The sequence below is a fragment of the Populus trichocarpa genome, chromosome 2, assembly GCF_000002775.5.
Source record: "Populus trichocarpa isolate Nisqually-1 chromosome 2, P.trichocarpa_v4.1, whole genome shotgun sequence".
Classification (NCBI taxonomy): domain Eukaryota; kingdom Viridiplantae; phylum Streptophyta; class Magnoliopsida; order Malpighiales; family Salicaceae; genus Populus; species Populus trichocarpa.
Window position 1 is genome coordinate 7,476,201 of NC_037286.2, and position 70,440 is coordinate 7,546,640.

A 70,440-nucleotide genomic window follows, 5' to 3' on the forward strand; every position below is an offset into this window, starting at 1 on the left:
AGATAGACAAGATAAAAGAAATTAACCTTTTTTTCATACAATATCTTATTGAGATTCTATATTATAATTAATAAATTAAATTTAATTATACAGCTAATACAGTTCCGTTTCGACTACCTTAATACTACACTCCTTCCCTCTTCTTAATTTCCTGTGTAGCAGCAGTGACTACCTAAGTGATGTTTTTGAGCAATAGCTACATAAACACTTTTTGCACTTTACCTTTGTTGACTGACAATCATATATGCTTCACCAGTTTGCCTATCTTTAATAATTAATCCCCGCTGGCCATGCATGTGCTTCCTGGAGTCAACAGCAATAAGTGCTCTTTGAACAGGCTCATTTATCCGAACACCTCAAGATAATCCCTAGAGCGGGAGATTTGTTTAATTGAGACTCAAAAGATAAATAAATAAATAAAAAACAATAATCATCTTCTATAATGCAGAGATTCAAATATAAAATTAAAAAGATTACAGTTAACTTGAACTAAACAAAGAGCTTTAATAAAGATAACGCATAACTATCATGAGATTAACGAAGGTAGCTTTTAATTAAGCATGATTGAGAGGACTGCATGTTCCGAACGAGAAAGCCAAACGATTAGAATAATCACATATTTAGCTTGCCATGCAAACAAATAACCATTATCCTTGATGCATTAGAAGTGTCAAATCTGTGATGAGAGACGGTAGGCTCCATGGCTGCATGTCACTAAAAAATATATAGCCTCTTGGGAGGTTGCTCCTTCAAGAGCTATAGGCACGCCTCTCATTCATGACATCAATCGATCATACAGCCTCGTGGTTAGCTTTTCATAATTACTGGCTATGGGCTTTGAATTTTACAGCTAACACGCCAAGTTTACTCAATATTTTCTATCGAAGGTCTTGGCCATGGTGAGCCAGGTGATGGCTCGATCGACACCTAACGTTAAATTGAGACTAGGAGTCAATGAAGGAACGAAACAGTAAAGCCCACACAAATCAAGTCCAGTCATACAGCTAGCATGGTGAAGAATAAAATAAAAGCTGGGCTTGCCATGCTGGGCTTTACAACTATGGTACGCATCCATCGGATCTCGTCCTATCAGAAGATTATTTTAAGATAGTGATCAAATCTCCTCCGATCAGAAGATATGCTTTCAGGATCAATATGGGATTTCTTCATATCAAAAGATGTTTTCACTATCATCATCAGATCTCTTCATATTGCGAGATCGTTTTATGGTCGCTATTAAATTTCATCTTATCAAAAGACCATTTCAAGATTAGCATCAGATCTTGTCCTTTAGGAAGGCTCTTTTAAGATCAAACTGGGATTTCTTTTCGTCAGAATATCCTTTCATGATCTCTCTTCGGATCGTAAGGCTATTTTGTAAACCCGTAAGAGAAAAATGTTTATGTCGAGGGGTGAAAATGCCTAGTAATTAGTATACAATCCTCAAACAAAATAAGTAAAAAATAAAATAAAGCAAACTCATACTAAGCGCTTTGAATGATTAATAAAAGAAAGTTATCCGCGGATAAGTTTGCTACTAAAACCGTGAGGTTCATTATTTCTATTTAAGAACCTATTCCATGACTATTTTCTAAAACCCTCTTACATTAAGAATTTTTGATATATTTTTCATTTACTCTCAGTGATATGAGGAGATTTAAAATTCTTCCACACCTTAAAGTTATCCGAATCGACTTTTCTCTTAGTATAGATATATGTGTTATAATAGAAATCATGCAATATGATTCAAAAATTCTTTAAACAAAATAAATATACAAAAAATCATAATTTCATAAAAAAAAATACTTCACACGGTAAAACTTATCTAGTTTCGTTATGATTTTCCAAAACTCGCCTGGCTGTCTCAGAATTTGCAGCATCGCACCAAAAAAATTTCTTATAATTATTTTTGTAAAATAATTAGTTTTTAAATTATTGATTATTTATATACTAACCTTAAACTTCTCTCACCATTTCTCAACAAAAGGCATCCATTCAAAATGATCTCTAAGCTGGCTCCGTCGAAGCAAAGTCACTTTTTATCGCTGTAAATGCAGGAAATGCGGGAGGGAGAAATAACTTGGTGTCTCTTGTATGATTTGTTGGTTGAGAAAGCATGCTGTTTTCTTTACTCTGTGATGTCATCAGATAAATAGTACGGTCAATGTTATTGTATGAATTGACTTCCGTAGACGAGGCGCTACGTAACACAGAACTAAGATCAAATGCTCTTTACAAGCTCTTTTTGTAATTATTAGTTGAATTATGTCCTCAAAGCTTATCTTATGCATATGAGATGTCGTTTTTACTCTCCTGCAGATCAGACCTTATCTGGTTTGGCTGGAAGTCCAGCATATGCTGTCCCTGAAGTTCCATTGGGAAACTATTCTGAGAAGGTCGACATTTGGAGTGCTAATGTCTCTTCCTACATGCTCTGTTGGTCGTAAGCCTTCCATTTCAAGCTGACTCCTTATAGGCTGGTTGAGGCAATCAAGAATGTCCAGCTTGATCTTCACACAGGGATAGGAGAGTCAATATCGAATCCTGCACGCGATCTGTTGCAAGGATGTTGACAAGGGATGTATCAGCCAGGATCACCACAGATGAAGTACTTGATAAATATCTGAGACACAATGAAATAAGACGACGGACATATGATTGCATTTTGTTTTCTCTTCTGGGTTCACATGTCTGCTCGTATTGTGGCACTGGGTTTTTTGTTGCAATTTTATCCAACTAGATGGGTAGGACTTAGACTACTTAGTGACAACTTCTTTAATGAGTGGCAGTTTGCCTTTTAAGAGAACCTCACTCTGTAGTTCCTTGTCTGCTTAGCAGCACCTTGATGACAAGGTTTCTAGGTGATTGCCTGTGTTTATCTCCTCGACGAAATCTCTATTGTATACTTGTCTCAGAGGTCTTTACATCTCTGGGAAGTAACCCCTCTGACTGAAAGAAGAATTTTCAGCTTCCGTGCTTTGCATGTGGTGAGCTGCCATTTAAATTAGATTGATGGTGCGTGATGCATCCTTATATGTCAAAAAACCTAATAATTCTTTGCAAGTTTCCCTAGTGTGAAATTAGGTTTTCCTTCTTGGTTGCTTGTTTCCAATTTAATCTCAATTTCTAGTAACTCCTCGTAGGTATAGTAGAAAGTCCTCAATTCCCGGCCTTAAGGTGCTGGATTCTTAATTAAAGGCTACTCCAAATTTCCTGAGTTGTAATTTAAATCTCGTTCTTTTCTTCCTGCGTCAGTTTTTTATAGTGTACATTTGTTTGAGATTTTAACAAACTTCTAGAACTTAAAGAGTTACCATTTTCACTAGGTTTACAGTCCATGCAACCTTGTCTTCTCGCAAACGTGATTGTCAAATCCATTTTCACCGAGCTCTTGTTAACTCTCTCGATTTATGCATGTTTTGTGATCTTTGATAAGTTTCTTGGACTCTATAATGGTGGAAAGTGGAGTTTTTCATAAATTTATTGCTGGTTCTGCTGACTAAATTGACTGTTAACTAGTGTCTTCCCAGGGCATCCATGATTTTGTTCTACCCAGAGCACCTTAAAGATACTGTCCATCAGGTCAAAAACAAAGAATCAAGTTGCAGAAACTTCGTCCCAACCTGCAAATGCACCTGTTAGAGTTGGCTGTCCCGAAGAGGACTCAAATCAGCTTCCATCTGATAGTTAAACCTGCAAGTCAGAAGAGCAGGACGAATATGAGCAAAAGAGGAGTAGATGTGGACCCACTGGCCCAATAGAGCCAGAGTGATCATCTAACATCACAGCGAACAATTTGTGTAGAGCATTTTGATTCTGCTGACAGATTAACACCACTAACGTTGCTCATCTCCACTGTTTTGTGAGCTGGGAGAGAAGATCTGAAACAGCCACACCTTAACTCCAATTTTCAGTGGGCACTGGGCGAAGATGGTTACAGAGAAACTTAACCATAGCTGGTAAATATGGTGTCATTTCTTTTTTATCAAACATGACTGTAATTTCTTTCAGTAGCCATGTTCTCGATTTAACTCCAATAATGTTTCTAGACTGATTAGCTGAGAAATTTGTTGAACAGAATTTAGTAAATAGTGCCAATGAGCAATTATGATTTATGTATTGATGTCAGTTTGCATGGATTAGTTCCTTGCTTTTCGAAGTCTGTTTTGGACGTAAAATTGCAGGCCCTTTCTAATTTGTTTCAAGGATCTGTGTAAAAGGGCTCTTCACTTTGAGCTGCAGAGAAGCAATGATGTCGAAGTTGAACAACAGTTGATGCCCTCGGGATTGTAATGTATTGGCATTGCCTTCCTGATCCAATCCCTCTCAAATGCTAAACTCTGTGCCACCGTCAATTGTGGATCTCGATGCATAAAATCTTATATTATAAACAATAGTTCCCCAGGTTTTGTTTCTAAACGTCAACTGCTGAACAGGCACAGTTCGATGAACATAGGAATGTGGACCCGTAACATCTTCTATTCTTCTCTCTTTAATTTTATGTTTGTAGCAAGTTGATGTGGTTTCAATAAGGTCTAGACGTTGGAAAAGTGAATCTTTTCCTTTTTATGTCTTAATCTTATCGCTCGGAACACTAATCTTAGCCTCTCACGACTAGTTCTCCTCCGCAAGCAACATGACGTTATAATTTCATAAACACAGGGCCAGTAGCTAATTAACAAGATTGGAACATGACATCATGGACAATAAATATTTAAACGCTGCCATTCATGTTTGGGAGTGCTGCATAAAATACTAGTTTATAAAAATTTAATATTTAATATTTTTTTTATCGTTTTAATATATTAATATTAAAAATAATTTTTTAAAAATAAAAAAAATATTTTAATATATATCTAAAAAATTAAAAAACAATTAAGGTACGAGAGAAGCTGGCAGTAAAATAATCCTCATCGCTGGACCTGGAGGGGAGACTAGCTATATTTTATGCATTAACCTTTGACCAATCACGATTAACAGAATTGTTTGTCAGGGCCACTTCAATCTCGAGAGCTCAACTCCTCACAAAAAGCCATAAAAGAGGCTACAGGTTTCCACCACTTCCATTTCAAAACTAAGTTAGGTATGGATGTGGAAAAGACCACCAAAACATTTACCAAAAAGAAGAGTTCATGTCACTCAAACAAGATCATCACATGTGTTTTTCTACTGCTGCTGATTCCCATACTCGTGCATTTGCAAGCTTCCCCTTTCTATTTCTTTTCCTCTCCCACTGCTACTTCACGAGCTTTCTTCAACAAATGGAAAGGAATAGCACTTGACGCCTCCGCTGGTCCTTCTATCCCCAAAAACAGTGACGGTTTGATCTCAAAGCTCCGAGAGTCAGTCACTTTCCTACCCCTGAAAGATCTGAGGTTCGCTGAAACTGCCATGGAGGGGAACACTTGGTTTATGAGCTCCTTGAACGACACCCATGAGGCGAACGAAGCTGAATACCTCTATTTCCCTTCACAAATGTCCAAGGGGCGGCTTCTATGCATCAAAGGACGTCACGCGACAGATGGCACCAAGAACTCATACGCCTTGGTTTGGCCAGAAGCTCTTCCAGACTCTGCCACACTCATGAAGGGCTTGACCTTTGTGTCAGACACATTCTATGATTATGGCAATTTGTGGCATGGATTGACTGGTATGGCGCCCTTTGTTGGTTGGTCTATGAAAAATAAGTGCCTGAATCCTACAAGATGGGTACTGTTCCATTGGGGAGAGTTGAGGTCTAAAATGGGGTCATGGCTACAACACCTAATGCAAGCTAACTTTGGAGATGTTAAAATTGAGGGATTTGGAGGAGATGGGCCGTACTGCTTTGAGAAGGCAGTTGTGATGAGACATAACGAGGGAAGTATGGGAAAGGAAAGGAAGCTTCAGGTTTTCGATTTGTTGCGATGTAATGCTAGAAGATTTTGCGGTATAAGCCCTGAAGGGAAGGGACAAGAGACCAATGAAAGAGGTGAACCGATTATAAGGCTGACGCTGCTCATGAGGACAGGTTCAAGGTCATTCAAGAATGCAAGCGCTGTGACAGACATATTTGCACGGGAGTGTGCAAAGGTGGAAGGCTGCACATTCAAGGTAGCTCAGTCAGAAAATCTAAGCTTCTGCGACCAGGTTTGTTTCTTTTCCTACTCTTTTTACAGTGAAAAAAAGACGATATTTTCAAAGAGAATTCATGCAAAACATAATATACCCATTTTTCTCTCAGAAAAGAAAAAACGATACTCATCTTATGTTACTCTCTGACACTCATCTTATATTTTACTGACATAGCCCCTTCATTGTTACTGAGAAATCAAATTATCCAGCGTTCAATTTCTTATGAACAAATGCTAGTGATCATGACGTTAAAATCTCTGGCTTAGTCAGGGACAGCTGCGGGCAGTAACTGGTTAGGTTGGGAGCAGAACTAATTCAAGCGAATGCCAACATAATCGAACTTCTACATACTCATCCGATTGGTCGAATGAAGAACATATAGAACATTTTGCAACTTACTGCTCATTAAGTTTACTTTGCTAAAATTCTCTCTTGTACATGCTTACTAAACAACATGCAATGACAGTAGCAATAAGCCAACCGGAATTAATAAAAAGCTCGATGGTTCGAAATGTCTTGCTGCAATCTAGCTCATTCTCTTAACAATTGTTTTCATCATTCAGGTCAGAGTAATGACTTACACCGATGTTGTCGCATCCCCACATGGTGCTCAATTGACAAACATGCTTTTCATGGACAGAAACAGTAGTGTGATGGAGTTCTTCCCTAAAGGATGGTTAGAGCTTGCCGGAGTGGGTCAGTACGCACATCACTGGATGGCAGACCAATCTGGCATGAATCACCGAGGTGCATGGTGGGATCCACTGGACAAAAAGGAATGTCCATTTCCTCAACAAGATCTAGATTGCTTTAATTTTTACAAAAATGGGAAAGTTGGTCACAATGAAACCCATTTTGCAGAGTGGGCAAGAATTGTTCTCGACCAAGTTAGGATAAGCAAGATGCAAATTGCCACTAGGAGTCCCACTAACAAGCCACAGCCAAACTCAATTGCCTGCAAGTGCTAGTGTATTTGTTCACTTGGCATTTTACAATCTTATAATATAGGGCACAGTTGAATGGTAACAGCAAAATTTGACGAAATAATGCTTTGTTCTTGTACATGAGAAACAAGAGGAAAACATGCCGTGATATTCTCTTTATATAGCATTCAACTACAATTATAAGGAATTTTTCAAATGTCGCATTAAAATTGAAGAAGCTGCGGGGAAGATTTACGATTGAACCTGCATTTTAACTCTTTTTTTTTTAATTAATGTGGGTGTCCGGACCAGTTTGCGCGTACATCGACTAATTCCACGGGTCTTAAAGTTAACGATCATGTAAACCTCCAATACCCCTGAGGTTTGTGGGATTCGAACAGGTAATTTTTAGAAAGCAAACCTAGATCCTAACCAGTTAAGCTACACCCCTCAGGGTTCCTGTATTTTAACTCTTGATACATCCAAAGGATGGGCATTGCTTTAAAAGATACTTTGGTGCTCAATAGACCTCATCTTCTAGACATTTTGGACCACAGATAAACCACCAAGAAACCAAACAGTGCAAAAACAACCACATGAACAATATGGTTTCCACCATTCTTGATGATACTCTTGTTTAATTTCCTAAGGTTGTTCTTCACACCAACTTGAGCTTTCATCACAGTCATTTGCTGTTATGTCATTCAAAGGAAGCTTTCAGAAGGCAGTTGCAGATTTTTGTAATGGACCAATGTTTCATTTATCCATTTCCTTTCCTAAAAATAAATATTCAACATTTCAAGTTGTTTTCTGTATCTGAGAATCAGTATTTTCAGTAATGGGCAGATAACTGTCCTCTTCTTTTACAATATAATGCGCTATCTCTAAAGTTCAGTAATTTTATCCACCATTTCCTTGCCCTTTTAAAATTTCACACGGCCATTGTGTTTTGTTTCAATTTTTTTATTAAAAAAAAAAGGGTTGAAATAAGCAGACTAACAATTCAAAAAGAAATCATTATATCATAGGAGTGGCAACGTTGAGCAAACCAAAAACAAAAAGATGGCAGAGGTTAATGTGCACAAATGGAAAAAAAAAAAAAAAAAGGTTTAAGCATATACCAGAGTCTCTAAGAAATCCTTCTCATATTTTGCTTCTGATTCTATCTCTTGAGCCACCTACACCATATGATTAAATTGGAGCTTGAACATTACAACAGAGGAAACTTCAAACAATTCTGCACTCAAACTGACCACATCAGATGGTAATGTTAAATTTCAAATGGAAAGATCTTCATCATAAAAATATGCGAACAATATAAACACAGAAAAACCATCAACAGCAGTTTTTATTTTTGCAGGAAATGTGCCCAAATTCCATACGACAACAAACACAGACCAATCCTGGCTTCGATTGCCAAGAATGGCATGCATGTACTTCCTCAGAGTCTTTAAAGCAATCAATCCACCATAATTCCTTCTTCACTGGGAAAAACCCCAAGAAAGGACCTTATCTTGTTTCTTCTTTTATTAAATATAATAAAATATCCAATAACAAATTGACAACAGTTTTGTAAAATCCCATGAAAGAACAATTTCACAAACCCAGAGTTGATCAATCACAGACATCTTCAACTATGACCAAAGATCATAGAACTTAGGGTCTTCGATACAACCTTGACGGTCTTTTTCTCACTCCACGACTCATCTTCCTGGCATGCACAGTTAACATTTCAAATGCACTAGAAAGCCAGCCTATACTAAACCAGTAGGAACAGATGTCATAAAAACAAACCCCGAAACAACATCTTACATGGCAAGGAGAAACAGCAAGTGGAGCTGCCCAAATTTGCAACACAGCCAGGCTTGTTTATTTGATTGAGTATTAGAAAATCTAATCTTTAATAAATCACTCCATTTTACAGCCCTCGAGCAAAATATTAGTTCAACAATACAGAAACATGTCCGCTTTTTTCCAGAGGAATTGCTTTTCCTTCATTAAGCAAGCTCAACAATTTTTATATATATAAAAAATAAAAATAAAGAGGAGCTTACGTTTCTTAATTGCCTAACTTGGCTACGAAGGCCAGTGATCTCATCGTCCAAATCCCAATGGATCGGGTCAATCCGCAATTGTATTTCATCGGAGCTCGCCACGGGTCTCGTGCTAAGTCCCTCTCTACAAACATTTGAAAAGAATTAATAAAGGAATCATAAACCCTAAATTTGAGAATAACAAATACCTTGATCTGTAAGGAGCAGCGCCTCTTTAAAAAGAACCGCCTCTTCGGTTCAAACTAGCCTCCGTTCAACAAAAACTTTTTTCCTTGAAGCAAATTTGAGTGGTGAAGCCAAATTAAAAAGGCCGGAGATTTGCGCGACTTTTAAAATTCGAAAAATTGGCGGGTGGCGTTTTTTCGAGCGAGTTTCGAAAATTTTACATTCCACGTATTAATTATTTTTTAAATAATTTTAAAGAAAAATAAATAAATATATATAAAATTTATAAACTATTAAAAGTAATAAAAATATTTTCAACGAAGATTTATTTTTTAATTGTATTTATTTTTTCAAATAAATTTATAAAATAACTAATAAAATATCATTAATTATTTCATACCATTATAAAATTTCCTATTTTTAAGTGTATCAATAGTATTTTTTTCTCAAACAGTAAAGTGCATTATTTACTTGGCTTTGATTCTCAACTTACACGTGCAATCATCTCGTGATTGTGATCATACAATAAAGTTATTTATTATAACTTTGATCGTGGTGTTTATATATTTAGTTTTGAGAAAGAAACTCGATGAAGATGTTTTATATCTTCAACTATGCTGGAAAAGATATATTAAAGTTTAAAAATTATTTTATTTTATTTTATTTTGAGTTTTTAAGTTAATTAGAATATACTTTGTTATTATAATGGGTTTATAAAGGTTTTATGTACTTGGGTTAAAAATATTTGGAATCTAGATTATTGGATTCAAAAACTTGAAATCAAGTACTCGAGCCCCCTCATGTAATTGAAAATGTTGGTAGACAAATGTGCATCATTTGCCCGAATGGGTGATGCGGTGTCTACCATTTAAGAAAAAAAATATAAAAATGTGCCCCACCACCCTACCCTACCCTACCCCCTCTTTTTTAATCCTTGGGTGCTTATGCTCCGTGTTGAGAAAAGATTCCTACCTAGTTATTAAACCTGATGTAGAGGTTAATCTAGTTAAGAGATTGGTCCGAATTTTATAAGTCAATCTGAAAAAATTAAAAAAATTAAAATTTTAATATTTCATAAGAAAAAATCCATGTAAATATAGGTTATACATATCGTAAACAATAGAATTTAAAATAATATTTTAAAAAGTTTTTTTATCTCACATTAAAAAGATATTATGTTAAGCTTTTAAGTTGAAGTATTTAAATCAAAAAAAAAATTTATCCCACGTTGAATAAACATAACTTTTTTATTGGGAACATAGAGTATATAAATTAATAGGTTTCAAATCCCACATTGAAAAAACATAACTTCTTTCATGGGAATATAGAGTATATATACGAAAGAGTTTCAAATCCCACATTGAAAAGATACTATATTATCCTTTTAAGTTAAAGTATTTAAACCAAAAGGTTTTTTATCCCATATTGAAAAAACATGACTTTTTTCTTAGGAACATAGAGTATATATAGTTATATACTAATGGGTTTCAAATCCCACATTTGAAAAGAAAAAAAATATCAGGTCTCGTTCTGGTTCGTCCGGGTCATGGGTCGACCCGCTGGGTTGCCAAGGTTTGATCGGGCTGTTGCCCCAGCCGGTCTTTTAATAAACCCGGACCGGTCTAGCCACCAGGTTGACCCGCCGGGCCGGGCCGAGTTTAATAACATTGATTCCTAGTGGTAGGAATAGGATACCTAATGTTCGTATCTTTTGGTAATTTCCCCTGTTCCCAACCACAAATACTTGATTTTGTGTTTCGTAAATGTCAACAATTACTTGAACTCCACTTAACCAAAAATACCTAATCACTTAATTATCTCTTAACTACTCTTAAATTCTAAAAAATCACTTATTCTTAAGATTATAGAATTTTAATAATACTAGAATTCCTGGGGACTCTAAATTTATATAGATCTAAATCCTAACTGACGTTGAATTTTAATAGCAAACTTGTTTAGTTTTAAAAAATATCTTAAACTACAATATCTAACACAATCTAGGACTGCAAGAGGAAACGTTTCGAATGAAGATCCAAATGGTAAGAGAAGAGTACTCCACCCTTGCACAAGTCTAGGACTGCAAGAAATTAAGCAGAGGAGAGAACTTGTGAGGAAAATACGTGTCCAGATCTGGGTTGATCCGAAACTTGTAAAGGAAGGAAATCAAGATCCAACGGATAAGAGAAGGCTACTACAAACAGCTGTGTGGGACTGGGAGGGTTCTCACAACTCACAAGTATCAAAAGGGTTTTTGGCTCGGCAGCTCAAGACTCGGAGCCAAGCCCCCAGGAGAGAACATCATGGAATGTGAAACACAAGAAACTTTTTTAAATAATATTAGCGTCTTTTATGGGAATACACACAATTACATTTTCTTATATAATTTAAATTAATATTTTTCCTATGAAAACTCTTTTTTATTATCATATAATTAAATATATAAAAAAATTAAAAGTGCCCATCATCACAAGGTTAAATATCTCCACTTGTATTTATTTTTTACTTTCATGTTTTATTTTTTAGTTAGCATCAACAACATTTTTTTGATGATTTACTAGCTTATTGAAAAAAAAATTAAACTCACACATTAACTTTTAAATTTTCAATTAATATTTTTTTATATTAAAAAATGTTTTCACGATACATACTAATTTTCTCTCATGTTAAAAATTAATTTTAAAACAACCATCTAGGTGGTGGCCTAGTAGTAAGAGCTTGGGACCAAGAGGTTTGCTCCCTCTGTGGTTTCAGGTTCGAGACGGCCACTGGAGGCTTACATGGTCGTTAACTTCAGGGCCCGTGAGATTAGTCGAGGTACGCGCAAGCTAGCCCGAACACCCACGTTAAACTAAAAAAAAATGTAAAACGGGTAATTGACTAGTTTTTTATACGGTGAAAAGAGTGTTAAATTCGTCCTTGATTTTCCTTTTTGGTGGCTTTCTGTTTTTTTTGTTTTTTTTTTTAATTCGGCGGCCTTTTCCTTTCTCACATGGTCAAGTCAATTGGAAGCTGTGTGATAATTAAATTCTCTAATGCACAGTAACCTAAGAACAACTCAAGGGACGTGGCAAAAGAAAAGTAAAAAATAAAAAAAATATTATTTTAATTTTTCAATGTTTATTTCATGTGCTCTAAGTGTACTGCTAAATAAAATATCTAAATGCCTTTTCTCTTCAAATAAATGGTACTTCTATATATTTAGTCAAAACCAATAAAGTAAGGTCAATAAAAAAAAATAAACCAATTAAATACTGTGTAGGAAAATGACATTGATTTTTTTTTAAAAAAATAAAACACTTATTCTTACACTTCAATAAAATTAATTTTTCAAATAGGTTTTTTTTATTAAAATAGACATAACAAAAAAAATTATATTTATATTATTTAAAATACTAATTTATCAATTTGACTCTTCAAAACAAAAACAAAGAGATGCTCTAAGATGTATATTTCCATTACCCATAGATCACAACCTTTAGTCATGTCTGACGCACATCCTCCACCATCGATTAGTTTGACCTTCGAGGAATCCAATGCTGCCCAATAAACGACTTTCACTGTCAAACAAATTACACGCGTTGTTTGGAAGTTTCCATCAATCCATGTCCATCAACACCCTTCTCGTAAACGCAGAAATAACACGCGATGTCTGGCTATAAATTTTTGCCCTCCAAAGCCACAGGTATCACAGCCTTTCTCTCTCCTATAAAAAATCCCCAGACAGAGAGAGGCATCCCCAAATTTTGCAATATGGGAAGTGAAGCTGAGATTCCTAGAAAGCCCAGGTTTTTATGCCTTCATGGATTTAGAACAAGCGGAGAAATTCTGAAGACACAAGTGCACAAGTGGCCTGAATCAGTGCTTCAAATGCTCGATCTTGTTTTTCTAGATGCCCCTTTTCCTAGCCAAGGAAAATCAGATGTGGAAGGAATCTTTGACCCTCCTTATTATGAGTGGTTCCAATTTAACAAGGTCCAAATCCTTATGCATCAACTGTATAAAGTTCAATGAAAGAAATTTGATTTTCGAATAATCTTTATATCTAAAAAGATAAATTTATATTGTTTCTCTATGGTTTGATTTTGATACTCGGTTTGTTTTGGTATATATTTGTTTTTAATTTGAAGAGATGTTTGGTGTGTTTTCTTCCAGGAATTCAGTGAATACACTAATTTTGATGAATGCCTTGCTTATATCGAGGATTTCATGATCAAGAACGGACCCTTCGATGGCCTGCTTGGTTTTTCTCAGGTGGGTGAAAAACTGTATTCTTTATCTGTTTCCACATATATAAAGATTCTATTTGGTTGCAGAGAAAATGCAGAAAACTGTGATGATTCTTGTTGTTTACATTTTACTCATGGCTAATTTAATATCTTCATGTAACTTATTCACTGGATGTGCATAAATGATACAGGGCGCAATTTTATCGTCTGGGCTTCCCGGATTGCAAGCGACGGTTAGTTGAAGTTGCTCATTTTTTATTTTTTAAATTCTAATTTATTTGTTACAGATGAGAGGCTTGAAACCCGACATCTCTAGGAAGGAGAATATGAATACAAGTCACTGGCAGCCTCTAGTTTATTAATAGAATTATAATAATGCTAGATGATTTATTGGGCTGTTTGCTGTTTCCTTTTGCAGGGTGTGGCTCTAACCAAAGTGCCCAAAATAAAGTTTCTGATAATAATTGGAGGAGCTATGTTTAAGTCACCATCTGTGGCTGAGAAAGCATATGATTCCCCAATTGAATGCCCATCCCTCCACCTTTTAGGTATCTTATCTCCATTTATTGTTTCTTTCTATCAGTATAGAGTTCCATATCTTTTGCCATTACTCCTTTAGCAGCATTGATATGTACTAATGAGGCATTTCGGGCTCGTTGTTTATAAATGAAACGGTTAACAATCATTGTGAAAAGAATACAAAACAAAGCTGTATATAATTGAATTCAGAAAGAACATATTTGCTAATGTCATCCTGCCTGTTTGTTGCAGGGGAGACGGACTTCTTGAAGCAATATGGTATGGAACTCTTGAAATGTTGCGTAGACCCTGTTGTGATTCATCATCCTAAGGGTCATACGATACCAAGACTTGGTGAGTACTGAAATGTGAATCACCCTTCTTTCTGTTTTGCTCTAACAGGAGGCTCAATGCATCTTGTGCTATTGTAATAAGGGATAGATCTCCGTCAATCATTAAATCTTAAGTGCATCCTTCACATGATTTGGATCTAAAATCTTCAAGTGTAAATCCCAAGTCTTAATTGCTGATGAGGGACCCAACAACTCCTTTATCTCTCGTGTTTCTGCGTGTTGCTTATTGCATTTCTATCATTGTTATTTACTAACAGGCAATTATTTCTCTTCTTCTTTCAGATGAAAAGGGTTCGGAAACCATGCTGAGCTTCATTGACAGAATTCAAAACATGTTACTAGACAAGTAGATAATGGTGGTGCTTATTTAGCGCACCATCGATTCACTTTAAGCGGATCAATAGTGTATGATGGCTAGCCAGAGCTAGTAGTGATATTAATCCAGTGCCACCATGTATTTTTTTAATGCAATTTTACAGTTTCCGCCCCATTCATGCTCTTATTGTTGTTTCTATCTGCTGCCTTACAGGCGCTTTCTTCTGAGTGAGCCTGTGTACTGGTATTTTATGAATCCAAGTCATTATTTTCCAGACGATGATGCAGAGTTTGTATTGGTAGCTTGATAAGTAAAGTGGCTTTATCTGAATCCATTAGTTTCTGTTTGCAAAGCGAGCCCGCTCGCCATTCAATTTTACACAAGCCATGTTCTCTGACAGAATCCACTTATATAAGTAAAATAATTAGTTTTACCAGTTGTCTCTGACAGAATCCACTTATACAAGTAAAATTATTAGTTTTAACAGATGTTCGGGTTGTTTTCAGACTTGTTAAATCAACTGAGTCTCATTAAAACATTTTTTTATCTTATTTAATTTTAAATCTGAACTGAAAAAAAAATCTTATTAAAAGGTTTCAGGTTGATTCATTTTACTAGGTTTAATAAAAATGATAAATGGTTTATTATGGCTCAAGGGTTTTTTTTACATTTTTTTTTATTCATTTAACTTGGGTTGATTTGTTATTTTTACTAGTTATTTGGGCTGTTTTTTTTTACATTTTTTAAATCTATTATTTAATCCTTGTTGTTTTTTAATTTTATATTTTGATTTTAAATTTTATTTTTTATAGGTTTTAGTCTCTACATGTTGAGAGAGAAAAGAAAATTATCAAAAAATATTGAAGAAAAAAAATACTCAGAGATACGACATTTCATGAGTAAAAAAGTTAATCATAGTGTTAATAAGTTTGTTTTTTTTTTTTTAAGAAAAGCTCAATGTAGGTGGTGGTGTCCTTTGATTATATCGGAAAAAAGTAGATTAAAATCCTTAATTTTTTTTTAACTTGTTTAATTTTCATTTTTTAATAGAGATCAAATATCATTTTGGAGTTGAAAATGGATCTGAAAGTTTATTGGATGTTTCTAAATGAATTTCTTTTTTTAAAAAATAGTTTTTGAACTCGAAAAACTTGGGCTCTAATTTTTTGATAATTAAAAGTCCAGCTTGCGATAATAAATGACTTATCATTTATTAAAAATAAAAAAAACTTGAGTAGAAAAAACAAACTTATTAGCCCAGTATTGCATGATTTTTTATAAAAAATTTCTCTTATTTCTTATTTGTTTAACTCTATATATTTTTTTGATATCTTAATTAATACCTTATCTCTTTTCTTGTTGTTTTTTTAAATGTTTGGTTTATCTTTTTTTTTAATAGTAATTGGTAGTTTTTTTAATTTCATAATGATTTAAACGAAATATTTTAATTTATCTTTTATTTTTATTTTTTAGAAATAAATTAAATTTACATTGTATATTTATAAAAATAAAAATTATTTGCTCTTAAAATTAATATATAAGATAAAAAATATAAAAATATTTAAAATAAAAAAACATTTGAGGTTAAATATTGGCATGTATATCTATTTATCTTTTGTTTTTATTAAAAACATTAGCCTTTTATTTTAATATTTAATTAATATTAACAAATTTATTTTTAATTTATTAATCCATATATTTTTAATTTATTAAAATACAACATCTTTATTTTCTCAATAAAAAAAGTTATAAGAAAAAAAATCCATACTACCAATAAGTTCTTCAATTACCCTAGAAATGAACTTTTAATTCTATCCACAGCACTAGGAAAAAAAAACATTCGCAAGCACTGGTTTTTTTAATTTAGATTTGTTTTTAGCCTTTCATAAATATTTTTTAAAAAATTATTTTTTTTTATTTTAAATTAATATTTTTTAATATTTTTAAATCATTTTAATACACTAATATTAAAAATAATTTTTTAAAAATAAAAAAAATATTATTTTAATATACTTTTAAATAAAATATATTTTAAAAACAACCACAATTAAACTATAGCCCGGCGTGCTAACGATCGAAGTAAAATACATTGCTAAAGCCTAAAAGGATCAATTCCATCAGGGAATTCTAGAAGAATCATGTGGGCAGCGGGCAATAACGATGACGATGGTGATTCGAAAGAGTAGCAGTAGAGCAATGACATGCTTATTTCTATCTCAATTACCTCCCACGCTCTCTCACCATAACCACTCCTTTTCCATTTACAAATCCTGTCGCTCTCTCTCTAAAACTCCCTCGGTAACTTAGCGCTCGCTCCCTCTCTCAAACCGGCACATCTCTACATAACTAACTAACACAGCCTTTAATCACACTCCTTTTTTTTGTTTGTTGTTTGTTTATTAGGATTTTCTAGGTTCAATCTGGTGTCCCACAGTCTGTGCAGCTCCTACAATTCGTTCATTTAGTTCAAAATTCAGCGAATCCAGCACCACCGCAAGAATGCAAAATCCAGAGTCCATATCATACCTAACTCAGCGAGAAGCTGCTGAAGTCGATGAGATTCTCATGGGCCCGCTCGGCTTCAGCGTCGATCAGTTGATGGTCACTCTCAATCTTTATCTCGATTTTTTTTTATCATTGTTATTATTATTATTCACAGACTCAATTTTTCATTTTGCTGCTTGTTTTTCTTTTAGGAATTGGCTGGATTGAGTGTTGCTACTTCAATAGCCGAGGTATTGCCGAATTTTTATTATTTCTATGAAATCGAGTTTATAAATAAAATTGTTATTAACCTTTATTATTATGAATCAAAGGTGTATAAACCTAGCGAATACAGTCGTGTTCTTGCAATCTGCGGTCCAGGGAATAATGGCGGTGATGGTTTAGTGGCAGCTCGTCACTTGCATCATTTTGGATACAAACCATCCGTTTGTTATCCAAAACGGACTCAAAAACCTCTTTATAATGGTCTTGTTACTCAGGTAAAGCATTCATCTGGTCTCGAATTGAACTGTTTAAATTATAGTAAAACATTGGAGTCCCATTACGATGTTGTTTTTTTTTTGGTAGTTGGAATCACTGTCAGTCCCTTTCCTTTCAGTGGAGGATTTGCCTGTGGATTTGCCTGAAGATTTTGACATTCTAGTAGATGCAATGTTCGGGTTCTCATTCCATGGTAATTACTTGTCTCAGTGCAAACTTTGTCGTGATTTTTCTATGACTGTATATACATATAAGTGTCTCAACAACTCGAGATTATTGTTATACATTCTTTATGTGAAGTATATTAAGATTGTATGCTAATGCTTGATATGCAAAATGCTGTAGCAATACTGAAATGTAGTTCTTTTCAAGTTGCTATAGTTTGGTTTATTTTTCCTTTGATATTCTATGTACTTGAGCAGCCTAGAGTGACTCTGCAAATTCAGAGGTGGAAGTAGAAAATATAAATTGAGGGCTGGCATAAAAATGTGAATGACGAACATGAAATTAATAAAATTAAACAAGGATCAAAGAGAAAATATGCTAGTTTTGGTGTACCATCAAATGCACTCCTCATATGAAACATCACGAAGTACATTTTTGGTTGGAGGGTAAAGGGGATAAAAATTACCTTTGTAGGGAGGAAAACTTTTAATGGAGGTTAAAATATAACTCAAAAAAGGGGTTAAATGTTAAACTTGTGTGGAGAGGGGTAAATAAATTTTGAGGGGGGGTGTTTTAGGTTTTGTGCCATTCCCTCTTTTTTTTTCACATATATAATTCAACACTATTATATTCCTTTTTTCATCTCCTTCTATTTTACACCAAAATTTTAAGTTATTTAATTTTTTACTATTCTATGTAATTTAAAATTTGATTTTATCTTTTTGGGGACCCATTATTATCCATAATTTTTCTACCTCGCACCAAGCGTCCTTAAGACTTCATTCTTTAACCTTTTTTACACTCTTTAACACTTCACCTTTAAATCCCAGCCACTCAACATTTCTCCTTTAAATTTTTCACCCCATACCAAACACAACCTAAGGGTCAAATTAGGAAATTTTAAAAATCAGGGGTGCCATGGTCCCCCAGTGCAATATGTAGTTCCATCCCCATGCAAAATCAACTCATCAGAGCTTAGAAACCTCAATTGTTTTATTTATTTGATTCTATAATTTGCCTGGATAACTTCTTTATCTATCATGCATCAAAATTCTTACTGCTGACATGAATTTAATCATGTTTATTATCTGACTTTCAACATTTTCAAATATTTTTCAGGTTCCCCAAGACCACCTTTTGATGACCTAATCCAGAAGCTGGTGCAATTGTGTAATTTTGCTCAAAATCACCAAAAATCCCCTGTAACTGTGTCTGTGGATATTCCATCTGGATGGCATGTTGAAGAGGGTGATGTTAGTGGTGAGGGAGTTAAGCCTGATATGTTGGTATGTTTTTAGTGGAGACATTTGTATCATACTATTACTGCTTCAATATTCTGAAAGATTGCAGATACTTTTCCAAAAAATAATCCAATTTAATTATATTCAAACCATCTTATTGATACAACTTTAGTATTATCTAGGTTTCTTTGACTGCTCCAAAATTGTGCGCAAAGAAATTTACTGGTCCACACCACTTTCTAGGGGGTAGATTTGTCCCATCATCTATTGTGGACAAATTTAAGCTGCATCTTCCACCTTATCCAGGAACTTCCATGTGTGTCAGGATTGGAAAGCCTCCACAAATTGATATATCAGCTCTCAGACAAAACTATATTTCTCCAGAATTGCTTGAGGAGCAGGTGGCGGCTGACCCCATTGATCAGGTATGAACACTGTTGTTGGCCATTTACTTAAGTATTCTTTCCCTTAGATGCCTGAGTTGACAGCATAACTGTTAACACATTGCTGTTCAGAGTTTTTCCCTCTCCCAATCTCTGCTCTTGGTCTTTCACAATCACTGGAAAATTATTCTGCTGTATTCTAAATCTGCCATTTTCTATCTTGCAGTTTCGTAAATGGTTTGACGAAGCATTGGCTGCTGGGTTGAGGGAACCAAATGCTATGGCCTTGTCAACTGTTGGAAAGGATGGAAAACCGTATGTTGCTCTTCGTTTGCTATTCATTGTTGATAGCTTGTTAAATTACAATCCAAGTTAACATGCATGCTACTTTTGAGGGTAATGATTGGATGCATTGTTTGCTTCTTTGTTTAGTGGTTCATGTGATCTGATTTACAGTGATATGGTTTCACTTCTACATCTAAATTCAGATTACTCTTGTATTACTAATTTCTTAAGAACTCATGACACAGTAAACTATAAAGAATGTTAGACCATGTATACTTTCTTAATTGGGTTCTTCAATCTGAATTTGAAGAGGGAGCTTATGGACCCACAAGGATACTTATCCACCCTTATAATTTATGGAAACTTTGAAGCTTGTGCAACATTTCTTATGGGAGTTCCAAGTAATGACTGAATTGCCACGTAAAATATAAGACTTTTGAAATAAATTCACAGATTTGATGTAGGCACCAGTACATGGATCTCTTTTAGGTGGTTTACAGGCAATTGAAAGGCACAAAACTATGTGGAGTGGGTTGGCTCCTTTGGAGTTTGTAAAAAGGACAAATGTGAGTTGGAACTAGACAAGGAAATCCAGTTCTTAGGGTTGGTGCAGGTGCTGTTTATGGTACTTTTAGAAAGTCTTTTTTTTTAATAAAAAAATTTGATTATAAGATGGATTTGGATTACAAAGGTAAGATTTCTTGGGCTTGTATGGGTGAAAAAGATAAATAATTTTTACATACCTTCCTCGGTGCGATTAAAGAAATTAATGCTATAATCATCATTTTCGGATTTCCTTGGGCATAGGACCCAATGTTTTCTTGACATCACTCCTTGGGTCAGGATTGCATCACATAATCTCATACAGATGGCTTAACAACTTGACATGTTTGTAAAACTAGCCTCCTTCCCGATTGATACCATCACATGAGACTTGTTAGGTATCTTAATTATACAAATTCTAGACTCCTAAGCTTTAACTAGAACAATCTACCAAGACTCGAGGCGTATACAAAGAACATATATACGAGTGGGCTCAGAAACTTTCAATCAAATTGAATTTTCAGCTGTCAAGTGTGATTTTAGAATCCTAACAGAAGTTGTAGATGAGTTACTCTCCATTTCTCGAAGAGTTTTGTCTCTGTTTGGTATTATCAAAAAGTCAAAAGCATCTCTTACTCTTCACTTTTGCTTCTCATTTAAAACTAACTCAGTTCTTTCATGAATTGAAAATGAAAGGATTTGCTGTTCAAACCTTTGTTCTACTTTTTTCTGTTAATAAAATGCATAGCTGGCTGTTTTGTAGAATTAATTGTCATTTTTCAATCATATTAAGGATTATGTGGAAGATCTGCACATCGAATGTTCTTTCAACGTTGTCAGATGTCTGTAAAGATGCTGGAATGACTATATGATGACTCCTTATTTATGTATAGAATTTGTTTATCTAACAGCCACCACTTGTCACGTTACTTTTTGCAACAGCTCATCAAGAATTGTGTTGTTGAAAGGAGTTGACAAGGATGGGTTTGTTTGGTAAGTGTTCTTCTGCTATTATTGGTGGCAATAGTGAGATTAGAAATGGTTTCATGACTGCTTGTGGTTTTAAAAATTGCTGCAAATTTTACCCTTTTCAGGTACACCAATTATGAAAGTCAAAAGGCGCATGAATTATCCGAAAATCCCCATGCATCACTCCTCTTCTACTGGGATGGTCTTAATCGGCAGGTATTCCATACTTCTGCTGACATGAACTTGAATCTCTCTCTCTCTCTCTCGGGGGAAGGGTTTTTTTGAGGATTTGCCAAACAGAAGGATGGTGGGAGGAATTTTATTTATATTATATTCATTGTTGTATGCTGTATGTGAACTTATGCTATATACTGATCTAGTAGACAACTGTGATGGGTATTTTACATGTGAGATTGGACACAAAGTGTAATTTCTTAAGGATTACTGAAACTAAAAAAGACCCTGGTTTTCAGTTTCATGTGCTTTCCAGTGATCGTTATTGTTGGGTTGTGGTTTACTTAGTTGCCTGCTGATAGATCTGTGCTGTAGTCTTTCTGCATGTTTTTTTCTGTCACATCTGTTTTGGGAGATTTGAAAAAACATATGACCGTGTAGTTTCACGTGCTTTTTTGTTATTCCATTTGTCCACGGGGTTGCTTTTCTTTTCTAGTTAAAGTTAGCTCAGATGATTAAATCTCAAATAATTTGTGGACTTGCCTAAAAATATCCATGTTGAATCTGGTGCTACACTTGCGGTAAATATTTAGCAGCTGCAATATGGCATCACAATTTGCTCACACTCAGTTTAATTAGTTTTATCAAACATACTGAGAATCTATCGCTGTAGGTCTGTTGTCATTGTATATAGGACATAACTGATTGTCCCAAATAACAATGCTGCATTGTTAGTTGTGGGAATTAGGTAGGAGAGGAAAAGCCGTATTTTGCCATTGTCAAGAGCATGATGTTAGCAATCCATCAATGATGCTTGTTGCCTAAGTATGACCATCAATTAACAATGAATTATGCTAAGCATGATGTTAGCATTCCATCAATCATGCTTGTTGCCTAAGTATGAACATCGATTAACAATGAATTATGCTAACCATTATCCTATATTGCATGATATTTAGGCTATCCTTCCACTCCACTGTAGGCCTGGTTCTAAAATCCATATACGGTTATATAAACATGAAGTATGCTAAGAATTATGCAGAAAATATTTTCTGTTTTCATATTGGGTCTGTTGCTTAAATGCATGATAACTGTGATTTTTAGGTACGAGTGGAAGGATCTGTGCAGAAAGTTCCTGATGAGGAATCAGAACAGTACTTTCATAGCCGTCCTCGAGGGAGTCAAATTGGAGCAATAGCTAGCAAGCAGGTTTCTTTTATTCTTTTCAGATTGTATCCAACACATCAAAATATTGGTGTGAGCTTTGTTTATCATCTTCTTTCTCCTTTCAGAGTACTAGCATCCCTGGAAGGCATATTCTGCACCAAACATACAAAGAATTAGAGGAAAAATATTCTGATGGGTAAGTTGCACTTCTCTTCGTTCTCCTCTGAGAGTGGCTTCAAATAACTAGCTTTTACAAATCTGTAATATAACTCATTTTATTATTACAAACAAGACAATATTTCTGCTACCTTTTTTCCGAAGAAAATGATTACTCTGGATTTTAAGAGTGGTGGTTAGCAATCTCTTGTTTAAGTGGGTATGGTTGTTTAAGAGGAAGTATCAATAAAATGTAGTGTTTTTTCCCTGTTGTCTAAGTGCAGAAGTTTGATTCCAAAACCTAAACACTGGGGAGGGTACAGGCTTAAACCACAACTTTTCGAGTTTTGGCAAGGACAGCAGTCTCGTTTACATGACAGGTTAGTTTCATCTCATTTCTTGTGCTGCATATTTATATTTGCATGCAAACATTGAATGGAGCAGGTTTATTAGCAATCCCCCATATCATACTTTGTTGTCTATTGTGTTTTGCTGAATGCTTGATTGCATCACAATTTTACAAAAATATAATTCTCACAGGAAGGTACTCTATTTGCATACTATGATATATATATATATATATATATATATATATATATGGAAGTATTGAGAAAAATGGATTTGAAAAGTATAAAAGTATTCATAATTATAGAAGACATGGGTATTATTGGGATTTTACACGCAAAAGAGAGTTTTGGATATCAAATGGTCTTATGGCAGTTAACTGCATAGTTAATATATGCATAATCTTTTACAGGTTGCAGTATATTCCTCAAGAAATTGATAGAAAGCTAGTTTGGAAGATTGTGCGGTTGGCTCCCTGACTAGTACTTCCAGCTTCCTCATTGTGAAGCTTGTCATTCATGATTTCATGGTATTTTGTTATCTGTTGCCTGTGTTTAGTTATTTTGGTACAAGTAGCAAATAGTATAATTATGTTCTCTTTCTTTTCTGTTTAATTGATTGTGTTGCTAGACTTCCAAAAGCCTTGTTAGTACCCAGGAACATAAATTCTTATTCAGTGAGGAACCTTGTACCGTAAATTTAGATCTTGGATCGCAGATCTATTGGCGAAATAATTGAAGTGAAAGGCATGGGTCGAGGCTGGGTTTAATTTTTTTGCAAGTTAATTGGAAGGCAAGCTATGGATGAGAAGAGACTATACTCCAAAAGTTGTGGGCGGCAGAGGTAGGCTGTTGCTGTTATTTAATTTATTGTTACAAGTATAACGTGTAATATGTTTCATACGATAGCAAAAACATATCTAAATGGTGGATGGTTGTGATTGTTTTTTAAAGAGCTTTTTATATGGAAATATATTAAAATAATATTTTTTTTATTTTTAAAAAATTATTTTTGATATTAACATACCAAAATGATCTAAAAATATTAATTTAAAAAAAATTAATTTTTTTTAAAAATACTTTTAAAACACAAAAATAAATTAAAATTTAACTAGTATTTTATTAATTCTTTAACTTTTTGCATTAGATTACTAATAGTTAAATTAAAAATATATTAAAATAATATTTTTTTAATTTTTTTTAACATTAACATATTATAACCATTAAAAAATATTTAAAAAAAATAAAAAACAAGTTCAACTATAAAAATAAATATTTCCTATTGCATCTGGTAGAGTCGTGCGTAATTTTCCATTTGTTTGTCATAACTCGTAAGGATCACCTTGCAATTAAAATTACATATTACATTAAGAGCTGGGGTCCTTCAAACTTACCAGCATATGGATTACAATAATGCCTGTTTTTTAAGTTTTGTTTTTTAATTTTCGTTGCATCCTTTTGGGAGTTGTTTTAGGAGATGGTAGTTTTTATTTTCGTGTCCAGAGCTTTAAAGGTTTTTTTGTTAGTTTTTAAAACTTTATTGGAGATTAATTTAATATAAGATATAGTTTGTATTTGTAATGAAAAGATAATTAAGATTTTATTTGTTTCATGAAAAGTAGTTTCAAGAAATTATTTTTCAAACTTTCTTATATTTATTTACTATTAGAAAAGTTGGTAAAAAAAAATTTTAATTAAAAAAAAGTTTAGCTTGGTTTTCATAAAAGTATTTTTTTTTTAATTTTGGGTGGAAAATACTATATAGCAGTTGTGAAAAATTTAAAAATATGCTATTGTTTGTTGATTATATTAAATTTAGTTCTTAATCTTTTGATTGTTATATATTTTATTTTGAATTTTTTTAACTATTTTTTAGAAATGTTAACGATTTAATATTTTTTTAAAAAGATTTTTAAAAAGATATCATCTTGAAAAAAAAATTAAGTCAAAATAATGTTTTAGATTGTTGGTGTTGTTTTTTTTTAATTTGACAGGTTTGTAGGGACATATCAAGCCAAAATAATTTGATCTATAAGATATGAGATTTAATAATAATATTAAAAAGTTTTCCATCCATCACATGAATAATTTTTTTGTTAAATTTATTTTTTATATACACAACTCGCAACATAGCCTATGCAATATACTGGTTTATCTGATTGTGCTCGAGCAAACTCTACAAAATCATGGATGTACATCGAAAGATACTGATGGGAAGTCACTTTAATTAGTGGATCTGTAAATCTTCCCCTTGTGAATGACTCCAAAATAATTGGTAACTATCGATCGAAACCAACCACTAGTGTGAATGACTCCGAAACAATTGTTCATCCAGCCATGATATCGGATGCTTGGCCTTGGAACGGGAGGAAAATCTGGCTTCTTTTTAAGCAAAAATGAAGCTACAGCTTCATTGGAGAGGGTTTCATCATCTATGTTTTGCTGATGCTGTAATATTGGCTATTGATCCTGACCAGAACTGGGCTCCACCTCGATTATAAAATATCTGGAGTTTCTTTTCAAGGTTCTTTTGACCGAACTGAAGCTGAATTCTGACGCACTACTTTATGAAAGACCATTTCGATGCAAGGTGACCACACCACACACCACTTTCTTTTCAAATGGGTCAGACCGAGAAGTGTGCGGTGAGTGGAAAATCATGGATCTCAGGTGTTACTTGTCAGGGTGAAATTCAAAGGCACTGTTTCTTCTGTTGTCGTTACACATCAACCCCACCCCCACCCCAAAGATCCAAGATCGAGCGGTGGGGGGATTTTTAGAGTTGTAAAGAGAATGATTAGAGGAGTCTCCTCTCTCTCTTTTTCAAAAATCAGTGTGTCTGAAAGTAAGGTCTACTGGCCTATGATCCATTAAATGAACTCGGAGCCACCACAAGTGGGTAGTGCTGTTCGATCACATACATGATGAGTTGTCAACAGTGAAAGAGATCATTAAGGAAATCTCTTGAAGACCATCGACTCCAAGAGGAACACCAACTATTGAAGAGCCCATCAGCAACCACTAACGAAGGTTGACCCGACGTTAAATAATAAGTGGCCACGTCCAGATCAACAAGTTGAGATGCCCTAGATAGAGCATGTTCTCATAGAAAAAACTTCGATCGCCGGGGATGTATTTGCTTTATATTCCCATTATCTCCCCGGGTCATTTTTCAACCGTCCTTTGGGAGAGAATAAAAAAGGCCTCTTTTCTTTTTCTTTTTTAAAATAAAAATCATTTTAACTAACTCCTCTATTTCCACACGTGAAATTCGGAAGATTCTTTAGCAAAAATTTGGGGGATAAAATCCTAGAAAGCAAAGTCGAGATTCATGTTCCTTTCTATAGCAGGCATGGAAAATACTCGCCCTAAACTTTGCAAGAGATGATTATTGTTTGGAGGGTAAGGATCACATCGAGGAAGATGCATTCAATTGCTTGAATCATTGTTGAGAATTGGTACAAATTGTTGAGCTGCTATACCACCATGGACACACACACACACACACACACACCATGGACACTCCCACTTCCCACCTTAGGTTTCGAAAGAGAAATTCCTGGAGATTTACATGGTAGTTTGTGTCTCAAATATATATGTACATATATATAGTATTGTTCCACTTTAGATTTTGGGTTCTTTATGGAAAATATTTTCTGATCTTTAAATTAAAAATCATTTTTCTTCCTCTAAAACTTATGTTTTTGTTTAATTGAAAAATTAATTATGATAATCAATTTTTAATAATATAATTAAATAAATAAAAAATCAACAAACAAACAAATTATAAGTCAGCTCCACCATTGTGGTGATTATGATAAATTATGGTGGGAAGGGGAGGGGCCATGCCTGAGGGGGAGCCAAGATTCTGCACCTTCGGACCATGACACTTACGCTAAAGGTTTTTATTTATTTAATAATAAAATATATATTTTTACGTTAATTAAGATTAAAATTCTTTCTCAACCGATTTTAAAAACACATCATTAATATATTCATATAAATTAAATAAATCTTTTAAATGTTAATTCTAAAGTTTCAATTCTTAACTAGTACATCAACTATCAAATATTTACTTACATCTGGATCTTGAAAGGAGATATTTATACAGGTATAGAGCTAAAAAAAAAAAAAAAAGAGGCGGTGGGAGATTTTTTGCATAGATGGAGATGGACCAAAATAACAGGGAAATTCCATTTTCTATGTTGTCACTGATGTGGACACGTAATTGGTTGGTCAGTGAGGACTGCACTAGATATAAAATATGGGGTTCTCGGACATTGTCCTCTAGATGTTCTTACAAGTTAGAACCTTTAAGTTATCTGAGGAGACCTAAAGTCAGATAAACTTGTATTATTTATGCAAGCATGTTTTTTTAAAAATAATTCATGACTTTAGTTAGATAGTCAGATAAACTGCTATTATTTAATTAGTCATTAAAAGATTATGTAATGATAATAAATAAATCAAATTAAGTCAAAAAGCCTTTTTACAAGAACATGAACCAAGAAAAGCATGTAAAAAAAAAAGTGACGAAGCTTAGATCCTATCCAATCCAATGTTGATAAACAAAATTGAAAAAAAAAAAAACTTAAGCTAACTTGAGCGAGCATGTTAAATCTGCAACCCGAGTTATGAGACTAGAATAAACCGCTATAAAGCAAATAAAAAAAATAACGAAACCCAATTCCAAATAAATTCAATGTAGAAGGATGAAATCGAGAGAGAAAAAAGTTAATTAACAAAAAGAAGAATAAAAAACACCAACAAACCGGCTAAATCACTAAACCCTGCGACCCGAATCATGTTAATGAGATAACTCAATAAAAGACAAATCGAGAAAATCATGAAACTCAAATCTAAAACAACCAAATGTTGAAAGATGAAACAAAAATAAATATTAAAATTAAAAAACAAATGACCAAAAAACTAGAGTCAACTTGGATAAACTCACTAAACCTGCAGTCCAAGTGATGAGATCGGGATAACCAAATTGAAAGGAAATCACAAAGTTCAATTTTTTTTATATAAAAAAAACAACACGGAAGGATGAGATTGAAAAAGAAAATTGGTGTAAAAAAAAAACCCTTAAAAAAAAGTTTGATGTTAATTGGGTTAAGTTTTCAAACTTGTGACTCGGGTTATAAAATTGAGATCACCCCATCGAGAGAAAAATAACGCCAGATTTTCCAACCAATCATGTATAAAAGGATGAAATTGAAAAAAAATAATATAAAATGACCTAAAAAAAGCAATCAAAAGAATGATGACCAAATTTTTTTAAAAAAATAAGAGGACAACTTAGATTGAAAGATAAAATTCAAAACAAAATTAAACTTCACAAAAGGATTCAAAATATTAAAAAAGTAGCGATTAAAAGAATAAGGGTCAAACTTGAAGAATAAAATAAGAGGATAACCTACAATTTTCTGATTGAAAGGTGAAATTAAAAAAAAATTAAATTTCATAAAAGGACTCAAACACAAAAATTTAGCAATATGAAATAACAATAAAATAAGAGGACAATTTTGAATTTTTATTGCGTAATGCAAATTTCAAGTAGAGAAAAGAGAAAAGAAAGAAAAAAATAGTCTTTCATGACAAAACATCATGATTCAGGCTGCACGACCTGCTCATATGGAAGAACACAACGTCGCGTCTATATCCACTGTAGAAGACTAGGTTTGGCCACTAGAAGAGGCAACACGTACAACCAGAAATCTGCAACCTCCCTCACTTTTTGACGTGTGACGTGTGCACTACACACGTCAACAAGTTAACTACAATTACCCATGTTTGTTCCAGCATTAAATTAAATTCTTGAAGCCTTTATTATTCTAAATCAATGGAATTTAAATATATTTTGACAAACTGAGCATCAACCGAGCACTATAATTTTTTCTTGACAAAGCGAGACCCTTATATCTAGGTAGTCAAAATAAGTCATTAAGTCAATTCTCAAAAAAAAAAAATCCATGGAAGGATCAGTTAAAAAAAAAACAACAACAAAAAAAAGAACAAAAATATTTGCCCTGATTGTGCAACCTAGTCCCTAATGGGACAAATTTAAAGGAGCTCAATATTTGTCAAAGTCTCAAATTAGTTCTAAAACTTTAATTACTATAAACTAATAAAATTATGTTTTAATTTGCAAAACTGAACAATGAAATATTTTCTTGATACCTCAAGGTTCCCATTCATAGATAGATAAAATAACTCATTAAGCCTAAACCCACATTATTGCAATATCAAAGGATCAAATAAAAATAACATAAAATACTAAAGAACAAGAAGAAGAAGAAGGAAATCATCGTGGATTATTGTTGTAATAAACGTTAATCTCTTCCTTGAGTAGAATAACTTTAAGAAGAGATTTAGGTAATTTTGTAATTTTAATGGAAACCCTTTTTTATTTTTATCACAATAATTTCCTTTGTTGAATAAAGTATGCATAAATAGATCATTGGTTTTGATGAATGAGTATTTTATTTTGAAGACAATACAAAAAACAACTAACTTTTGAACTAAGATATTCATGTGGCGCCAACATTTTTAAATAAACAAGAAAAATCAGAGACTTAGATCATTGACTTGACTAGATTTAATAAGTTCAACTAATTTAATAATATGATTAAAAAAATAACAATAGTAAATAAACTGAATTAAACCAAAAAAATTGACAATGATCAACTTAAAAAATAAACGCTAGCTAATATCATGAAAATATATCCTTTCAATGTTCTTAAAAGGTCTCTTTGATCGTATTTGATGACAAAGCAAAAAAATAAATGAGAATATAATAACCTTATAGAAAGTAAAATAACCCAAAACTCAATTTCTAGTGAATAAAATGTTAAAGTATGAAATTGAAAAGAAAAAAAAAACAAACAAATTGACTCGAGTTCACCCGAGTTAACCTATCAAATCCACGACTTGATCGTGAGACTGAGATAACCATGTAGAAAGCAAATTGAATAAAACTATAAGACTTAATTTTAAAACAACACAATGTTAAAGGGGAAAATTAAAAAAAAATAAGAAAAAACAATAAAAAAGATCAATTTAATCAAGATTAACCCACCAAACCCACGATCTAGGACATAAGATTGAGAAAATCCCATATAAAAGAAAGTAAAAAAAAATCATGAAGCCTAGTCCATAACCAACCTAATATTACATGATGAAATAACAAAATATTTTTTTAAAAAAAGAACTGAAGTTAACTCGGGATAGTCTTCAAAATTCATAACTCAAGTCTTGAGGTCAGAACTAACCCTATAGAAGACAAACCCAAAAAATTACAAAGCAAAATTCTCAACCAAACAAATAGCAATGAAAAGAATAAGAACTAAATTTGATATAAAAATAAAATGAAATAAAATGATGAGGGATGAAACTGGAAACAAATCAATTAAGAAAAGGATAAAGAAAATAACAATAAAAATAATCAAGATCAAATTTGATATAATAATTAAATGAAACTAAATGTTGAGGATCAAAATTGAAAAAAAAAAGCAATAAAAAGAGATTAAAAACAAATTAAATAAATAACAATAAAAATAATGATGAACAATTTGATATAAAAACAAAATGACATGAGATATTTGAATTTTGACAGCCAACACAAATCCTAATGAGAGGAGAGAGCAGAAAATCCAAAACAAAATAAATAACAATCAAAATAATAAAAATTACATTTCATATAGTTTTGGTGTTAGGAAGTGTTTGTTGAAGTTGTTTTTTTTAAATAATTGTTTTAAATTTTATTTTTTTAGTATTTTTTATTGTTTTGACATGTTAATATTCAAAATAAATTTTAAAAAATAAAAAAATATTTTAATTTTGTGCGTGCGGAAGAGAAAGAAAACAACATCTTCATTTGTACAACAAATAAGAACATTTTGCTTTAAATATCAACACTCAACAACTCTTATCTTGAGGCTTTGACATTTGAGGTGTTGTATCTTAATCTTAATCTTATTGCATGTATTTAACCTTGATAATTCAAGCCAAGTCAAAGGAATTAGGTTCGTGTCAAAATGTGCTTTTGTTTGCATATGATTGATAATTTGGTATGCCCCCAATTTTCAAAAGGATTAGTTACATATAATTTTCTTTTCTACTCCGGGTGGCTGCGATATTATTGCCCTCTCTTGGAAAACTCCATAGATCAAGGAAATACATGAACGCAAGAGTCCTAATTACCATCAGCGTCATGTTCAATGCTCAAGGCATCAGCTAGCATTCTATGCTATAATTATATACCTGCAGGCGTCGACTAGTTGAGTGGCAGGTAACCCAATTGTTTGGGAGTATTTTATACTTGTTGGGGTCTCGAGTTGGAGCCAAATCTTTCCTCTCCTCTCTACACTGAATCCAAAAACAAAAGGAGAGAAAGAATCGCGAAGCATTCAATATTTGTTTAAATCAAAATGAATCCTAGTAAATTTATTGTCACATCAGCAGTGCAGCTTCACTTTATCAGCACCGAGCAATCTGCATGCTAGGAATATGAGCATCAGATTTGCAAATAATAAAAACATGTATGATGGGGTTCACTGGGAAAAGCAAGATCGATCCTGGAAATAGTGCTCGGAAAAGGGTGCAATGCGTGTAAGAAAAGATATAATACTGCGAGTACCAGTAGTTTATGCGCGTTTGTACAAATTAAACAACGGAGATGAGAAGAGATTTAAATTAAGTGGAGCAGCACAAGGGAGCATATACTTTAGTGGTTGACCTCGTGCTTAGCTCAGCTATGAATGTGCTTAACAGACAAAAATAATGAAAAACCAAACTCTTTTTTGGCTTCACCGACTTTTTCCACGCCCACACCACCCACCGGATCACTTATCACCTGCCAGATGCCAATATTTATTTAGTTTTGTTGTAGTTTGTTGCTATTATGTACGTTAGCCCCTCTCTCTGACTCTCCATTATTTCTTAACAACAATGATATTATTATTAAATGCATGATTATAGCTTCTTATTGTCTTTTAATGTGTAAAGTTATTAAGGTATCCCACCTCCCATACCGTACACGTGGCCCACAATATTGATTGATCTGTGGTGGGGCAAATCTTTGAGATGGGCATCCACCAATCAGGGCAGCGAAGCCTAAACTCTGTCATGGCAACATATCATGACGATGCATCTGCTTAGCGAACAGTGCACGGCGTGGGCGAAACCCTAAATGGGTTGGGTTGATATCATGACCATTCAATTAAATGAAAGTCTCTCTATCAAATGATAGATAGATAGATAGATAGATAGATGGGATATGTTCATTAGGTAAGACGGTTTAATCAAGAGATGACACTACCACATATCCAAGGCTAAGAATTCGAGTGATGCCAATCCCAGTAGTCCTTGTGTGTGGTCATCGTCAGATCTCTTCCTTTCTACATGGGGACAAGGAAGCAGTGCTCAAAAAGAAGAAATAAAGGCAAGACTGTAAGCAAGGATATAATCAAAAAGCAGAGGCCACCATTGTTTGGCTCTGGTCATCCGTGGGATTGTTCAATCCCACCATGAGATCCGAGAAAAGCAAAATGGATAAGCCAAGGGGCAAGTACCAAAAAACTCGACATGCTTTTATGTTTTTGTCGAACCCTCGAACACGTACATCTTCTTATCCTTGACCCTAGTAGGTCTAACTCAAATGGTTTTCTTTTTACGGACGGTGATTTATACACATACATGGTTTGGCTGTCACTTGTTTTTAGCGTGGTGGAAGATGAAGAAAAACAAACAAGGGTTTGGTCAACTTGGAATAGATAGACCTGGCCTAGCTATGCGCTATGCCATGCTTCCCATTGCTTTTTCAAATGCACAGTCAGATTCCACTTCGATGATAATTAAGCTTGCTTTTACCATCTTGCCAGAGAGAACACCAACAAAGATGGCAGGCAGATGGATTTCTCTCCTGATAACGAGAGTGCAGGAGAGGACTTGGCTGTGACAGATCATCAGATTATCGGTCCCACCTCCAGCCATGGAGAGAAGCGCCGCCGTGATACAAGTCACAGGACACCAAAGAGACCTGTAGTAATTCTCAACCGCTAATAGATCAAACCACCAGATTCTCTTGTGAACAACCTAGTTCGCATTTGCAACACAAGTTACAACAACTCTCACGGAGGAACATGAGAAACGAGAAATGAGAAATGATCAGACCCGTCCATAACCTTGAGGATTGGGATTCTCACCCAGTGGAGCCCCACACGGTGGGCAAGGGGGGCTGCAACATGTACTTTTACAACACTTTCCATACATAATTAAATAGTGGCCTCTCTGTCAATTGATTATTCCACATTCAGGGAAATAAATGAGAGAGAGAGAGAGAGAGAGAGGGTATTGACACATTCCCACTAAAGATGTGTATGGTCCATGCACATGCTGCATATTTGGCATTTATTACCCATCTCACATTGGCTAACAATAAAATTAATAAATTCAACAGTCATGTGCTACAACAACACATCTGAAAAAAACAAACGTTGAGAAAGAGAGAGAGAGAGAGAGAGAGAGAGAGAGACGAATCAAGTCTGGGCATTTAGTTTTCACCAGCTACACCTTACGACTAAGCTACCATTTGAATCAAATTAAGATACTAACTTCTTTCAACTGCGATTGCTTGCTCATTGGTTTTGCCTTTTCTGATTCTCCTTCACTGGTGGCACTCAACGGAAGAAAAGATCCTTAATTTTTCCAAATCTCCAACCCATCTTGATTTCTTCATACAAAGAGGATAAAACGACGATTCTTTCCATTGAATATTTTATGCACCTCAACACCCATCCCTTTCCTCTGGGAGCCTTCTCATTTATGATCAAATGAATATGAAAAGCAAAAAAGAAAAAAAAATTAGAAGCATACCAATACAACAAGATCCAATGGTGGTCCAGTACCTTGCAGCAGATATATCCACCCCCCCCCCCACCCCTCCCAGATATGTCTGCCCTCTTGAAAATATCAGGCTGGCTTGAATGCCATTTGCAACAACACCGCCCAAGGACTGAAGTTTCACTCAACTTTCTCTAGCAAGGATCACCATGACTTTCTTACGGGCTATGAAAAAGGTACCCGTCAAATCTAATTTCGAGCAAAAAAATGCCCACAGCCACCATCAGAACAGCTGATGCAACTTCTTCTAGTACAAATGCCTTACAAGATGGAAACAAATCGTGGCACATCATGTCTTCTCCCTGCAAGAGACCGATACATGTACAATGTATCAACATACTCATCCATGTCCACATTATCTTCATGCTTAATCACTTCCACCACCAGGTGAGGCAATGCTTGAGCAATCTGTTGGCATCCCTGATGGGACAACTTGCAAGCGGACATCCAAAGGAATCTCATATTGTAATAGTGGTGCAGACCAGAAAGTAGAGCTGCATCCCCGAATGGACTGTCTCTAATCTCAAGCTTCTGTAATTTGGGACAGCCCTCAAGCACATACTTCAACCCCATGTCACTATCACCAGCAAAAGCAACCGATAATGTCCTTACAATCTTCCCATATTTTCCAATGTAAGCAAAAGCTCTATCAGTCAATAAACCAGATACTGCAAGTCGAGTGAGCTTCTTGCAATTCATGACAATGGCTCCAAACCCTTCATCCATAGGTTCTCCAGTGACATGATCAGGCTGGTGGAGTCCCATTATGCAGAGACGGAAGGCCACAAGGTCTGGGCAGTTCTTTGACATAGCTATAACAGCAGCATTTGTCATCCGCGGGCAAAAATACAAAATAGATTGGAGCTTCCTGCAACCCTCTGAAATCGCTTGGAGGCCCACTTCAGAAACAGGGCCCTCGATGTCCTCCCTAGCTTCAAAAGGGAAAACCCGAAGCTCACGTAGTTCCTTGCAAGTTGTAGCCACAGCCTGAAGTCCTTCATCGCATATTGAATCAAGAACCTGGACAATGAAAACCAAAAACATTCTCAGAACACACATTTCATGGCAGTTTCTGTTTAAACAAGGGACCCAACAAAACACATACCCAGAAAGTCTGAAGCTTGTGGCAATTGCTTATAATTGGTTTGAGCTGTTCTGCGCTGATATTTGCATAACTAAAGTTCAGTGAAGTGAGATTGGCGCAGACGGGGTATATTGCAGGCAAATAATCTGGAATGATTTCCCTGAATCCAGATAGGCAAACTAATGATTTGCAAGCAGCAAACGCAGAGCCATAATCTAGTTCCAGTTCACCTTGAGCCACATCCTCCGATTGGCTAAATGAGCCTGTCCCAAGATGTGTGAGCTGCGGTGCTCGAACCATTAAACGGTATAGTTGCCCAATTGAAACGAACCTGTTTAGCCTAAGTTTCTTAAGTGATGGGGACCTAGTCACCAGCCTCTCCAGTGCATCAAAATCAATGGGACATTCTACACAATCTAAAATCAGGGATTCAAGACATGTTTCGGTATCTGGAAAACACAAAATCCAATCCACTTCATCATCCGATACTTCTGATTCAATCAGATCAAGCACTTTGAGTTGCCTGTACACAAACAGAGCAGTACACAACATACTATAAGTCCACCAGACAACAACTTTCTCATCAGAAATTTCAATAATTTCAGTTCCACTCTTTTATATCCCCACTGCCCAAAAAAGCATCATTTAGACCAACAAACAGAAAAGATAAAATAAAAATCACCAACAATATCACAGCCAGCAAAAGTTCCAAAAGTTTATAGATCAAAAAGCTATATCCGTAATCACTAAATTAATTCCCCAATATCACAGCATTGCTTAGATTCAGATATTGCTACAAAAATCCATTTAATTAAACAGACAAACAAATCCCAACCCAGCAAAAGACCAAATCTTGAAACAGCTTCTAGCTCCACAAAGATCTAAACATTCATTCCATAAACATGAATCAAAACAAAGTTTCAAACTTTAACAACCAACCGCTAATCAAACAAACCAAATACCTAGAAAGATTAACTGACAATGCAATCAGATCTATGAAGGTGAAAAAACAACGTACCTGCACTTACTAGCCACAACAGCCAGTCCACTAGTACCAAACCCATCACAGCAAACAAGTGCGAGCTCTTTGAACCCCGAAAATGACTCCGCAAGCAAAGCCAGATCATCATCCGTCACTGACATCCTCTTCAAATGAATCTTCTCTAACCAAGGGTAAGCCTTTGCCATAGCAGAGACCCAAGGCGCGAAGTGGGCTCCCCAATTAGGCGGCATCAGGTTAAAATCAGCAAACCTTGGCTTTCCTTTTAGCGTCACCGAACGGATTCGGGTAAACCGCGACGTAGCGCGTTCTGGAGACACCGCGTAGCAGTTACCGATAAACAAATCGGATCGGGTCATAGCCTCGACCCGGTACCATAACCTACAAACCAATGACGCAGCGTTTCGGTCCTTACGTGAGGTTAAGAACCAGAGAACGTTTTCTAAGACGTTTTCGAGGACTTGGTCCGGGTATGGAGCTGAGTATTCGGGGATGGAAGACGAACCCGACCCAGACCCAGGAGTGCAGGTCCGTGTTGGGCAAGAGTCGTTGGCGATTGAATCCGACGGCGGAGATCGGTCGTCGTCTTCTGACATGTCAGTTCGATCGTCTCTCATATAATTAGAGTCAGTGTCTGATGATCTAGGCTTTTTGTTGGTGATCATATAAATTTCAGAGGAAAAAAACAGTACGATTTTTTTTTCTTTCTTAAGGTTTTCGATTGGGGAAAGTTTTGAGTTATTTTTTTTATCACACGAGAGAAGTTGAGTCTGGGATTATGGGCAGAGAGAGAGAGAGAGAGAGATGAGTGAAGAGAGATTGTGGGGAGGATGCAAGGAAGTAAAGGAATTTGATTATTTAGAGTATAATTGGTGACAAGAAGGGTGTGAAGAGTAGTAGGCTGTGGTGTCTACTAGACTGAGTAGCATTGGGATTCTCCATGCTGCCTTCTTACTCTCTCTCTCTCTCTCTCTCATCTGCAATATCCAATGGCTCTCCACATTTCTCCTCCATTATTTGGGGGTTTTCTTCTCTTTCTCCCCTCCCCTCCCCCTTTTTTAACAAAAGCTTTTTATTTTTTTTGTCTTTTAATTACTCATCCTTCTCTACTCACTCATTTCTTAGTTTTTCTTTTTCTTTTGGTTTTGTTGAAATGGAGCATCTACAAAGTTTTTCTTGGTTTTGTGAAATGACCCTTTATTTTTTATTTCTTTGCGGATGGCTCTTTATTTTCTTGAATTTTTATTTTTATGGCGACTGTGTTTGTGATAAATTAACGAATAGATATTGCTCCCGGTTGGGTTAGAAATGCGGTTTAAATGAAAATTTATTAAAATTTTATTTTATTTTATTTTATTTTTTATTTAATTTTTAAAATTTATTTAAAAAAACAATCACAGTTATACCGAGACTCCTCCTCATTAACAATGAGGTCTATTCAAATTTTACTGTCACCCTCCTAAGAAAGAAAGATGATGGAATTAATTCTCATAATTAACTTCTTTATCTTATTAATAAAAATAGAATCTATATCTATTTTGATAAATAAAAAGAAGAAGTAGTATTCATGTTTTAAACAATAATATATATATATAAATTTTGTATATTTATTTGATGACTGAGGTTTAGTCACATCCAATTATCCGTAATGGAAAATGAATATGAAAAATATAGAGATAATTGAATGTGTAATATTTGGATTTTGACCTCATTTGAATTATTATATTTGAATTATTATATTTGACCCCATTCAAGGATGGACGGAGAATAGCCTGGCTAAAGTGAATATTTATGAAAATGAAGAAAGCGTGAATCGATGATTAGGGAAATATCAGGAGCGGTTTTCACGAAAAAAAAGGTCTGTCTAGTCAACGGGTGGGAGTGGTAAATAACAGAAATATGACACTTTCTTTTCAAATGAACAAAAATAGAAGGATATTTTTGTAAGGATCCATTGTACTTCTAAGCAATAGCTTCAACTCTACGCGTTACTGGAGGAGAGTATAGTGCACGGCCCAATCAAAAGAAGTACCCAGAAGGTAGTTACTCAAGCTTCAGGACGAGCTCCTTTGAACAAAGGCTGACACAACCGATGTGGCACTGTCAGATTTATGTCTTGTCCACGCGGAAACTATTCACGTGAAATCACGCTCTTAATCAACCTTTATATCTTTGTACTCATGCATATCTCACTCTTACACGTGCCTGTTAAAGTTTTCATTTTGGTACGTAGAACCTGTTTCTCCGTTGTTTGTTAAAATTTTATTTTATTTTATTTAAAATTATTTTTTATTTTTAAATTATTTTAATACATTAATATCAAAAATAAATTTGAAAAAATAAAAATATTATTTTAATATATTTTAAAAAAAATAACTGCTAATAGAATACTGAATAAAACGGGTAAGCATAACTTGTTTTTTTTTCTTTCTTGGTAGTGGAATTGCTAACAACGGGTCGGAATACGGGACTTAAAAACACCGGATTTTGGTGGATTTTTATTATAGTCATATTTACATCAAAAATCGAAAATAATATTTACATCATATACTTGTGCAGTGTATTCTCGTGAAACGGTCTTGGCCAGTGAAGAAACGACATCAGCTACAATAATTAACTTCAACTATACACTAAAAGAGTTAGTGAATAACCAATCTGAAAATAGTATTTTACATCATGTACTTTTTTTTCTTTCTATTTTTAAACTTTTTTTCATTTAAATTCTTTTATAATCTGATTACATGAAAATAGGTTTTAAATTATTATAAAAATACAAAACTAAAAAATAAAAATGTAAAATGTAAAAACATAGAGAAAATATACAGTCAATCTTAAATTCACTATAATTTTTATTTTGGTTTTAAATTCTAATTTTGTTTATTTTCTAAATCATGTGTTAAAAAAAGGAGAAAAATTCACTGAAAAATAACTGAGAAAGAAAAAGTTACCGATTGAACCATACTTAAGAGAAGAAACTTATCGTTCTTAGGGTTGACAAGTTCTATTTTACAATAAGAGTTTAATGATGATGATTTTGAACCTTTATCTTACTGAAAAATATAGACCGGACTTGATTTAGAGTTTTTTTCATTTGATTGGTATTTTTTCTGGGTAATTTTGAGATGTTTTGAGGTTATTAGGTGGTTTATAAGGGTTTTTATGATATTTAATAGGTGTTTTTGAGTGAAAATGAATTGAAAAATAAATTCCCAACCCAATCTCATTTTATTTTAGTCACTATAGTGGTGCCTAAATTATAAGTTGGCACCTATAAGGCGACACGTCATTTGTTTTGTTTTTTTTAAATAAAATAAAAGGAAAATGATTTAAAAAAAAAAATATTCAAGCGCATGGGCTTGCCTCAAACCCAAACACCAAGGATTTTTTAATGGCCCAAACATATTGATTCATCCAAGCTTGTACACTTGGCCTAACTTTTTTATTTCAATTTCATCTTTTAAATTGATTTTTTAATGAATTTGTTTATTGGTGTTTTCTTTTTCAATTTTATTATTTAATATTTGATTAATTTTAGATTGCTCTTTATATTTTGTTATCATGTAATTAAATTAAAAAAATATATTGTTTAATTTATTGGAGTTCATAACTTAGATCACAAGTTTAACAGGTTGACTTGTTAATCTAATATATCTTCGTCTCAATGTTTAAAAAAAAATATTGTATTGAGTTTTTTTTTTAAAGTAAAACTATGTTTTTACTATCTATGTTGCCTAGACCTTTTTCTTCATTTGTATTTTTTATTTTGATTTTTTTATCTTTAAACATGTCAAGTCAACTTAGTCATTTTAAGACACTTCTCATATAATTTTATTTGAAACCTCAGCTAAGCAAAGAATCAAGTCAAGATTTTTCAAGTTTGACCCCACTAGACTGGGTTTAATGACAACGCCAGTGGGTTTCCTGTCATTTAACATTTATTTTTTACATTAAAAAAAGTTTTGCGAGACCTACATGTGTTTGGACTCAACACGTGGCTGAACCGAATGACGTTGGATCTCGCAGCTCGCCACATCCACATGTACCTAGGCAAGTACATATGAGTATAGGGAGTTTCCGGACCTAATATCTTGGGGTTCAGTTACATGCTGAGCCCAATTACATATGAGTATGATGAGTTGAAAGATCCAATATTCTTAGGTTTTGCTACACGCTAAGCCCAAGTACATGTGAGTTTGAGAGCTATTAGATCCAACATCTTTAGATTCGGTTACATGTTGAGCCCAAACACATATGAGTATGGTACATGTGGGTTTGACGAGCTGCCAGATCGAATATCCTTGGGTTCAGTCACGTGCTGAGACCAAATACATGTATAAGCCCCATGGTAGGTCGTGATATGATCAAATAATTAATATATTTTTCCAAGCGTAAGAATTTCAAAGTAATAAATAACCCGACAAGACCAGAATCGATCTACAGGAAGGTTAAGGATACAGAATCACAAATAATAAAAGAAACAAAGTTAAATATATCTAAAATATGTGATATTGATGTAAAGATTTAACATAGATAAAAACAATTGATAAGATTAGAGGATCCACTAATGACATTTTAAATAGGTATAGTTCAAACTCTTTCTATTACTCAACTGGAAACCTCACAAAACAAGGTTCCAATCAGATAATATATCATTAATAACTCATTTTAAGTTATCAACATGATCATATTAACTATTTTTAATTACTTTATTTGAGCAATGTCAATACTTGTAAATGTTATCAAGTATTTATGATGCTAACTTGTGTCAATAACAAATCAAGATCCTTTCATAGCACAAGTGTCAGTTCTTCATGTGGTAGGTTATGAAAGAATCAAGTATTTGTTGTGTCAAGGATTGTACACCACGAACCAAGACTCACCACTTAAGAAGAAGGGTATTAATATTGATCAAAATAACATTTATAACACATGTTAATATCAAACTTTCTTAAATTTAAACATTAAAGCCCATGTTAAGTTTGTACTAAACTTATTTTTATATTATTAGTGTAACCTTTTCACGTTGAAAAAAATAAACTTAACTAAACATAATTAAAAGAAAAACATAAATAAATTAGATAAGAACATAAATATGATATAAATTAACTAAGTATAATAAAGAAAATGATAAGCATAAATAAGAGATTAATGATAATATGACATGAAATAAAACTTGAATATTACAAAAATGCAAAAAAAAAAAAAAAAACAAGAGCATGAAACTTGATCTGAAAACCAAGATGTCTAAATGAATGAAAAATACCTCTTTTTATGGGCTAGAATTTAAAACTATTGATATGATGGCTAATTAATTTGGTGGCTAGACAAAATGTTTTTGATAACATCATAATTTGAACAAATGATCTATATGAAAGTTGTAGGTATTTATATCATCTTTCCAACAAAAAAAAAAAAGAATGAGCTTATATGGACTTCTAGAACTCCAGATATGGGTTGAACACTGAACAATGTCTAGGTTGCACGACAAGCTCAAACTTCTTTTTTGTTGCTAAGAATTGAACAGGAAAACAATATTATTGAGTATTGGGCTCTTCATGAATATTTTAGGGTTACATTCTAGCTTTCTATCAAGATAAACCACACCTGAATATAAAGTTGATAACTCCATTTATAACCTAAAAATAGAATGATGTTTCTATTTAAATAGAAATAGCCCAACTAGGATTTCTTCTCTAAGCCTAACCCTCTCTTTATCTCTTCACATAAACCTCAATTTCAATAATTAAACTCATCAATTATTCATTTAAATTGTGAGATATGCATGTTTTACAAACCTACATTAAAAACCAAGTATTTACTATAAATTAAAGATACTTATATTATCAGATTGTTATTATAAATCATGCTTAAATTAAGTAATTTAATTATATTTTAAGTGCAATATAATGATATAAAACCTTAATAAAAATATACTTTTAAGTATTTGTCAGGTCACAAGACCTTGTTTGTTTATTATGACTTCTAATATGAAATGTTAAAAGTCAAGAATAATCATCTCTTTATGTCCATAAGTGTATAAAAGTCTTTCAAGTGTCTACCATATTTCCATCAACATTAATATTGTGTAAGAGATATATATCTCTTATTACTGTTGTGTAAGAGATATTCATCCCTCATTATCTATATTTATGTTCAAGGGGTATATATACCCCTAAACTATCCAGGTAAATGTTTTACTATTTCTATTCTCTAAGTATTCGTATTTGTATTTTCAGAACATTTATCATAAAAAAAACAAGAGCAAAAATTCTTGTTCTTAGAATTTAAAGCATATTTTCTTATTTATTGCAATTCCTTACTAAAAATCATTGATTTTATCATTGGAGGATCCCTAAACCCTACAAAATAGAACTATTTTGCAGGTGTTACGTCTTCTACTACTATTTTTCAATTTATTTTACTCTGGAGAAGAGAATAATAACATGAACGTATAATTACTCACTATCTAAACACTCAAAAACCTGAATCCTGAATGTATTGGATTTTTAAATATAATCACACGCAAATAAATTTTTCTTGTTCATTTGTTTCCAATATCAAACATTGTCTCCTCAGGAACTCCATTATCAGACTGATTTCTAATAAGAGGCTATATATAAAACTTCATGTACTCTCTGTCTTCCATAGTCGAAGCCTCTATTTTTCATAACAAAATCCACTTAAGCCAACAGAAGATCCAAAATGGAAGCCAGCAGCCAGGTTTAAAAGTGTATATCGTGGTGGTGACGTTGTTATACGAGTGGGTAGTGATGCCCGGAGAACACACGATCAAGCAAAAGTGAACCCACCCACGGCCGAAACACTACTAGGCCTTTGGAAACAAAATTCAATAAAAGAAAAGAAACTTCTTCCATGAAAGATTATGGGCCGATTATTTAGTCAGAAAAGAGAGGCTAATATTAGTGGATAAATAAAACATGTCGTTGGGTTTGATAAAAGCCCATTCAATATCCGGACTTCTCTTTCAATTACCTTCTAGTAATCGCATTAAACACATCGGGTCCATAGATTCCTTCCTTCAACCCGGAGAAAATCATAATCAAAATAGGAAGCCTATACAGAAACTCCATTTACCACTAAAAATATCTTCTCTTTTTTTTTTTTAGTAAATATTTTTTTTAAAAGTATTTTTTATTTAGAAATATATTAAAATAATATATATTTTTTATTTTAAAATTTATTTTTAATATTAAAATAATTTAAAATTAAAAAATTAAAATTTTAAAAAAATATAATTGAAATACAGTACCAAACAAAACCAAAATATATCCGAATCTAAAAAATTTAACCGTCGACCCAGGTTCCCCTCCCCTCGCTTCATACGTCTACGCTACAAACTCTTTTTTACATTATTCTTCCGGCTCCTAATCTTATTTCTCTCTCGTCTTTCTGTTAAACAGATCCAAAGTCCAAACAACAGAATAAAAATAAAAATGAATCAAAGCAACGAAGAGGTCGATCAAACCAGGAAACCTCAATCACCGTCAGATTTAGAACCTCAAAAGCTCGCGGAGGTCGAGGACAAGTACAAGAACAGCAATTCTCATACCTCTGATTACGCTCCCTACCCAAAGCTAGACCCTAAAGACGTCGCACCTTCTCCTGAGAATTGGGCCAACCTATCCACGGGATCAACAACACAGTCTAAACCTCCTGGCCCATCTCCTATCGCCGGAACCGCTGCCACTACCATGCCGGCTGAGTCCAATCCCTACGTGTCTCCTGGTCCCGTTGCTCCTTCTTCCTCCAAGAGTAATTTGCTTCAATTACTATTTAATTTATTGTTTTTTTTAAAAAAATTAATCAATTAATTGGCGTTTCGGATCTTCTCTGAGCAGATACAGTGGAGGCGGTGAAGGATGTGTTAGGGAAATGGGGAAAGAAGGCGGCAGAGGCAACGAAGAAGGCTGAGGATCTTGCTGGCAACATGTGGCAACACTGTATGCTGTTTTTTTTTTTTTTCTATGTTTGTGCTAGGGTAAATGCCGATGCTATTTGATTTGTTGGGCAACTATTACCTTTTGGGAGACTGAAATGATAATAATGTTATATGGCCCGCTTCTGTATTTGATGAACTATTTATGATGGATATGCATTCTTTTCCTTGCATGATTAATGTAGAACTCTAGTCATGCTCTCTCTCTTTTTTGTTAAGATGTTGGGTTAAATTCCCCGCCCCCTTTATCCTCTCCTGACTATTAATTGTGGTTCTATTGCCTTTTGATGTTTTGTTGCAACTTGATGTTTTTGAAAAGATGGTTTTTCGTTACAATATTGTTGGCTTCAAGCATCTTTATCAGACCTTTTCAGCTTAATTGTCTACACTTGATTGACTAAATTTCATGTTTAGCCATCTTCTCAGTGAACTTTTCTCATTTAAAAATGATTTTTGACCAGTGAAGACAGGCCCTAGTTTTGCTGATGCTGCTGTGGGGAGAATTGCTCAGGGAACCAAAGTTCTTGCAGAAGGTGGTTATGAGAAGATTTTTCAACAAACTTTCGAGACTGTTCCCGAGGAGAAACTTGTGAAGACATTTGCATGCTACCTATCCACTTCTGCCGGTCCAGTTATGGGAGTTCTATATTTGTCAACAGCAAAGCTTGCGTTCTGCAGTGACAATCCTTTGTCTTACAAAGTTGGTGAGCAATCTCAGTGGAGCTATTATAAGGTATGCGCATTGTGCTTTTCATTATTTTGGCAACATAGTTTATATATCCATGCTATAGGAGCCAACCATGCGTGACCAGTCTTCTGGCAATGGATATTTTACAATCCTTTACACACTGGGAAAACTGTTTTTCTCATTTTGGGTCATCACCATGAATTTTGCATCTCCAATGACTGCAAGAATTATAGTATTGGTTTAATATACAGATTTGATTTATTTGCTAGGAAGAATAAGAAAATGCCTTGAGAATCCAGTTTACAATATGAAAATCCTTGATTCAAGTGAGAAGCATATGCATGAAACCTTTGACAATTTATGCATTTACTCACGACCTTTCAAGCTAACAAATCTTTTAGTTGATAGCATTGCATTAAGAATTTTTTTTTTTTTTTATAGAGGTTTGAGTATTTACTAGTCACAAGTTAACGAATCCTCCATGCTGGCTCGCAGTCTATGCTGGGTGGTTTCATCCTGCAGAGGTCATGGTTATTAACATGTTATATAAAGTATTCTCTTGTTGTCATTCAAATATTTCTCAAAGACCAATGTGTAGTGTGTTATTATGGGGGATCTTTTCTGTAGTCTGTTTATAGTACAACCATTAGTTGATACTTTTGAGGACTTATCCGCCCTTGCCTTGCATCTTGTTTGTTAATTATCAATCCAAGATACCATGTCACTCTGAGGATCTAAGAAACCTCAAGCAGTTTTCTTAATGGTCATGCTTTGCTAAGTTTCCTGGTAGACAACTCTGACAATGCTCCATTGTCTCCAAGATCAATGCTGATGATCGTAGTTATTTTTCCAAATATTGTTCTGTTGCTACATTCATTGATGAATCAATAGTGATTGACTATGACATGGCTATCTACAGCTATCAAAGGGTGGAGCAAAATCTTTAACTTAGAATCTTGATGTTTCATAATTATCCATGGAATCTTTCATACTAAAAGACTTTGCTCAAGTTTTACCCTTTGCATTGCATTTTTTTTATTTGTACGTGCACCGTCATGTCTACATATGTTATCTATGGCATAAAAAATAACTTTTTTGAGAGAAAAACCCTCCCTTCTATCCAGGAAAACTTATGTTGCTGAAAATAAACCATAGCAACATGTAACTTGCAGTTCCAAGTCCCCTTTTGCTTTGGACCCGGGGATTTGGTGCACATGCATTGTTGTTGCAATTTTGCTTGTTGACCTTGAGGGGATTAACAAATCAAGTGATTTTTATCAATGCTGCTGCCTTTTCATTTAAACAACGGTATTAGAGCACTGGTTTCTCCTCCAGTTAAACAAGCAGAGGATTTTATAAATGTGGAAATAGGATCTGATGTAATTGGAATTTACTGGCTCTTTGCTTGTTACTGATTATATCCTAATGTAGGCTAACATGCATACCTAGGTCTGGTCCTCTTGCTTTTGGAATAAAATCTAGTTCTAATCTCGTCAAGTTTCTTATCTATATCATTCTTTTCTGTGTATGTACGCAGGTTGTTATTCCATTACATCAGCTGAAGGCTGTCAATCCATCCACAAGCAAAGTCAATTCAGCTGAAAAATATATCCAGATTATATCTGCTGACAACCATGAATTTTGGTTCATGGGTTTTGTATACTATGATAATGCTGTTCAAAGTCTTCAACAAGCATTGGAGCACCCCGCTCCATGATGTGTATTGAGCATTGCAGCACCACTCCTTACGATGCAATTAGGCCTGGAATTTCCATCATGTCCCCAAGAAGAACATTACGCTGCAATTTGTAGATAAAAATTGATAGTTGTGCAGAATCTGGAATACAATGGGAAACATATACATCATGTTGCGTGCGCTTGTGAAATCGATGTGGTATTCCTCTGTCATCCAAACATTGATTGTTATTTTTAGTTGTGATATGATGCGTGTTGTCAGATTAATAGTTAAATCTATGAGAAACAAGCTTCGTGATTCCATACATTTTTTTGTCGTACAATTAGTCAATTGATTGTCTTGAGTTAAAGATGATTTCCTCTTCCTTTTCTTTTTTTTCTGAACTCCTTATTTCCGTACCTTCTCCCCCTGCACTTAGGATCATTATGAATAGCTCCTACAGCATATTTCTACCTTTCTGCGTAAATTCTCCGTTGGGATGAGAGGATTGTGTCGGTTTGATGTGAAGTGACTTTTTGCACGCATCCAAGAAGACGGATTTCTAATGCTCGACTACACTTCGACTAAGATTTACGACAGAGTAAACCAAGCCTGGCCTAGAGTATGGTTAGGCCCAGCCTTACCAAGCAAATATGGTAATGCGATAACCTGATAAGCACTAGCAGGCCTAGAAATACGTCGGAATCCCATGTAGGGTCCTGGATTGACAACCCATCCTGAATTCGGTCAGTGCCCAGGACAGCTTTCCGTCTGAGTCCCAACTGGCAACCTGAAAAGAGGATAACCTAACACGACTAATGGCAGATAGACTTGAAATTCATCAATAGCATGGCCCATTGTTTGAACCTCACAAAACATCATTTCTGCTTTTGTTGCATTGCCGATTTTTATATATTTTTTAGTACATATCGAAAAAAATAATAATTCAGAAACGTCTAAGACCGCTTAAGAAATCCCGTGATTAATTTAAGAAAATATGAACCAGACCTCTTAAAACAAAAGCAGTCAAGCTGAATATTTTATAGTAAACAAGACTGATGAAACCGAAGAGCAGGTTGCTGTGTAGCGGTCAGAAAGCTACTTGAGGACATTCAATTATCGCCAGAATTATGAAGGGGATAATTTTTGGCCTTCTGCCCTCAGAAAAAAAACTACCCGCGAAACAGCGAAACAGCTAATAAAATGTGCATCCACTGATATACAGTTTTTATTTTTTAACGGTAACATATTCTTTTTAAACAACGTTATTTTAAATTTATATGAAACAACCGAGTTAATCCATTCAATTCATTACTCAAATTCATTACTCAAGACTTAGTAAAGAATAACTTTACAAATAACAAATCACAATTTATCTTAGTATAATATGAAAATAATGATCTCCTTGTACTGCATTTAATATTAAAAAAATTCAATTTTTTTTCTTAAACAACCCCTACAAGTTTCAAATTAAATTGCGGGGAAGTTGTTTTAATGTGACCTTGTCAACTTAACAGATTAAAAGGCAAAATAATAATAATAATAATAATAATAATAAAAAAAAGCAACAGCCCAGGTTAACCTGCGTTAACTATTAAACTGGTGACTCGGGTCATGGACTCCACTGATTCAAATTTTTTTCTATTTTATAACATGATAAAAAAAATATGAAAACCCATTCAAAATCAACTAAATATTAAAGGATAAAATAAAAAAAATTCAAAAAAAACCCAACATTGAGCAATAAAAAGAAGCTTATGCACACAAACTTGAATGGCCAGCGTGCCTAAGCCTTTTTTAAAAAAAAACTCAGGTACACAAGCCTGAGGTAGGCTTAACATGAGTGAGCCTTGTTTATTTTTTTTTTTTTTAAAAAGTGGATAACATGTCATCTGTTCCTATTAAAAAAAAACAATAGCAGACGATTGATCGAAATTCATCCACCATTGTGGTGGTTAAAAATTCACTGGTGGGTTTTTTAGGTTGAAATTTTTTTTTCAACCTATTTTTATTTATAAACACAAAATAAACAACCTTAAACCATCTAACAACCCCAAAATACCCTAAAATCACATAAAAAAAATGAAAACCAACCAAATCAAAATGGAACCCGGTCTCTTTTTTTAGGCGTATTTATAGACAAAACTCATAATAATCGAACTCTTCTCATTAAATAAAACCCTTTAATACCAAGAACGATGAGTTTCATCGCTAAAAATTGGCCAAACCAACGACTTTCACTCTCCTTATTGTTTTCAAGTGAGTTTCTCTCTCATCTCTCTTACTCACTGATTGAAAAATAGATCGTTGCTTAATTTCTTCATATTTTAGTTCCTTATCTTATCTTTTAGTTTTATATTTTAACCATAATTTCAAGCTAATTTCTTCTATTTGGGCTATAGAAGTGTTTGATTGAAAAAAAAATTGAATTGTTTCATTGTTTATATGAACAATGAAACCAACCCATTTATTTTAGTTGTTTTTTAATTCCCATACTACATGCCCAAAGATAAATAATTCCAATTTGTAATGATCTGATTTTGTTATGATAAATTTTTTTTTCTGTGTGTTTTAGACAAGGTGTCTGGGAGATTGCCAAAGAAGCAATGACTAAGATTATTGAAGGAAAAAATGGAGGGCTTGGATCTCTTGAGCTAAGGAGGCAACACATGTCCCAGTGAGGATAAAAATGGTAGTGTCCTAGTCGTCAAAGAAATAACAAATTCAAATTAGCTCAAATCTATTGAGTCCAAATCAGTTCAAATTCAAATTGTTGTTTAGATTCAATTTTTGAATTTCCAATTTTTGTATAAAGTGAAACATTATTGAGGGAGTTAGTATTGATAATAAATTAAGCTTAATTAGTTTAAGAGTCCTGGACAACCTTGAAACCGTCAAGAAATATTTTTCTTTTTTAATTGAGTCCTTGTTTCTTGTAATTAAGTCTCTTTTCTAAAATTCAATAAAGTCCCTCATTAATTATTTCTTCCAAATTTGCTCTTCAAATATTGGATTTATTACATAGTGACTGGTTATTTAAGTCTTGCAATTGAAATTAACATATACTAACGTTAAATTACTTCAGAGGACATCAAATTCGTACATCAAAATAATTTTTTTATGCTTTTGAATCGTTTTGATATGCTAATATTAAAAATAAATTTTAAAAAATAAAAATATTATTTTAATATATTTTCTATAAAAAAGTACATGAAAAAATAACAGTTGGAATCTCAAACACTGTTTTTAAGCCAAAGGGAATTAAATGCATGTGTAAACGATTGGTCATTTCTTTTGGGATCAGAACACAGAGCCTTTCATGATCATTGTGAACTCTATAATTATCTTACTTAGTTTTCTTGTTCTTCTGTTGGTGTTTCTTCTTCTTCTTTCTTTATTTTTTGGTAATAAAGAACACTCATTCACGAGTATAATTACGATTCAATGATAGTGGGCACCCCATTTTGATTTTAGAGATTCGCCTTTTGTACTGTCAAATATTCGAGCTCATCATGTCATCCCCGCTGAATATTACAAGAGGCCTGGTGATTGATTAATTTTGATGAAAACTAGCCAGCTAACTAGTAATCTCCAAATATTAATCGTTTATTTTCCCTACTTTTCCTTCTGCTGTTGTCGCTTATGTGGTACTTGAAGGGATTGGAAAAACTAAATTGAATTTTCATGGAACAAGCGATGTTGGTGGTCACGGAGGAGGCATCTTAACCTGTCAGCCCGTATAAAAGAAAGAGCTGATTGCGATGTATCTTTAGTCCTTAGCATCCAAAAATAGCCCTGACTTGCAACAATGGGATTTTACTTTTATCCAACCATGCCCTACACCCATATAAGTTTCTGGCATTTTGCTTCGTCAATAAATAATGTACTGAAGTAAAATCGCATCCACCGATGTCCTTAAAAATCTTGGGAGCTGGTAGAGGCAAATAATTCACGTTTTGTATCTGAAAAACATTCTAGTATATATGACGACTACGTAAAGCACTTAGGCTATGAAATTCACTTGCTGCGCACCAGACGTGCTGTATAATCGACTCTTTTTTCTCCTTTCCTTATTCCAAATAACTGTGTGCGTGCGTGTCTTTTGTTCCTTGGCAATCAATCGAAATGAAACACTTCATGCAGAACAGCTCATCAAACCCTAAAAATAAGGAGCAAGAATTTTGTTTTTTATCCATCGGTGTGATGATTTTTAACATTAACGTGCTTACATATAATTACCTCAAGTTTCCTAGTTAAGAGAACTGAAACCCAGTGTACAAACTTAGTAAAATAATCAATTCCTTTTGGATAGAAAAAGAGCTGTTGTTAGTTGTTACTGTTAGCATATATATATGTGTGTGTGACTGTGTGTGTGTGTGTGTGTGGATGGCAGAAGATGAGTTTAATGAGGTTCAGAGATGTTGTAATCCAATGAAAAGAGCTTCGGTCGTCTTCTGTGGTTAGAAGTTAGATACAACCACATACATTAGCTGTAATGTCAGTCCCCATTTATTATTGTTCCGTTCTCTTTTTTGGACGACAGAGCCCACATGTCCCTCGACGGAACAGAATAAAAAGCAAGCAACATAACATGAGACCGAACTTGAGATCGTTTTTCCGACAGCTTCAAATGCCTTAGCAGCCTCTCTATTCATTACTTGCCTTTCTCCAACATCTACTTGTCTATATGTATAATATGCCCGAGTTTCCACTTTCCACTTCTCACTTCACCTACACATTTGTTTAGCTTCTTTATGCATTGCTTTTCTTTTTAGAGAAAAATAGGCAGCCTCTCTCAATTATCAAAGCAGTTATTTAGTATTCTTAAGATAAATCAATTCTTGTCTCCAATTGTGATGCATGGGAGGACTTATGGGGAAAACGATGATCAAATGATTAGTGTGTGTGTGTGTGTGTGTGTGTGTATAAAGCAAAATCATGGGGCGACCTCCCAATTAAGCTTGGGGAATTTGTCGACTGAAACTGATCCATTTTAAGTGTATATATATGTAGGCTACACCCTTCATACCAAGAAAAAAAATTAAAGTGAAATCTATGATTAAAATTAAAGAAATTAAAGCCTACTTTTAAAAGGTATTTTGGGTCTTCCTTCCATGTGCATGAGTAAATGGCAATCACAAGGTCTGCAAAAATGACTGGAAAAGACTGTGATATAGTACTGCTGTGTTAATAAGCAACCACTTTCCAACTTTAATTGCCTTGCTTTAATTTCCCAAGTACTTCGAGGAAAAAAAATATAGAGGAAGCGGAAGAAGCATGAAAGAATTGATTAAACACGAAAGAATTGATTAAAAGATGGCTCGGGATCACCTAAGTTAAACGAAGATTATTATTTTGTTATATATATATAAAAAAAAAAAAAATTGAAGTTGGTAAAAACTGTAGGCAAGAGAAAGTGAGAAAGCAATTAATGGAGGATTAGGTACGTATGAAGATGGTACATGAAGAAATGATCCGAGTTTTCGCACGAAAAATGGAGTAGAGATCGAGTGCTATGACATTCGATTCACAACAACCCTCACTATTAGCTAGGGATCCACCACTGTTGTGAGCACGGTTGTCCACAGCCCTTTTTCAGTGGTTTGAGCTCTGTTCATGGTATATCAACTCGAAGTGTGTTGAGTGCAAACGCAAATCACTACGAGAGAGGGAGGGAATTGATTAAGGAGAAGATGACAGTTGTGAAAGGCCACAAGAAATTGCAGCTTTGCATGCCAAACACGTCTTGATTCAATTCGGGATTCTCTTCGATCATCGCCACATGATACTAGCTAACTTACAAACCCATCAGTTTTTGGCTTTGTTTATGCACTCATCTTTCATGAATTAGACAACTGAGTTGATATATATATATATATATATATATATAATTCAAGGATATGATATTGTGGTTGTTTTCCAAGGATTTTCTCAGGTCGAGTAATTATTTTCGATTTCGTAATTGAGATTCAAGGAAAACAGGTAACCATTTAAATTAAACAAATGACTAGCTAGGTTTCAAATAGGCTTAAATTAAAGAAAGAAACTACGTACAGTTAGAAGATGCTGCGATTTGAGCAATGGCCCATCATCAACAACGTATTCAGAATAACAGTCGTGATGAAACTAAAAGGAGAGAAGAAACTAAAACAAAACAAAAGAAAATAAAAAATTGCCACTAGCTAAGAACCCTAGTTAAATTGACATCACAACTTTTCCAATATTCCCTTTCCAAATTGCACTAGTGATGACTACTTCTCAGTATCTCCATGACACCAATAAGTAAGTAGCTAATCACCAGTTCCTGGAAGAAGGAGATGACCATGATAACAAATGCTGGTCTTTTATGTTCCAAAATTTTTTAGGGTTTCTTACCAAGGGTGTGCTTGTTATTATGCATCCAGACCTTGAGCACATGCCGCTTCACCCCAGTCTCCGCACAAAACTGCTCCACAGCAGCCTCATCGTGTTTCTGGATTCTCCAACCAAGACTCTCCGCGAAAGCCAACATCTTTTCTTTCTGCTCCTGCGTAAACTTTGTCCTATGCCTCTTCTTTGAACTACTACCGCCTCCTCCTCCACCACCACCGCTACTGCTCGGATTAGACACATCCTCCTCTTCCCTACTATACCCAGCAGCAGCAGCAGCACCCCCACCAGAAGCAGCCGGCAAGGCTAGTGGCCTTGACTGCGGGGTTGGTGTCAAGTGATGAAGATACCCAGTCGGTGGTGGAGCACGATAGTAAGGAGAGAATTGTGGCTGTTGCTGGTGGTGATGGCCGTGATATAATATTACCTCACCTCCACCTCCACCAGACTCTTTGCGATGGAAATTACGGTGGCAATTACACGCTGCACATTTAAGTGCATCCAAAGTACCTTCATCCCCCGCGGCCATGAATTCACCACAACCATCAAGTGCGTGTCCACCGATTCCCACCGCATGGTTTTTTTGACACTCTCTGTATCTGATTGAAGATTTTCTTGTGTTTGTGTTTGCCGTTGTTGTTGAAGCACCTTCTCCTCCACCACCTGCAGGACCAATTTTTGACCGAGCAGCAACTGAGTTGCTAATTGAGTCATAACCCGGTGGCATCACCGCCATCCCCGTCATTTCTTCTTCTTGGTCTTCGTGCTCGTCAAACTCCATATTTTTCCCACTCTCTCTGATCTTTTCTTTTTTTTGTTCCTTTCTTTCTCTCTTGGTCTACACTGATGGTGCTTTCTTTTTTGTTGATAGAGAAGATCTACATGGCATGGCCGGTGCTTTTTGTGAGCCGATCCACCCTATAATAACCAAGTGAAGAAGCCGTTGATAAAAGCTTGTATTTATATGGGATTAATATGTGTATAAAAGATTAAAAAATAATTCAAAAATAATAACAACAGTAATATAATTGTTTTTCGTTTTTTAGATCATAAGAAGAGAAGATAAGAGGTTAAGGAGAGTGTGGTCATCAATTTCCTGGCCTGCAGAAAAGAGGTGTCTTACTCGAAAGCCTTGCATAGTTTCATATATATGCTTTCCATTTTCTCCTTCTTTAACCATTAACATTTTACTGGGAATACTGTTCCCAGTAAATATAAATATATTATAAGTACTGCCAGTACAAAGGTAATTTCTAATGTCTATCTCTCCTTTTCTTTTCTTCTTAATTAAGAGATCTATGCATATATATATATATAAGTGTTTGGAATTGAATTTTAATTTATTTTTTAATTTTAAATTAATTCTTTTAATGTTTTTATGATTTCAATATGTTAATATCAAACATAAATTTTAAAAAATAAAAAAATATTATCTTAATATATTCTCAAATAAAAAACACTTAAAAAATTACAATTAAAACAGTCAAAAACACGCCCAAATTCTATCTCAGGCTGCGTAAAGGGAAAGGTAGCTGTCACCTTCGCTCGGTAGAGTTATTTGATATAATTCGACATAAAGTAATTTTACACAGTAAACAGTAATCTAGTTATGTTCTGCACTTTTCACAAGTTATTCAATTAAAATTCGTTCTAAGTAATTTTACACGGAGCGAAGTACGTACAAAGAGATTTTTTTCAAAAAAATCCCATCAACTACATTTACTGAATTTATTTTCTATAAAAACATTTCTCTTTGAATACAATCCCTTTATATATGTTTAAAACCGCCATTTACATGAAAAAAAATCAAATAAGAGAAAAAAAAAATCTAAAATTAAACTAAAAATAGAAAAATAATGAAAATTGATAGAACATCATTTTTCAAACCTAATTTAATGGGGGCTTGAAAATTATAGTGTTTTTTTAAAGACCGGCTATCTGGTTTAATTTGGTGTCATTATCTTTTCATCTAGTTCATAAATATATGTACTAGACTATTTAATTATATATTCTAGTTATAATAGAATCAAAACCTCCTACATCATATATAATCCATCTACATTGAGTGACATATATGATGGAAGAGTAAATAGCCCTTCTTTTTCCGTAATTTCCTTGACTAATCTCTTCAGAGTTCTCTCTCAATGGTTTAATTTTACTTGGCTAAGTGATCACTTTACTAGGTAATAAATTAATTTTATATGATTGTTAATTTCAGGACCTATAGAATTAGTTGAGGTGTTCTCAAACTGGCCCGGACATCTACATTAATAAAAAAAAATCATCTAATATTCATTAAAATAATTAAGACATTTCAATTTAAAACTTTTTTGAAAAAGAAAAAGAAAAAGAAAAATTGCATTTAGTGATCGATGTCGATTGGTGGTCAAATTGAATATCGACATGTTGATGACATGGCATTGTAATTAGGGTTCGTGATCGTGGCGTGCACTGTTGTCTGTTTCTGTTCCTATTTTTGTTGAAAGTTAATGCGGTAAAGGAGACTGGAAATTTACTTGAACAGGGGAAGGGAAAAAAAGGAAGAAGAAATGGCAGAGAGGTAGCGTGCAGGGATATGTCAAAAGGTGACGTAAGATTGAAAGGGAAAGGTGGTGTTTGGGAACATGGGAGAACATAACTAAGCATCCCACTCCGTTCATGATGAATCAACACAATTAGTAGTCGCCAAGTCCTCGAGCTACTCAATTTTACAGTAACACTGAATGATGAAGATTGGCTGTGTGTTCCTTTTTTATGGTTAATTCCGTGGTTAACGAGTCAGATTAACTCTTAAGGGATTGTTTTATTTTATAAAAAGGCAATTATCCGACATTTTTGTCTTTGTTCAGTTTTAAATTATAAATTATAAATTTAGGACAAGTTTTGACTCTCTTTTTTCCTGTTGATGATTTGACAATACATGAACATAAAGATGGAATTGCATAGTGGCTGTCTTTTTAACATGGTGTGCATGGTCGTAATTAACTTCTAATCACATCAAAACGGCGCGTCCCAAAAAATACATTGATACGGCAGTTCTGAAAATTTTAAACAGCAAGTCTCTGTGTTAAATTAAGGAGGAGTTTGAAAGAATGTAAGTAGATATTTTTTAAATGGCTTTTTACTTGTAAATATATTAAAATAATATTTTTATTTTTTAATAATATTTTTATTTTTTAATATATCAAAACGATACGAAAACATAAAAAAATAATTAATTTGAATAAAAAAATAAAAATAAAATATCTTTTTTAAAAAACACTTTTGAAACGCAAAAATAAGTGAGCTCCAAGAAACCAACGAGGGGAGGTTTTAAAAAGAATCTTTCGGTCCATGGTCATTTTTGTCTTTTTAGGTTGGTTTTTTTGTTATTTATCATTTTGTCGAGGGCATTATGGTATTTTAATCAATATTAAATAATATAAAAAGTTGTTGGTGCATGGTAGACGCCCACATCTTTTAGGCGATTCATGCGGTGTCTTATAGTGATTATCATTGTCTTTATATCATGTCGTTGGAAGCGCCGCCACGTCTTTTTTCTCATAGTGATTATCATCTTTTAGGTGCATGTTAGTCATGGAGGCACAGTTTGTCATCAATGTGTCTTTTTTTTCTTCTTTCCTCTTTCTTCCCCTTTTAATTACAAGCTGGTCCTCTTTGTTGTTGATATTTTAACTTCGGTCCTTATTCTTTTGATTTTTATTTTTTTTTCTTAGCTCTTTTGTAAAAGTTTTGTTTCTTTTATATTCAGTCCTTCAATTCTAATTTTACATATATTATTTTTTCAATTTGGTCCTTATTCTTTTGATTTTTAATTTTTTCCTTGTTCTTTTTATAAACTTTTTGTTGGTTTTCAATTTCATCAATCAATCTAAGTTTATGATGTATTTGTTTTTCAAATTAGTCCCCATTCATTTATTATTGTTTTTGTTAAAGTTAGTTTTCTTTTTAGTTTAGCCATTCAAAAAAAAAATTATTGCCCTCTAATTTAAATTTTATTTTGATCTTCACCCTTATTCTTTTAATTAACAATATTTTTATTTTAGATCCTTCAATATTTTTTTTTTCGGTTTTTCCATGTATAATGCTTCTGATCTAATGCTTTAGGTCAAGGATTTGAGAAGTTAACGCAGGTCAACAACTTTTTTTTATTTTGTCGTTCAACATTATTTTTTTATATAAAAAATCCCTTTGTGGTTTTCTTTTTAAAAAAATTATTTCAGGTTATCCTGATCTAATGACTTAGAGCAAAAGTTTTGCAGGTTGGCTCACCCCTTATTACAAAGGTTACATGTTTATCACACTACCTCATGTTGATTTTGTAGTCTCTTTTCTTTATCTAATTTTATACTTCCAAATGTTTTTTTATCCAAGTTATCATGATTTTTTTTATATAAAAAAAAACTACATGTTTACTATTGTTGTTTATTTTTTTATCATCTAATTAAAATAAAACCAACTCATTAAACCTGATCATGGCTATAATTCGAGTCATCAGTTTTTCTTATTCTTTTGAAACATGTTTGCAGCACCTAGACATCATTTTTTATGGAGAAAAAAAATACAAACTTGTAGCGTAGTGCAAGCCCATGTCTAGTATAGACTATTTCTTTACTCAATCCTATAATCGTCTCACAAAGTCTAGAGTATTTTTTTAAATTAGCACAATAAGAAAATAGAGAAAATAACACGTTCCGGAAAATATGTAGAGAAAAAAGATACTTTGACAAGTCACATGCATCATCTGCAACTTATGAGTCGCATGCGTCGCATGCAACTTGTTGAAACAATATCGGTTGGGTTGTTTTTTCAATCTCTTAACTCCCCACCATAAAAAAAACCCAACAATTTACAATCCAAAAATCAGCACACTTTTCAATTCACAATTCATTAAAATTCACAATTTATAATTAAACACAATTAAAATTCACTTAACATTTTATTAAATTTAAACAAAATTCATATTTTTTATAACATTAAAGCATATAATCTAACTACATCTAAAAAATTATTAACTACATTAATAATTTAAAACAAATATAGATATCCACACACACTGTCCAGTTTGACATGTTTTTCGGGTGATAGGAGAGAGATTATATCGTGTTCATAGTGGGGAGAGAGAGAGAGACAAAAAGATGGTGTCATGGTTGCAGGGTAAGTGTTTTTGGGGTAGTGGTGGAGAGGCTAAGAGAAGGGGGATGGGAGAAATAAGGAAAGAAATGGGAAGAGAAATAGGAGTTTGAGTTTTAATTCGATTGTAGTCGCATGTGATTCACAATTCACATGCGACTTACTAAACTTTGTTATTTTTCTAAATATATTTTAGACTGTGTTATTTGTATATTTGTTTTTACTGTGTCAATCTAAAAAAAAACTTCAAAGTATGTGGGTAAATGTAATTGTTAAAAGGCACTGTGTGGTTGTGAATTTGAATGAATAACAATAATTCTTCTGGTGTTTTTTATTTCTATTTTTTTCTTTCCAAAGAAAGATTTGGACCTAAAATCTTCCTAAGATGATTTGGATACGACTAGAGCTAACTTGTTGTTGTTAAAGAACATAAAAACATGATCATTAACAACAAGTAAAGTAACATAAGAAGTTCTTTTTGTTTTTTAATTTGTTAGTTAGGAGTAATGAACCACTAACACTCTTATAGAAATAAGAGGGGCTAGACCTCTTTTTCCCTTTAAAAGTGAGAAGACGGATTCAAATCTTTAAATAAAAAGAAGATATGGCTATCAATTGCGATATAAATTTATGGCTAGGTTTTAGTTTGAATTTCAATTTTGTCAATAATATGTTGTTAATTGTTTTAGTTTCATACAAGTGATTGTATAAATTAAGTTTAAAAAATGAGACTTTGCACGACTTAAGATTTTAGAATTAATGAACAAGAATTTGAAAAATGAGAAAGAAATATTGCTCTTTTATTATATATTGCAAAATTCAACAAACCTTTTAAAATCTTATAAGAAAAACAAAATCTTAAACAAATAAAAATCATCAAGCGATCTCTTTGTCTTGGCATCAATTAAAACTAATTTTTTTTCTTATATGATTTTAATAGCATATGCTCTTATATATATATAAAGGAGATAAAATTCACCCATGGTAATTCTCAACAATATTCAATCTATATTTTGATATTGTAACAAAAACTATTATGTAATTTTTATGTTCAAATAGTGATGATTGCTAAAAGAAAAAAGGGTTGTTAGTCTTCTGAAAAAACCTCATGCTCACAATCGTGTGTTCAAATGAAGGTTGAATGTTAAAAATAAAGTTCAACAACATAAATTGTGCTTTGAAGTAAATTAACATTCCACATTATAATAAAAAATGCAACAACATAAAATCTTTACATTACAAGTTTTTGAATATATCATCTCATAAAATTATATGTGGTAGGTAGGAGTGTTCACGGTCCTGCTCGGTCCGGTTTTAACCTAAAAATTGATATTTATTTTCAGAGTCATGATCTTCATTCTTTAATGTGTATTTATTTTCAGAGTCACTTCCTAAAATATTATTGTTTTTTCTCTCGAAAAGATACTTACTTAAACATCGAGGAGTCCTCAAATCCACCAAAAAAAATCTTTTATAAGTATCAGCTATTAATCATCATGGTTAATAAGAATGAATCATGTTGTTAGAACCAATAAATTAATTATGTCTTGAGATTCCTAGAAGATCATTAGTAGCTATCCTTTACCTAAAGGCAAAAACATCTGCATAACTGTGTCTTGAGACTAGAACTAGCGTTCTATTGAATAGAGAAATTCGTACAAATCATTACCATGTAAATGCAATTCCGTGTTGAGCTTGGCGGAAGTGGTTTTTCTTAGGGGTATTTAAAAAAACCAACCAATCGATGACTAATCAGGCTAGATGGCTTGCATATTTAGATGTATTCAGGTTTAATTTTCTAGTTAAAATTTAGCTAACAACATTAGTACAGTTATAATAACTCCTGATAAATATTGGTTCACGAGAAGATATAAACATTCAGGGGAACAAAAAAAAAAAAAAAAAGGGTAAGATAATTGATTAAATAAATTGTATAATTACATTAAATGAATTTTTCATTGCCCTGTCACCTTCTAGTACTCGGGAGAGGGAAAAAAAGGTGTGGAATAAGTGGTGTACGAATTACGATGTGTGCTAAAGTGGATCCGCAGGTAAGGAGTAGATAGCAATATGCTACATGACACGTTTGGTGTGACAGAAAGCAGTGCGTGTGTTTTTTCGGGGTCTTGAATTTCCGTTCCGTTGCAGGTCTCCTTAACCGTTTTGGATAACGGGGATTCTTTTCTTTGCTTGCAGTGATTACGAGAGAAATCGAGAAGAAAAGGAGGGGACAGGGATGTTGACAAGACGGGGGAAAGGAGTGCGAGTGTGGATAGGGGTCTGAGCCCTGATCTTTTATTTCCATTTCCATGCTTTTTGGCAGCCTTTTTACAATTTTTTTTTGTTTCTGTTTTTTTCCCCCTCGAACTTTTTTTTTCTTTTTTTTTGCCCCCTTGAACATCATTTCCCCCCCTCTTCTTGTGCTAATATGGCCACTGCTTTCTCGTTATCACATATTTAGACCTATTTTAAAGTGGGCCCTATACCTAAGACACCAGCCAATTCCCAGTTTCCTATCCCTCCTTCGTCTCAGGGCCCAGCCTAGCAAGTTGGGTCCCTAGCCGTGTAACATCAATGTTTGGAATGTACTTTATTTGACTGATTAAAAAAATAAAAAACAAAACTTGAAGAGCCCAGAGAAACGCTACGGCTACTGGGGGTGAGAAAAAATTGAAAACACTGAGAAAATTAAAAAATAATAACTAAAAAAATTAAACTGTGAAAAAAAATTGATTAAATTTTAAAAAAACTGATCAGTTTGGTTCGGTTTCGATTTTATAAGCCTGAAACCAAAAAAACCCGGAAAAAAACCGAGTCAAACCAGTTTGAACAGGTTGTTGTCCTAAAAAACCGAATTGAAACCGGTCGGTTTGAACCGGTTTTGGTTTTAAAAAAAAAAGAAATTTGGTTTGGTTACTTTTTTTTATAAAAATCGAACCGAAAATGATCACCCCTAATGGTTATTCTTCTTCTTATTATTTTTTTATTCTTTATTTTATCATTTAATATTATGTTTATAAGAATTTAGAGTTAGTAATTTTTTGATGTGTTTTCTATGTGATTATCGTGATATAAAACAAACATCTCGTCATCGAGTTCCTGCTTGATTTCATGAAAGAATTCAATTTTATTATTTATAAAAGAATAAAAATGAGAGGACCAAAATTGCAACCAACAAAAATAGTATGCCTGTTGTTTTTTAAAAAACTATGGTGTAAACTCTCGTCCTACTTTTTTTTTTGCCTTCGGGCATCAAATTTTCTTTTAATTTGATCCTTTATTGTTGTGTTGATTGGAATTTATAATTTATAATTTATTTTAATTTATTTTTACATGATTATCTTGATATCAAGAAAACATCCTACCATTGGGCTAGTGCTTGATTCCACAAAAAAAATTATTTTACTCTTTGAGAAAAATAAAAAATGAGGAACCAGAATTGAAACATGGAAAAACTTTGAGGCCTTTTTTAATAGAATAATTTTGTGTTGGTGCCTTTTTTGCCTTGGGATTTTGTAAAAAGATAAAAATTGACCCCTTTAGTTTGGCAATTAAATGGTTTGGTCCCAGACTTTATTTTGCTTGCATTTTAGCCCTCAGTAGGAGAGAAGAACAAGAATTACCAAAAAAACAGTGAAGGAGAAAGAAAGTTGATGAATTCCTATTTTTTTAACGACAAAACTAATCATTATTTGTGTCAAAGGATTCTATTTGATTAGGAAAGTTCCTTTTAGTTCTTTTAGTCCTTTATCTTGCCAAGTAAAGTTGATCATGACTCGTAACTTTTTTTTGGATTTGTATTGATTTTTGTTTTTAACCAATTAAATGCTAATTTAAAACCATAAACAAGTTTATTAAAATCCTCAAGGAGTTTTGTTTTATATATTTTCAATTGAGAAAATTGATGAAATGGGATTTTTTTTCATACCTAGAAGTCTGTAGCCCAACTTTCTAGCCTATTGCGGTGGTTAATTTTAACTAATGAATGACACAACGTCTAATATTTTTATAAGAAAAAAAGTAAAAAAAAAAGAAAATTGCCAGCGCACGGGCTTGGCCTTGTAAGCCCACGTGCATGACCTTTTTCTTATCTATGGACTAAGCACGTTGACCAATTAGGCCCGCGTGCCAAGCCTTTTTTAAAAATAGTTTCCAAAAACTTGTGTTTAATTTCCTAAAAATTAAATAATTCCATATATATATATATATATATAATTTATTTCAAGTTTTTAGAACAACTGAGGATTTTTTTAGTTATTGTTTTATTAAAGTTCATTTGATTTTGATTTTGATTTTTTTTTAACAATCGTTCTTTTTTACAACCCATCGTATTTATTTTCTTAATTTTATTTGATTGTTGTACTGTAATTACTGATTTTCATTATTATATAATTAAATATAAAAAAATCAGGAAAACAAACTTATCAAATTGAGTCGGGTTTATAACTTGGGTTGCAGGTTTAGCGGGTTGACTCAGATTGATTCTTAACTTCATGAATTAGTCCTTAGTTAGTATTAAGATATCTTTTCAATATTTCTTAGTGCATGTGATCCTCATTCCATTTTATTAAAATTATGCATCATATTTTAATTTAATGATTAATATTTTTCTTGTTGCGCAGAAAAATATTAGCAATGCATAAATTTATTTTTGTATGTTAAAAAAGTTGTTTTGATCTACGGCGTAGAGCCATCTAATTAACATGCAAAACCAGAATTAGCCTTTTAGGTTAACCAAGATTGTTTGACTATGCTAATATAATATATAGTATATGTGTTCTTTAATTCGCATGTCTGTCACTAATTATATAAAAAAATTCTCAAGGAAAGATCATTGTGCCTTTTGATTCAAAACATTGTGGACCACAATAATGTTCCGCAATAAATTTTATGGTGCCTTACTAAATATCTAGTGGTATCTTATTAGTTAATCCCTATGACACTTTCTAAAACAATAGATTGTTACAAATATGATAGACAAATCCTAAACGAAGATATTCTTATTATTTTTTGTGGATCATGAATTTTATTCTCTCTCTCCTATTTTTGTGTGTCTCTTTTTATGAAATAAGTAATAAAAAATAATTAATAAAATGTCACCGGTTAATCATTGTGCACCATTAAATTTTTGAAATATATATATATATATCGTCATCTCAGTATTTTAAAGATATGTCGCCCGATATATATCAAATTATGAGTTCATTATTGAATTTTTTCCTGCTAGAAAACATGCTAGCAACATTTTCGATATTTTTTACATTTAAAAAATTAATTTGACCTACAATATATCCCAAGTAAATAATTTAGTTATAAACTAAAAGTGTTATACTAGAATGACGTTCATTATTGGACCGGATGAATATAAAACATAATAAAGGGTTTCTTATTTATTTTAATTTTTGTTATTAATCTGGATTTTGATAGAAAGTGGATGGAAAGCTTAGGTCTTTATGCAGGTTTTACTCTCAAATAGTTTCCCTTCCCAAACTGAAAAAGTCAAAAGCAAAAGAATTAGAAAATAAAAGTTGCTTCGATATGAATTACGAAAGTAGTAAGAACTTGTAATCAATAGGAATACATACATACATACATATATATATATACATACATACATACATATATATAGTTGTTATAACCAGTGGGTATACAGACAGGTCACGCATATATGGGCAGCCCGACCCATTATAACTCGACGATTCTGGACAAAACGATTTCAGCCCCACGCTTTCTTATAAATTGCCTTGAACTTGGACTCGGTCCATTTCTTAGCTAAAAGAGGACATGATAATATCCAAATTAATGGTTTCAGTCAACTTCCCAAGAATTCGAGCTGGCTGGCACTGGCAGGTATGTTATTATAACCAGATTCGATGAATGAATTATGAATATGGAGACGTCACCGCACAAGCTCGACATGGCAACTCAAACACTTGCAAGTCCTCTTTTACAACCCTATTTTTTAACCTAAAATAAAGGCACCATCAATAATACTAGCCTAAGAGCCCGTTTGGCTCTGCGGCTGCGGCTGCATTTTTTTTAAAACGCAGTTGCAGCCGTTTGGTTATAAAAAAATATGGTATACTATTCATTGGGTCTTATTTTTTTTCTGCGTTGTAAAACACAGTATTTACAAAGCAAGAATTGCTTGTTTTTTTTGCACTGTTCATGTAATTGCACTGTTCAATAAACAGTGCAATTTCTTGCACTGTTCACTTGCACTGCATTGATTTTTATTATTTTTTTTAGTGTGTTAAGTTTTTTTTTTGTTAATTTTTTTTTTTAAAAAACTAGTTTAGCGTGAATTTTATACATGATAATATTTTATCTAATTTTATTACACGCTAAAAAATTATAGAAACTGTAGTTATTGTCAGATAAATTTTGTACGTAATGGAATTGTAGATAGTTTAATAGAACAATAAATTTTTTTTATATAAAGTATGATTTATTTCATAATGTTACCGTAATAGTTAAATCAACAATATTTAAATTAAAAACCATCAATATTAATTTATATTTTTTTAAATTATTTTATAACCTCAATTTCAAAAATATTTTTAACCAAACACATTAAACTACTTTTTCTTCAACCTCAATTTCAACCACAGTTTTAACCAAACACCTATTTTTTCAAACCAACCACAATTAAAAGTACTTTTTATAAATCAATTTTTTTTTAAACCATAACCATAACAGTTACCGCAATACCAAAGACACTCTAAGACGGCACGTAACATCTATCTCATCTGGGCATCCCATGCCTAGGTAGGAACGACCCATCCTTGAATTGAGGTACAAGAAGAAGGCACAATCTTCGAGGTGGCTTAAATGGCCTAACAGGCACAAATCCCTCGAAAGGAAAGGAGAATTTTTCTAAAACAAAAAACATATTATAACAAATTTTACTTAAATAACAAGGTATCGGTGAAATAATATGGTTTAACTATATTGTATTTCTTAAGTCTAATATAATCAAATTATAATTTTTTATTTTAATAGATCAAACAGTTGAATCCAATTATATTAATTAGTTCTCTGTTTCACATAAAAATCATAAAATTATAAAGTTTTTCTTTCGGATATGTTTTATAATTCAAAATTGTTTTCTTTTTCAAAAACATTACATAATATATTCATAAAAATAAAAACCATTTATTCTTAGCAATCAAGATTAAACTTAAAATAAAAATAAATAAATGAAAAGACAATCAAGGTTAAATACTTGCATAAATATTTATATATTTTTATTACTAAAATTAAATATTTATGCAAGTATTTAATTACCATTTATAACTCCATATATATTTATATATTTTTAAATCATCATATTCCAAAATACATTCATATCATACATCAAGTATTAACTTAGAAACCTAGCAGGTTACAAGAAACAAAAAAAAATGCATTAATTTGGATGTTTAACACACACAGTACAAAACAGAACGAATGACATCTATGACTTCATTCAATCTTGTCACTCCTGATGGCAATTGGGAATCACATCACATGAAAAACAATTAGCAAAACTCTAAAAAATGTAAGGAAATTATTTCACGTATCATAACAAAACTGTTCATTGTTCTAGTAAAAATATTTTTTATATTATTTTTAAAAATAAAATGTTTTAATAATAGAGTAATTCGGTGTTTTCCATGACTTATTTAGTCATTAAAAAATTATAAAAAATATATATCTTTTTTATTTTTAAAATAATAAAATAACTAAATTACCCCAAATCAAAATAATAGAACTATGGACTAAAGTATTTCCATCTTTTTATTTGTTAGAATGCATTGTAAAGATCTTTTGCCCTTAGAATTAGAAAAAATAACAACATCTATGTACATACATGGATATTCTTAACCTTACCATAAAAGTTTTTTTATTATTTTTATAATCATGAAAGTTATTTTGATTTTTGTATGTTCAATCATTAATTTTTATATTAAAAAAGCTATTGGTGGGAGGAGAGTACCCGCGAACATACAAGAGACATTCATATCTTTTAAGCAGTGTATGTAGTGTCTTTTAGTGGCCAAACTTATCCTTTTACCGTGTCATTGAAAATATTGTCGCGTCCTTTTCCTATTTGTGTAGTAGATGTGACAATAGCGGATAAGCGGTTTGTCATCGGTGGGTTTTTTTTTTATTTTCTCTCTCCTCCCCTAAAAAATACACATTGGTTTTCTTTGTTCTTGGTATTTCACTTTCAAACATTATTCTTCTGATTTCTAATTTTTTTTCATGCCTCTTTTATACATATTTTATTTGTTTTCAATTTAGTCCTTCAATTACAATTTGTCATATTTTTTTTAAAAAATTTGTTCATATTCTTTTGATTTCTAATTTTTTTTTTCCTTTACTCTTTTGTTAAAGTTCAATTTAATCCTTAAATCAAAGTTTATAGTGTACTATTTTTTTCAATTTGATCTTTATTCTTTTGATTTTTTTTTGTTAAAGTTATTTTTCTTTTTAATTTAACCTTCCAATCAAAAAAATTTTTTGTTGCCCTCTAATTTATTTTTCATTTTAATTCTCTCTCGTTCTTTTAATTGTATTTTTTTATTCAAACAATTTCATTAGTGTTTCTATTTCTGTTATCATTTGGTTGAATAAAAAATTAATTCAAATTCAGCAAATGCAATAGGATATATATCCTATATTACTGGATCAAATATCAATCTCTTGATTTTTCTAATTTTGCTTTTAGTTATGATTAATTATTTTCTTTTTCATTTATTTACACATAGTTATCAATTCGTTTTACGCTTATAATTGTTTTTAATGCAAATCAAATAACTAGCAATTCTCCAATACCAGAGGATGCTTCACAGGTATGATATCAACATTCCCCAGCATGAAACCAGAGTTGACTGATCTCTTAAAGCGCACTATAATTGGAAGGAAACTATGGAATCGCAAAAATAGTAGATGCAGAATTCAGTAATTCAAACTTATTTAAAAGTAAAATTATCTGCTTTTACACGGAAAATATTTCCATCAATACTATACAGGAATTTTTTCATTAAATACAGCAATAAACAGAAGCCTCTAAAAAATTACGAGGTGAAAGCAGTTACCTTCATAGCCAGCTCTAGATATAATTTAACACTGACGACGCTTTATTAAGACATGGGAACCCGCATAAGGCTTTACAGCTTACATGGCCAACTAATTTCCTACACAAATTATGTTGCAGACACCTTCGCCTTTATATTCTTGCTCAAGGAGAAAGGCTCCACTTGAACTTCAGCTGGTAATCTGCAACATTATGATTAGAAAAATCAGGAAGTTCAAAGATATAATTTCCTTTGGTGATAGTTTTGGGTTCGAGCAATTGGCAATAACTCAGGTCCAGAACAGATCCAATCTTTTGCTGCAACTGAAGACCTTGTGACCCATACAATCCTTGCTTTTGAATCCAAATAACAAAGGTAACTTCAATTTTTTAGTTTATGCTCCTTCATCATGTTTCCATTATGCATAACTTTCATTTAATTTGATCTGCTACGCTTTTCATAATCCAAATTAAACCATAGCTTGATGTTCATTATTTTGCTGGAATATACTTCGTTAAACATGCAAAACAACTTGTCTCTAAAAAAATATTAAAATATGGTACACAATGTAAAAGGGTTTAAGTGAAGAAAACAATCATAGAAATGGAATAAATAATTGTGGATAGGGCTTTCATTTCAGCAAAAATTTTCCTTTGGTGATAGTTTTGGGTTCGTGCAAGTGGCATAACTTTTATGTCTGTATTATTCTCTCTCGCTCTAAGAATTATAGTCTGCCAGCTAACAACGGTTTCAATGTGTTGAAGCAACAAACCTTCATATCGACTACGTGTTTCAGCCACAGAAGCTATAATAATAGTAGTAAAAAAAAGAAAAAAAAAAGTCAATGGTATAAACTGCAAATCAAAATAAGATTATAGTAGATACTTACACATAAGAGTATGAATATTTAAGTCATTCTCTCATGAATGAATGCATAAACTTAACTGTAGGCTCAACAGCACAGGCCCGATTAGCTCTGAGCACACTCAAAAGGGTGCAAAGTTCCTTCAGTGAATTCATGCATCCGAAACCGCTCTAGAAGCTCAAAGGGGCTGCAACTAACAACATGGAACCTTGTAAACATAACAAGTCACTTGGATTGAAGAAATTCTTAGGAAAATAATCATTAAATCCATGGCTTAGAATATGTGCATGGGTGCGATGGGAAGAAAAGGGGGTGCTAGATAAGCATTTATCCTTGTGACTACTTTACTTCTTCTAGATGGAGGAGACACAAGCATGGAAAATAAAAAGGACAATACATTGTGCTGACAGAAGAGACTTTATTGAATTGAGCTGTATTGTGTGCAAGTGCAGCATCCATAAATTCAGTAAATAAAACCAAAGTGAAGTGAAGAAGAGAATAAAAACCAGATATGAAATTGTATAACAGGACTTCAAATTCAGGAAGTCCAGAAATTGTATACTCAAGACAGAGACTTTGTTGAATTGAGCTGTATTGTGTGCGAGTGCAGCATCCAGAAATTCAGCAAATAAAACCAAAGTGAAGTAGAGCATGAAACCCAGACATGAAATTTTAGAACTGGACTTCAAATTCAGTAAGTCCACAAATTGTTTACTCGAGATAACCAACCCTGAAACTTCATTGAATTGAGCTGTATTGTGTGCAAGGGCAGCATCCGGAAATTCAGCAAATAAAAATGAAGTGAGGTGGAGAAGAGCATAAAACCCAGACTGAAATTGTATAACTGAACTTCCTGAAAAATCAAACTCTTATATCCAGTTTCGGTTCACATTGAAAAGGCTCATGGATTTAACGTTTAGTGGGCTTCTAAGGGTGGCAAAACACAATTCACAGAATAATATGTAAATTCTGTGGACAACAAGGACTCGTAGTCTTACAGGATAGCTTCACGATTATGGCATAACCTTCGTTGGTTGCTTTCCATGGCTTCCAACACATTAGAAATTTCTGGTCCAGCTGCTCCCCAAGCCACAATTGATGGAACTGAAGCACTTGGAGTCCAGATCTAGAACCATGTTGCAAGATCAGAAAACCAAACAATAATCGATGCACAAAAATCAAATCCATCAAACCAACCTTTATGGTGCTATCAATCCCACTGGTTGCCACAACACAATCAAATGGATGACACTGGACACAGTTCACAACTGTGAAGCAGAAGAAGAATAAATCAAATATAACAAGGAAGAGACTAGTAAATCTAAGCAAAAACCATACAGAGTCGCATGGAGAAAGAAAACTACCAGCTTCATCTCCAAGAAGCATTTTTATCAATCTACCAGTTTGCTTCTCCCAAACAAACCATCTACCATCATCACTTCCACTGGCCACGTAATCACCTGCAAATCAATAATCAGAAACTAAAAAGCATTGACCACAGTCCACAGGTAAGCTAATTGTGGACCTGTTCTCGCTTGCAACATTTGAAAAAAATCTAGAAAAACTCAAGGTGCATTAACAATAATTAAGGCACACCAACAAATCTATGATGCATGCAGTGTCCAGAATATAATTCATTGGTGCTGATATGTTGATAGAGAACATTCAATCAATTTGCCTGATATGTTGTATACTCTTCTCCTCTAAAGTGTTTGTCTTTCTAATTTCCTTAGATTTGTTTTTATGTTTGGTTGAGATATTCTTCCTCTTCATGAAATGTTTTTGACTTCCTATCCACTCTCATTTGTCCCCTATTGATTGTCCAAATTCCTGTTTACCATTGTAGAATTTTTTCTTTCTCACATGTCAAAGGCAAGCAGAAAGAGGTTATATAGACAATGTTGATCCAAGCTGAATTTAATTACTGTGTCCTATGCCTTTTTCAAAGAGAATAAACACCACAGTGTTGCGAATGTATATATCCAATTGCTTAAATACATAAGGATAGGGACCTCAGCATGTAGTATGGTGCTTGTTTATTTCAATTCCTTCTTTCTTAAAACCACTGGAGCCAGATACCACAACTGCCTAACATCAGTAATTACCTGTCTGGACACACAGAACTAGAGAACTCCTAAGAAAAATGGCAGGATGACGGATTAACTTTTCCAGGAGAAAGGGGTCACAGCATTCTTCAAACCTAACACATAAGGCATTCCCCGAGTAACTATCACCTACAAACACATACAGAAGTTTTAAGGATTATCTCAGGTAATGGAGTAATGGACACAGGATCAGAAGCCACTTTTACTGGTAGCTGATTGATTACATTTATAGAAACCAAGCATATCACCTGACCTGGGGCTACAGATATTCCGTCAATTAGCATCATAAAAACTATGACTATCACAAACACCTTAAGTCCTCACTGGTCCTTTTTTTCCAGCAAACTAGTAAACAACAACCTAACCATCAGAGGAAGACATTCAATCAATTTAAAATTAGTAAATATGATTCATTCCAACTATAACTTAAGACTAACACCTCAAATATCCCAAGTCTGCTGCAAAACATGAGTCAATGGTACACATTCAACAAAACTACTAAGACATGTCAAGAC

General features: G+C 33.4%; 8 protein-coding genes across 10 annotated transcripts in view; 4 read left to right on the plus strand and 4 right to left on the minus strand.

Annotated features, from left to right (window-relative positions):
- Window positions 1-5,019: 5,019 nt before the first annotated feature.
- LOC7467184 (bet1-like protein At4g14600) lies at window positions 5,020-10,124 on the minus strand. The gene is made up of 5 exons (XM_052450916.1): window positions 10,045-10,124; window positions 9,280-9,303; window positions 9,092-9,215; window positions 8,159-8,215; window positions 5,020-7,729 (listed from the first exon to the last, which is right to left on the minus strand). The coding sequence occupies exons 1-5, from the start codon at window positions 10,122-10,124 to the stop codon at window positions 7,568-7,570; spliced, it is 447 nt and encodes a 148-aa protein (XP_052306876.1). The 3' UTR covers window positions 5,020-7,567.
- Window positions 5,086-7,245, plus strand: LOC7461806 (uncharacterized). Its single transcript, XM_024596289.2, has 2 exons — window positions 5,086-6,129; window positions 6,678-7,245. Exons 1-2 carry the CDS (start codon window positions 5,086-5,088, stop codon window positions 7,080-7,082), a joined length of 1,449 nt encoding a protein of 482 aa, XP_024452057.2. The 3' UTR covers window positions 7,083-7,245.
- Window positions 10,125-12,892: 2,768 nt separating the features above from the next.
- LOC7461807 (uncharacterized) lies at window positions 12,893-14,944 on the plus strand. Its single transcript, XM_002301043.3, has 6 exons — window positions 12,893-13,228; window positions 13,409-13,507; window positions 13,674-13,715; window positions 13,901-14,030; window positions 14,254-14,355; window positions 14,637-14,944. Exons 1-6 carry the CDS (start codon window positions 12,902-12,904, stop codon window positions 14,702-14,704), a joined length of 768 nt encoding a protein of 255 aa, XP_002301079.2. The 5' UTR covers window positions 12,893-12,901; the 3' UTR covers window positions 14,705-14,944.
- Window positions 14,945-16,742: 1,798 nt separating this feature from the next.
- Window positions 16,743-24,035, plus strand: LOC7467185 (pyridoxine/pyridoxamine 5'-phosphate oxidase 1, chloroplastic). 3 transcript variants are annotated; one of them, XR_002980587.2, is made up of 15 exons: window positions 16,743-16,968; window positions 17,074-17,271; window positions 17,367-17,405; window positions 17,487-17,654; window positions 17,743-17,848; window positions 18,940-19,106; window positions 19,244-19,486; window positions 19,671-19,759; window positions 21,215-21,265; window positions 21,367-21,457; window positions 22,520-22,624; window positions 22,708-22,778; window positions 23,023-23,118; window positions 23,496-23,612; window positions 23,714-24,035. XR_002980587.2 is itself a non-coding variant. In XM_024596173.2 (14 exons), exons 1-14 carry the CDS (start codon window positions 16,831-16,833, stop codon window positions 23,560-23,562), a joined length of 1,629 nt encoding a protein of 542 aa, XP_024451941.2. In that variant the 5' UTR covers window positions 16,743-16,830; the 3' UTR covers window positions 23,563-24,035. The 3 variants fall into 3 exon arrangements, 1 of the variants encoding a protein (XP_024451941.2); XR_002980588.2 differs by having other exon boundaries at window positions 23,801-24,035; XM_024596173.2 differs by having other exon boundaries at window positions 23,496-24,035.
- A 9,418-nt stretch (window positions 24,036-33,453) lies between these two features.
- LOC7467186 (transport inhibitor response 1-like protein) lies at window positions 33,454-37,137 on the minus strand. The gene is made up of 3 exons (XM_002302292.4): window positions 36,090-37,137; window positions 35,093-35,594; window positions 33,454-35,007 (listed from the first exon to the last, which is right to left on the minus strand). Exons 1-3 carry the CDS (start codon window positions 36,734-36,736, stop codon window positions 34,249-34,251), a joined length of 1,908 nt encoding a protein of 635 aa, XP_002302328.1. The 5' UTR covers window positions 36,737-37,137; the 3' UTR covers window positions 33,454-34,248.
- Window positions 37,138-43,377: 6,240 nt separating this feature from the next.
- On the plus strand, window positions 43,378-46,761 carry LOC7461808 (GEM-like protein 1). The gene is made up of 4 exons (XM_002301045.4): window positions 43,378-43,844; window positions 43,931-44,032; window positions 44,490-44,761; window positions 46,254-46,761. Exons 1-4 carry the CDS (start codon window positions 43,526-43,528, stop codon window positions 46,431-46,433), a joined length of 873 nt encoding a protein of 290 aa, XP_002301081.1. The 5' UTR covers window positions 43,378-43,525; the 3' UTR covers window positions 46,434-46,761.
- A 5,642-nt stretch (window positions 46,762-52,403) lies between these two features.
- LOC7467187 (zinc-finger homeodomain protein 2) lies at window positions 52,404-53,876 on the minus strand. The gene has a single exon (XM_002302293.4). It carries the CDS (start codon window positions 53,539-53,541, stop codon window positions 52,753-52,755), a length of 789 nt encoding a protein of 262 aa, XP_002302329.1. The 5' UTR covers window positions 53,542-53,876; the 3' UTR covers window positions 52,404-52,752.
- Window positions 53,877-66,821: 12,945 nt separating this feature from the next.
- LOC7461809 (protein ALTERED SEED GERMINATION 2) overlaps window positions 66,822-70,440 on the minus strand; it is an 8,502-nt gene continuing 4,883 nt past the window's right edge. Inside the window, exons 14-18 of the mRNA XM_024594032.2 lie at window positions 69,926-70,074; window positions 69,185-69,280; window positions 69,018-69,088; window positions 68,819-68,946; window positions 66,822-68,007 (exon numbers count right to left, since the gene is read on the minus strand). Coding sequence (XP_024449800.2) covers window positions 67,926-68,007; window positions 68,819-68,946; window positions 69,018-69,088; window positions 69,185-69,280; window positions 69,926-70,074 — 526 coding nt within the window. The 3' untranslated portion in view covers window positions 66,822-67,925. The remainder of the gene's footprint in view (window positions 68,008-68,818; window positions 68,947-69,017; window positions 69,089-69,184; window positions 69,281-69,925; window positions 70,075-70,440) is intronic.

What these genes read in the sequence shown, in the direction of transcription:
- LOC7467187 (XM_002302293.4), bottom strand. Translation starts at nt 53,541, where the DNA reads ATGGAGTTTGACGAGCACGAAGACCAAGAAGAAGAAATGACGGGGATG.
- LOC7467185 (XM_024596173.2), top strand. Translation starts at nt 16,831, where the DNA reads ATGACGATGGTGATTCGAAAGAGTAGCAGTAGAGCAATGACATGCTTA. An exon ending in GTTGGAAAGGATGGAAAACC is followed by an intron (nt 19,760 to 21,214) that starts GTATGTTGCTCT and finishes TTTTTGCAACAG; the next exon opens with CTCATCAAGAATTGTGTTGT. An exon ending in CAGTCTCGTTTACATGACAG is followed by an intron (nt 23,119 to 23,495) that starts GTTAGTTTCATC and finishes AATCTTTTACAG; the next exon opens with GTTGCAGTATATTCCTCAAG.
- LOC7467184 (XM_052450916.1), bottom strand. Translation starts at nt 10,124, where the DNA reads ATGGTAGACACCGCATCACCCATTCGGGCAAATGATGCACATTTGTCT. An exon ending in AATTACATGAGGGGGCTCGA is followed by an intron (nt 9,304 to 10,044) that starts GTACTTGATTTC and finishes TTCTTTTTAAAG; the next exon opens with AGGCGCTGCTCCTTACAGAT. An exon ending in AGGATTTCTTAGAGACTCTG is followed by an intron (nt 7,730 to 8,158) that starts GTATATGCTTAA and finishes ATGACATAACAG; the next exon opens with CAAATGACTGTGATGAAAGC.
- LOC7467186 (XM_002302292.4), bottom strand. Translation starts at nt 36,736, where the DNA reads ATGATCACCAACAAAAAGCCTAGATCATCAGACACTGACTCTAATTAT. An exon ending in GTTGTGGCTAGTAAGTGCAG is followed by an intron (nt 35,595 to 36,089) that starts GTACGTTGTTTT and finishes GTTTGTGTACAG; the next exon opens with GCAACTCAAAGTGCTTGATC. An exon ending in ACAAGCTTCAGACTTTCTGG is followed by an intron (nt 35,008 to 35,092) that starts GTATGTGTTTTG and finishes TTCATTGTCCAG; the next exon opens with GTTCTTGATTCAATATGCGA.
- LOC7461808 (XM_002301045.4), top strand. Translation starts at nt 43,526, where the DNA reads ATGAATCAAAGCAACGAAGAGGTCGATCAAACCAGGAAACCTCAATCA. An exon ending in TGCTCCTTCTTCCTCCAAGA is followed by an intron (nt 43,845 to 43,930) that starts GTAATTTGCTTC and finishes TTCTCTGAGCAG; the next exon opens with ATACAGTGGAGGCGGTGAAG. An exon ending in CTCAGTGGAGCTATTATAAG is followed by an intron (nt 44,762 to 46,253) that starts GTATGCGCATTG and finishes GTATGTACGCAG; the next exon opens with GTTGTTATTCCATTACATCA.
- LOC7461806 (XM_024596289.2), top strand. Translation starts at nt 5,086, where the DNA reads ATGGATGTGGAAAAGACCACCAAAACATTTACCAAAAAGAAGAGTTCA. An exon ending in ATCTAAGCTTCTGCGACCAG is followed by an intron (nt 6,130 to 6,677) that starts GTTTGTTTCTTT and finishes TTCATCATTCAG; the next exon opens with GTCAGAGTAATGACTTACAC.
- LOC7461807 (XM_002301043.3), top strand. Translation starts at nt 12,902, where the DNA reads ATGTCTGGCTATAAATTTTTGCCCTCCAAAGCCACAGGTATCACAGCC. An exon ending in GCCTGCTTGGTTTTTCTCAG is followed by an intron (nt 13,508 to 13,673) that starts GTGGGTGAAAAA and finishes TAAATGATACAG; the next exon opens with GGCGCAATTTTATCGTCTGG. An exon ending in TCATACGATACCAAGACTTG is followed by an intron (nt 14,356 to 14,636) that starts GTGAGTACTGAA and finishes TTCTTCTTTCAG; the next exon opens with ATGAAAAGGGTTCGGAAACC.